Genomic DNA, 72089 nt, shown 5'->3' with positions numbered 1-72089 from the left:
TAACCTAGGACAGACTGCAGTTTGATCCCTCGGTGTCCCATATGGTCCCCCAACCCACGAGCGATTTCTGAGCACATAGTCAAGTGTAACCCCGAGCTTCACCGGGTGTGGACCAAAAAGAACAAAAACAAAAAATAAACAAAACCCAAAAACAAAACAAAAAAGGAAAGTGTACAACTTAAATTAAGTATAAACTCCTGTCAGCTTTATTATTTTTCTGATATTTTTGCCTATTTACCTATCATCTATCAAGCATATTGTAAATGTTATTTTAGCTAAAATATGTTGTTTTAAACAATTCTAGTTTTGTTTATGGCAGAATAGTAACAAAGAATTCACAAACAAATAAAATAATATTTTAATTTGTGTTTTAATGTACTCTTATGTTGTAACATGAAAAAATAGCAATGAATTTCCAATGTTAAATAAAAATGAATATTATATATTTTTATAAAAGTAATAAAATTTAGTTTCATTATGGACCTCAAAATGCCGAGTATTTTATTTGAATATATGTATCAAATCAAATTTGAAATTAAGAATTCTAAATAAAATCAATTTACTATTTGGATAGTTATTGGGAGAAACACTATCCCAAGATACCTAATTTAATTTTATACTTTTAAGTTAAGGGACTCATTAACAAAAAAATACTAATCTTGAGCACATATTTACAGTTATCAAATGCCTCTAGAAGTCATTTTATTAGATATAAATTGAAGACTGAAATTTGTAAAAAAGAAAATGGAAAGAGAAAAAATGTGTATAATGTAATATATTACACATTTTCTCATATCAATAAAAGTAAAGGATATTAAAAAATTGTACTGTTGCAAAAAATGCCTTCCAATTGCAAAGGTATTCTTTCAATTGCCAAGTATATAGAAATCTGGGATTGTAATTGGCATCTCTGCCAGTCTGTTTCCTTACCATAACTGAAGTTGCCAGAATACAAGCCACACTCTAGCTGAAACACTGGGAGATGAAGGCATAAACATCTTCTCAAAAAGAAAGAAAAAAGTAATAATTTCACTACTTAAAAGATAGTTACAAAGAGTAAATAGTCTAAATTTGTCCTTATTTTACATCAAACACCATTGTTTTAACATCCAGAAACATCTACTATATCAGTTGATAAGATTGATTAAGATATTATTTAATTTGCCAATATAGTCATAATTATCTTGCTCAAATTTTATTGACAAATATGAACATTTTAACTGAATTATTTTTAAATAATATTATGATAAAAATGTTTAATAAATTTTTTCTGTACTAAAATAATTTTTTTCTTAAAAAACAAGTAAAACCTAATTAAAGTCTTATTTCCAATAAAGAAAAATATTTCTGAGTTTACAACTAACCTATTTCTCTGTAATTTTGAATACATTTTAAATGTATTTATTGATTAATTCTAGATAATATTTTAATAATTATATTAAGACATTTTCTTAATAAAGAAAATAAATTTTAGAGAGCAATTGATAAATTTTATTTATTTCACATAAATGCATTCTTATATCCTTTGAGTAAAGAAAATTATATAAATATATTGTATTAAATTATAACATGCTTAGTTTAATCTGAGACATTATAATTACGATCTAAAACTTAGTTGTGAGAACTAAATACCTTCCACATAACTGAAAACAGCAAACACATGATATTTAGAATGAGATATTTCTTTCATATTATTACCCCTAATGGAAATGATGAAAATACTTGCTTAAAGAGGCTATACAGAAAAGGAAAGAGTTTTTCGATGAGGATTACCTCCAGGATACATATTTCACATAACAAAAATCATTTATTCGTAGCTGAACTTATTTTCTGAATCATATTCTTGAAGGCTTGTTTCACTTGCTGATTTCTAAGGGTATATATGAAAGGATTCAAAAGAGGAGCTACTGAGGTATTGAGCACAGCTACTCCTTTGCTCAAAGTCACCCTTTCTCTTGCAGAAGGCTTAATATACATAAAAATACAACTACCATAAGAGAGGGAGACTACAATCATGTGGGAGGAACATGTGGAAAAGGCTTTCTTTCTTTGGCTAGCAGAAGGAAATCTCAGAATTGTGCGGATAATATATGTGTAGGAGAGAATAACCAGTGTTAAAGTGACCATGAGCGTTATTACTGCTAAAATGAAAGCCATGAGTTCTAAAAAGTGAGTGTTTGTGCAAGAAAGTTGCAAAATTGGAGAAGCATCACAGAGATAATGATCAATTATATTGGAGGCACAGAAATCCAGCTGTAGCAGCAGCATTGTTGGTGGAAAGATGATGAGGAATCCTGCCAGCCAACAGCTAAAGACAAGGAGGATACAGACTCTGCTGTTCATGATGGTTGTGTAATGCAGAGGTTTGCAGATGGCAACATAGCGGTCATAGGACATGGCAGCCAGCAGGTAAAATTCTGTCACCCCCAGCAAGATGAAAAAAAATAGCTGTGCAACACAATCGTTATAGGAAATAGTTCTGTCCCCTGTCACTATAGTGACAAGGAATCTGGGAGTACAGACTGATGTAAATGATATTTCTAGGAAGGAGAAGTTCCGAAGGAAGAAATACATTGGCGTCTGTAGATGGGGATCTGTAAGGGTCAGGGTGATAATAGTGAGGTTTCCAGTCACGCTTAGCAAATAGGTAACAAGAAGAAATACAAAAAGGACAACCTGCCATTGAGGGTCATTTGTCAATCCCAGAAGAATAAACTCTTTTACTTCTGTGTAATTTCTCATTATTTTCTTCCTTTCTTTAAAATATTGTTTTATCTGAAAAACAATTAAATATATCTATGGCACTTGAAAATTTTTCAAATTTACACAACCAACATTCTGTGTTCACACTCTTAAAAAATATAAATGTTTCCTTTTGTTATTTGAATACATTTTAATAGTTGAAACTAAATGTTTGCTATGGCATTTTTATTTCCTTAATTTCCCCTCACATACTAAACTTTATCTTTTGAATGCTTTGAAAGATTTATGAAAGCCAAACACATTTAAACCTCTAAAGTTCAAAATTTTTCAAATAAAAATTTGACAATTTTACTTTAAGTATACCATAATTACTTTGAAAATATTTTGAGTGTACAATTTTCTCCATTTGCATATACTTACTTTAGAGCCCAACTATCAGAAGGCTACTGTTTTATGTAGTAGGACTTCTAAATAAGAATAAATTTTATTTTCAAAAATTGCATTTTTTTACTTCTAAATAGATTCAGATTTTCCACAATGTTTCCTTTATTTTGAAGAATGATAAAAAATACATTTTAATGTTCAAAGTAATCTTTGAGAAAATAAAATATCATAGGTTTTAATTTTCTCTTCTTAATATGAGTAACTCTACATGGACTTTTATACAGAAGCTGGTTTTAAAATGAATGATTACCATAAAATGTTTAATATACATATTTTTATTTAAAGCTAACTAATTGTGCAAACCACTTTTAAGTCTTTATTCAATATTGTTTATGTGTCAAAACATTTAGAAAGTATTATGTGTCATGGTTAGCTGAGTAATTTAATATTGATTAATTAAATTAATTTTTCCTAAACATTATTTGAAGGTTTCTATTCTCTAAAATTTTGTTTTCTTATAAACATAATGTTTTTCCATTGCCTTTTGACTTTATGAAAAGATTGTTGATACATATAAATTCACATTTTACAAGATTAACACAAGATTATCTCTATGATATGATCAGATGTTTGTACTTTTACACAAAATTATTACCCAAATATTCTTAAATTGATCATATTAAAATTATTGCTGTTGTTAAAATGATATACTGGAAATAACAAAAATCCTATTCTATCAAAATATTTTGTTTTAATTAGCAAAAATAAATATTAAATTTAGATATTAATTTTATTTAATTCACATAATTTATATAGATTAATTACTAACTTAAAGAACATTAATGTAGGTTTCTAAAGTATAAATCTACTTTTCTAAAATAAACCCATCAAAACATACTTACTTTTAAGGTACATAGGACTGTTTTAATTAAGTATTTTCTTATGGCTTCCTTATGCTTAAAGTGAATTGCTTTTATTCTTTAATATACCTGATAATCTGTTTCTCCTGTTACCTTATATCTGTAACAAAATATTAAAAATACTGGATAATATGCTATAATTCTAAAATTTATCCTACAATATTTACCCCAAAGTGTCATATAACCCATTTTAATAAATCAATCCTAATTCTTTTAGTAAGCTGAATTTCCTATTACCATGTACAGTATTTTCTTAATACTAAAACTAAATCACAGTTGAAATATAGGCTAATAAAATGTCTTTCTTAGTTTGGTGGATAAGATAAAATGATCTTTTGTACAGATATAGTTTTATTCAAGCTAGCCATAGTTCCATTTGTTCTGTTTGATTGACTCAGGGGAATTAGTTTTATGAATAACAAAAGGCACCATAGAGATTGGTGTTCTCAGGACACCAAGCATTAAACATTTATTTGAATTGGTATACAAGTATAATGGCATAGTTAGGTGATTGCGTTCTATTTTGAAAATATAATGAAAATGTATATAGAAAAATCTATAATTTGGTAATATTTTTATAATACACAAATAGAATAAATAACACTAAAGTAAGGATTTTTAGTAGTTTGTAAATATTAAAATACTATTGTAAAATATTTTTCTAATTTTTAAGAAAAGGTTATGAATTACTAATGATGTTCTACCACCAAAGAGGTGATAGGTTGGTCCATAGAGATTTATATTTTTAATGTAGAATTTTTTAATGTAGAATCTCTTCTACATAAAAGTTGATCATAGAATTATTACCATTTTTCACTCAGTAATATGAATACTTGCAATGCACTCAGCTAAAGCTTATGTCTAAATATATAGATTTGCATTATTATAGAACTAATTTATTATATATGTGTAATAAATCTTAGACAATCTGCATGGCACCCCTTCATTAACAATAGTGCAAATCATAGTGTCTAAAATGAAAAAAAAGTGTGAGAAAGAGAAAGGAGTAAAATGACTGCCACAGAGTCAGGCAGGGTGGGAGGTTGTGAGGGAAACTAGGGATATTGGACATTGGTGGTAGATGAAGGTTGATGTACATCATGATTGAAACTTAATAAAGAACAGCTTTGTAATTATGATATTTGAAAATTAGGAAAAAAGACAATTATTGTACGATGTTCACTATTTATAGAAAAATAAGAAAAATCTACAGACTTGGAACTCTGAGATTTCTTCTCTAATGTCTAATATAAGCAATGATTCCCTATTATAATGCTATTTTGTTATTCACTGCTTAGATTTGAAAGGACCTCAATGCTAATATCTCATTTACATTAATTAAAGTATTTTAGTAATTATTTTTAATTATTATTTATTTTAATTATTATCTTTAATCCAAGAGTTCTATAAAATATAAAATATTTTCTTTTATAAAGAAATTTAATTTGTTAGGAACTTTTAAGCTACTGTTATATTATTGTCACTGATATTAGTAAAGTTTTATGCATAAGAGATTTCCAGCACCACACCCTGCTCCAGAGTGTTTAGTTTCCTTCAATATAGTTCCAGTGTACCACTAAGTCTTCCTTCTCCCTACTACCTTTGCTAGTTCCCCAGCAATGTTACAAAACTACTAAAGTTCAATTATCAATTGCTGTAGATTCTGGACACCTATTATTTTTCTTACTATATTTCATTCTATCCCAAATATCATTCCATATATGTTCCCTCTCCTCTTATTAACTTAGTTCAGCCTGAGAATCTCCAAATCCATATATGTAACAGCAAATTGCATTGTGATATTCATCTTGTTGTAAAGCCTCCTAATAAAGAAACTATGGCACATACACACAACAGAATACTTCTCAATAATTTTATTTTGAATGAATATTTTTAAATTATTTGAACTTTCTCTAAACATATGCAGTTATTAAAATTATATTTACCTAATAGAGTTTATACTAAAGAAATAACCTTGAAAATATAATAGCTGTTTTCATTTCAAAGTTACTATTATATTAAAGATAAAAGTCACTAAATTATTCATATGCTCTAAACATGGTGACATTTATTGAAAATAAATGTATGTATATATGATGTGTGTATGATATTTATTTGGCAACCAAAGTATTATAAAAATTGTGGAATGAAACTTGAGAATGAGGACATTCTTAACTTTATACTTAAGAATATGCTAAAAAGGAGCCTGAGCAGTGGCTCAAGCAGTAGGATGTTTACCTTGCAAGCACTGACCTAGAACAGACCACGGTTCAATCCCCTGATGTCCCCGATGGTCCCCCAAGCCAGGAGCAATTTCTGAGCACATAGCCAGGAAAAACGCCTGAGAGTCACCAGGTGTGGCCAAAAAAACAAACAACAACAAAAAAGAAAATGCAAAAAATTTGAGATAATATGAAGACTCAAAAAAGTGAATCAAGTGGCCAGCAAGGTGGCGCTAGAGGTAAGGTGTCTACCTTGAAGCGCTAGCCAAGGAAGGATAGCGGTTCGATCCCCCAGCATCCCATATGGCCCCCCCAAGCGTCCCTTATGGCCCCCCCAAGCCAGGGGCAATTTCTGAGCGCTTAGGCAGGAGTAACTCTTGACCATTAAAAGTGTGTGGTCCAAAAAACCAAAAAAAAAAAAAATGTGAATCAAATAATATATGTAAAAATAATCAAAATTCTTGAAAATTTATTTTTATCTCCACAATTTAGACTGAATCACTAGGACTAAGAAAGTACAGCGGAGTGAGTAAGAAATGGCTGGATGTGGGGGTTTCCAGGCAGAGTGCTGATTGCTCTACCTGCAGAGTCTCCACCCGGCTGTGCTTCTTCTGAGGAAACTGAGCACCTGAAGGAAGCCCTGTCCTACCCTTCTCTGTCTTTCCTGAACTCTGGAAGCTCTCCTCAGAGCCCTGGGAAGCGAACCCCAAAGAAACTACATTTGGATGCTACCCAGCGAGCCAGTGAGTGAGTAAGAAATGGCTGGATGTGGGGGTTTCCAGGCAGAGTGCTGATTGCTCTACCTTCAGAGTCTTCACCCGGCTGTGCTTCTTCTGAGGAAACTGAGCACCTGAAGGGAGCCCTGTCCTACCCTTCCCTGTCTTTCCTGAACTCTGGAAGCTCTCCTCAGAGCCCTGGGAAGTGAACCCCAAAGAAACTACATTCGGGAGCTACCCAGCGAGCCAATGAGTGAGTAAGAAATGGCTGGATGTGGGGGTTTCCAGGCAGAGTGCTGATTGCTCTACCTGCAGAGTCTCCACCCAGCTGTGCCTCTTCTGAGGAAACTGAGCACCTGAAGGGAGCCCTGTCCTACCCTTCTCTGTCTTTCCTGAACTCTGGAAGCTCTCATCAGAGCCCTGGGAAGCGAACCCCAAAGAAACTACATTTGGAAGCTACCCAGCGAGCCAGAAACTGAACACCTGAAGGGAGCCCTGTACTACTCTTCTCTGTCTTTCCTGAACACTGGAAGCTCTCCTCAGAGCCCTGGGAAGCGAACCCCAAAGAAACTACATTTGGAAGCTACCCAGCGAGCCAGTGACTCTCCTCAGAGTCCTGGGAAGTGAACCCCAAAAATACAGCATTCTGAAGCTGCCCAGTGAGCGAGTGAAAACTACGCCTGACCAGTGGGGCCCGACTGTGAAAAACTGTGAGTGCTGCCTGTGTGTGTCTCTCTGCTATCCTGTTGCGTGAACCTCCTGAGAGTGGGCTGAAAAGAGGCTCCAGAAGGCACTTAGCTCCACTTCGCTACGCAGCCGTGTGCTCTTTCTAAAAAAAGAACACCATCACAAGAAGAAAAAAACCACACTAAGAACTGTGCTGGATCACAGAAGCAAGAATTTCTCTCCAGACTGTCTACTCTGCTGCATGCTCGGGCCTAAGATTTGATCCTGTGTGAGGCTTCATCCACGGAGGACTCCCCTACCTTGGAGGCAAGTCGGCCCATCCAGAAAGGGCGGAGCCAGAGAAGTGTGTTGCCTGCATCATATAACCAATGAATACCACCACAACACGTAGAAAAACCCACAATACAAGTGTGACAATGGGGAAACAACGCAGGCCAGCATCAGACATAGAGAATGAAGATGACAATTTTGATGACCAGTTAATGACCAACCAACTAATCAATCTCTCAGATAAGGACTTTAGAGTAGCAATATGGAATATGCTCAAAGAACTCAAAGAAACCATGAATAGAGTAGAACAGAACACTAATAAGAATCAAGAAAATATGAAGACAGAAATCACAAAACTCCAAACTGAAATAACATGTCAACTAACAGGCCTGAAAAAATCAGTAAACGAAGTGAATGACAAAATGGATAAGCTCTGGGACAGGGTATCAGAAGCTGAGAATAGACTTGGTGCTGTGGAAGATGAGATACATAACAATTCCATACAACAGGAGAGATTGGAAAAAAAACTTAAAAAAATGAACAGACAATGGAAAAATTAGTCAAAGAATGGGAACAGATGAAAATAGAGGTCTATGATAAGATCAACAGAAACAACTTAAGAATCATTGGAGTCCCAGAGACCCAGGAAGAATCAAAGTTCAAGAACATCATTAAAGAGAAACTCCCAGAGCTAAAGAATATATGTGATCAAATCCTGCATGCTCGAAGAGTACCAACCAAAAGAGACCCCAGAAAAACCACCCCAAGACACATCCTAGTCACAATGACAAGTCCCACAGATAGAGACAGAATTCTGAAAACAGCAAGATCAAAAGGGGAAATTACATTCAAGCAAGTATCCTTGAGATTTACAGCAGACCTGTCACCAGAATCACTCAATGCCAGAAAGCAGTGGTGGGATATTGTGACAAGACTGAATGAAATAAATGTTTCACCTAGAATATTGTACCCAGCAAAACTCACTTTCCAGTTTGATGGAAGAATACATGGTTTCACAGACAAAAAACAGCTCAGAAACTTTACAGACTCAAAACCAGTCTTAAGAGAAAAACTGATAGAGCTAATTTAAAACAAGACTAACCAAAAGACACACCAAATTTTGATATAAAGATGGCATTAAATCCCAGGACAATTTTTTCTCTAAACGTCAATGGAGTAAATGCACCAGTTAAGAGACACAGAGTGGCTAAATAGATCAAAAAACTCAATCCAACCTTCTGCTGCCTACAAGAAACGCACCTGAATAGTCAGAACAAACATAGACTCAAAATCAAAGGCCGGAGAAAAATTATCCAAGCAAACAACACCCATAAAAAAGCTGGAGTGACCATACTAATATCAGATAATGCAAACTTATACTCAGGAAGGTTGTAAGGGACAAAGATGGACATTTAATATTAATCAAGGGGTATGTAGAGCAGGAAGAAATAACTCTCCTAAACATATATGCACCGAATGAGGGGCCAGCAAAATATTTTATACAATTGTTGACAAATCTGAAAAATAATATTAATAACAACAGAATAATAGTGGGGGACCTCAACACGGCTTTGTCAACACTGAATAGGTCAACCAGACTGAAACCCAACAAGAATATACTATACCTGAAAAGATAAATGGAAGAAAGAGGCCTAGGGGATATATATAGGACACTCCATCCCCAGAAACCTGGATACACATTCCTCTCCAATGTACATGTGACATTCTCCAGGATAGACTACATGCTGGCACATAAAACACACCTCCATAATATCAAGAGGATAGAAATTTTGCAGACTACCTTCGCTGACCACAAGGCTCTGAAATTATTTGTGAATTCCAAAGGGACTCAGAAGAAAAACTTTAACACTTGGAAGTTAAACAGCCTCATACTCAATAACCAGTGGGTCCGAGATGAAATCAAGAAGGAAATCAAAAGGTTCCTGGAAACAAATGACAATAAAGACACAAACTATCAGAACTTATGGGACACAGCAAAAGCAGTACTGAGAGGAAAATTTATAGCTTTGCAAGCACACATCAGGAAGGAAGAAGGAGCTTACCTGAGTAGCTTAATGACACAGCTAATAGAACTAGAAAGTACTCAACAAAAGGACCCAAAAATAGGAAGACAGAAGGAAATAACAAAGCTGAGAGCAGAAAACAACGAAGTGGAAACCCAAAAAACAATCCGAAAGATCAACGAAAGCAGAAGTTGGTTCTTTGAAAAAATAAACAAGATTGATAGACCACTGGCAAACCTAACAAAGAAAGAGAGAGAGAGAAAATTGATAACTCGTATTAGGAATGAAAAAGGAGAGATCACTACTGATATGACAGAGATTCAAAGGGTAATCAGAAACTACTTTGAAAAACTCTATGCCACTAAAAATGAGAACCTGGAAGACATGGATAAATTCTTGAACTCTTATAATCTTCCACGGTTGAAGGAAGAGGATGTAGCATATCTAAACACCCCCATCACTATTGATGAAATAAAAATGGTAATCAAAAGTCTGCCCAAAAATAAAAGCCCAGGCCCAGATGGATTCACTAATGAATTCTTTCAAACTTTCCAAGAGGAACTACTACCAATCCTGGCAAGACTCTTTCATGAAATTGAACAAACGGAAACACTCCCAAACAGCTTTTATGAAGCCAACATCACCCTAATACCTAAACCAGACAGAGATGCTACGAAAAAAGAAAATTACAGACCAATATCGCTGATGAATGCAGATGCAAAGATCCTCAACAAAATCCTGGCAAATAGGATTCAATACCTCATTAAGAAGATCATCCACTACGATCAAGTAGGTTTCACCCCAGGAATGCAAGGATGGTTTAACATCCATAAGTCTATCAACATAATACACAACATCAACAACAAGAAAAATAAAAACCACATGATTATATCAATAGATGCAGAGAAACCATTTGACAAGGTCCAACACACATTCTTGATCAAAACTCTCAGCAAGATGGGAATGGAAGGAACCTTTCTCAATATAGTTAAGGCCATCTACCACAAGCCAGTGGCAAATATTATCCTCAATGGAGAAAAACTAAAAGCCTTCCCTCTAAATTCTGGCACAATACAAGGCTGTCCTCTCTCACCACTCCTATTCAACATAGCACTGGAAGTACTTGCTATAGCGATTAGGCAAGAAAAAGATATCAAGGGAATCCAGATAGGAAAGGAAGAATTCAAGCTCTCACTGTTTGCAGATGACATGATGCTCTACTTAGAAAACCCTAAAGACACTACCAAAAAGCTTCTAGAAACAATAGACTCATATAGCAAGGTGGCAGGCTACAAAATTAACACACAAAAATCAATGGCCTTTCTATACACCAATAGTAATAAGGAAGAAATGGACATTAAGAAAACAACCCCATTCACAATAGTGCCACACAAACTCAAATATCTTGGAATCAACCTGACTAAATATGTGAAGGACCTATACAAAGAAAACTATAAAAGTCTGCTCCAAGCAATAAGAGAGGACATGCGGAAATGGAAACACATACCCTGCTCATGGATTGGCAGGATTAACATCATCAAAATGGCAATACTCCCCAAGGCGTTATACAGATTCAACGCTATCCCTCTAAAGATACCTATGACATTCTTCAAAGAAGTGGATCAGGCACTTTTGAAATTTGTTTGGAACAATAAACACCCTAGAATAGCTAAAGCAATCATTGGGAAAAAGAATATGGGAGGAATTACTTTCCCCAACTTTAAACTTTACTACAAAGCAATAGTTATCAAAAAGCATGGTATTGGAATAAGGACAGACCCTCAAATCAGTGGAATAGGCTTGAATACTCAGAAAATGTTCCCCAGACATACAATCACCTAATTTTTGATAAAGGAACAGGAAATCCTAAATGGAGCCAGGAAAGCCTCTTCAACAAGTGGTGTTGGCACAACTGGCTAGCCACTTGCAAAAAATTGAACTTAGACCCCCAGATATCATCATGTATGAAGATAAATCCAAATGGATTAAAGACCTCGATATCAGCCCCCAAACCATAAGATATATAGAACAACACATAGGCAAAACTCTCCAGGACATTGAGACTACAGGCATCTTCAAGGAGGAAACTGCACTCTCCAAGCAAGTGAAAACAGAGATTAACAGATGGGAATATATTAAGTTGAGAAGCTTCTGCACCTCAAAGGAAATAGTGCCCAGGATACAAGAGCCACCCACTGAGTTGGAGAATCTATTCACCCAATACCCATCAGACAAGGGGCTAATCTCCAAAATATACAAGGCACTGACAGAAATTTACAAGAAAAAAACATCTAATCCCATCAAAAAATGGGGAGAAGAAATGAACAAACACTTTGACAAAGAAATACAAATGGCCAAAAGACACATGAAGAAATGCTCCACATCACTAATCATCAGGGAGATGCAAATCAAAACAACAATGAGATACCACCTCACACCACAGAGAATGAATGGCACACATCACAAAGAATGAGAACAAACAGTGCTGGCGGGGATGTCAAGAGAAAGGAACCCTTATCCACTGCTGGTGGGAATGCCGTCTAGTTCAACCTTTATGGAAAGCAATATGGAGTTTCCTCCAAAAACTGGAAATCGAACTCCCATATGACCCAGCTATACCACTCCTAGGAATATACCCTTAGAACACAAAAATACAATACAAAAACCCCTTCCTTACACCTATATTCATTGCAGCTCTATTTACCATAGCAAGACTCTGGAAACAACCAAGATGCCCTTCAACAGACGAATGGCTAAAGAAACTGTGGTACATATACACAATGGAATATTATGCAGCTGTCAGGAGAGATGAAGTCATGAAATTTTCCTATACATGGATGTACACAGAATCTATTATGCTGAGTGAAATAAGTCAGAGAGAGAGAGAAAAACGCAGAATGGTCTCACTCATCTATGGGTTTTAAGAAAAATGAAAGACATTCTTGCAATAATAAATTTCAGACACAAAAGAGAAAAGTGCTGGAAGTTCCAGCTCACCTCAGGAAGCTCACCACAAAGAGTGATGAGTTTAGTTAGAGAAATAACTACATTTTGAACTGTCCTAATATTGAGAATGTATGAGGGAAATGTAGAGCCTGTTTAGAGTACAGGCGGGGGTTGGGTGGGGAGGAGGGAGATTTGGGACTTGGGAGATGGGAATGTTGCACTGGTGATGGGTGGTGTTCCTTTTATGACTGAAACCCAAACACAATCATGTATGTAATCAAGGTGTTTAAATAAAAAAAAAGAAAGTACAGCAAGTGAAATCAGGTTTTTCAGACAAAAATAAGAAAATATATTTGTACATAATAGTTCCGATAAAGAACTAACATCTAAAATCCATTAAACACAAGAAAATAACTCCATCAATAAATATTGAAAAGAAGTAAATAGATAATCCCATGAAAAGTATATTTAGATTACCATACTAGGTTTCTGATTACTTCCCACAAACCATAACAATTGAGTCCACTGTCTTAAATTAGATTGTTTATTTTCCCCACTTTTTATCTTTTCTCCTCTTTGTGAACTGTTCAATAAGGTATTTTGGTGAGGGAGTCCCACTTTATCTTTCCTTCCCTTTGTTATTTGTTAAATAAGGAAGTTTGTTTAACGTTTATATAAGAACCAAGTCAATTGGATTGTTGGCATTGTTCTAGCATCCACATATGCACCAATCTCGCCATGTGATACTGTTCTTCAATTTGTTTACTTTCCCCACTTTTTATCTTTTTTTCTCTTTGTGAACTGTTCAATAAGAAATTTTGGTGAAAGAGTCCCTCAGTTTAATGCTTATGTTTGAACCAGGTAAGAGGGATTGTTGGATTTGTTCTTGCGGCCCCCTAAGGCACTGATAATGCCCCATGACATTATTCCTTGTTTGCATAGGCACATTAAAATGAAAAATATTATGCATGCAAATAAGTTATTATCTAATAGAGATGGGAACAAACAAATCTTGTGGTACAATGGGACCTTACACCCTGAACATTGACATGATGACCTGGCACAGGCCTCAGAATTTTGGTCATTCTCCATTCACCCCTGAACCAGGGAAGCCATCTATGAAACATCCAAAGTTGTCTATGACATCACTTGGAAGCAATCCTCTACCAGGGAAGACCCTACTGCTGCTCTGACATCAATTTACTCAAAAGAGTCTTTTCTTAACACTGAGAAGATTTAAACAACAACCACGACCTCGTACTTGACAGGGCTTTCTGCATTGTCCTTTAATTGTGAGTTGAAATTAGATGATGCTCCGCACCATCCTGACTTCAATGTGGGATATATAGATTCCAGGATCTTCAATACAGAAACATGATACCAACAACAGAGACTATGTGAAAAATAAAACTGTATTGGCACTACAGACAGTGACCTGGATTGGACAAACTAGTTTGCCTGGAGCCTAGAATTGGTCTTATATCAGGAAACTTCAGGGGTAGGGTCTCCTTGTATTTAGGCCAAGGTTTTTCCTTTCCATGTCCCCCTTACTTTGGTGTGCCTATGCAAACAATAATTGCCACTCTAATACTGTTTTCACTGTGCTCTTTTGTCTCTTAACCTTTAAAAAAACCCACTTAAACTTTTGAGGTTAACTTGAACTAATATGCAAGTGCATGGGCATGTAAAAAACTATGTCTTCAAGTTTAAAGAGTTCCATAAATTTGATGGCTTAAGATTGCTTTGTGTACCTCTAGGAAAATTTATAATGTACTGCAATCTGGGGTCTTGGGAGACAAAGTAATTGTACATGGGTTCTGTTTTATCATTCTTTGGTTGTAAATTTAAAATTGGGGTGTCAGCAGGGGAATTTCTTCTAATAAAATAAAAAATGGTTTTTAAGTTACAGAGAAAATTAAACAAATCCAAAAAGGAAAAAAAGAATATTTAGATTGATTGCTAGTTAGCATATGGAAATTTGTTAATTGTCAATTAGTATTAGGAAAATACAAATAAAAATCAATGAGGTAGTAGGTCTCATCACTAAGAACATAATCTGTTAGAAATATTAAAAAAGTGTGAGGGAGATAAAAAGAAAAGAAAATCCTGATTTATTGCTCTTGAGAATTCTTATCTAATTCAGTCTCTATGGAAAATGATAAAAAGTTTTAAAAAAAATAGGGGCCAGATCAATAGCACAGTGGTAGGGCATTTGCCTTGCATGTGGCCTATCTTGGATGGACTTTGGTTCAATCCCCTAGCATCTAGTATGATCCCCTGAGTCAGGAGAGATCTCTGAGTGCATAGCCAGGAGTAACCCCTGAGTGTCAGTCACAGGGCGTGGCACAAAAAAAACAAAAAATCTAAAAGAAGTTTTTTTTAAAAAATAATAGAACTTGAATTTAACCCACAGAGAAATAATTTCTGGGTTTCTACACCCCACACCCAAAAACTAATTCAAAAAAATATAAATATCTATATCCATCAGAGTTCTTTATAAAGTTGCATGGTTATGGAAGCAAAACATAAAAATGGATAAACAATTTGTGGTATATGTAATAAATACAATATTATACACCCACTAGAAAAAAATGCTATTCAGTTTGCAGCAACTTGAATAGAAGTGGAGGTTACCTATGTTGGGAGATGCAGTGAGAGGAAGACAAAAAAAAAAAAAAGGCTTATCTCACACATCTGTTACATAAGAGAAACAGACCAAGAATATGAACAGTACCAATTAATGAAACACATTAGAAACTGAATTGCAGATAAGTTATAAAGGGTCAGTGAGAGAATTGAGTATGTAAACTGAAATAAATGAGAAAAGAAGTGGAAGCCAAGCTTGATTAAGAATTTTCGAGTATTGTTGAGGGTAACATGTGCTGAGAATTCCTTCGATGCTTTTCTCAATATATTTCATAGATTCCTGTCTGAGTTAACTTTCGTGAAGATGTGAAATATTTCTTCTTATAATGTATATATCACGTTTTCCCAACATCACTTGTTAAAGAGGTTATATTGTAGGGTTCCAGAGTAGAAGGACGAGACCACACACCTGGAATAAAGTTTAACACTTTAATCTGTCTACCAACTAGATTCCCCAGCCTGGCCAGCCAGGGGCCATCACCTGAAGAGATGAGCCCTGCCCAAGTTCATGATGAGGATTATATAGGGAAGGGATATAGGGAGGTTCCAGCTTTCTGATGATCCTTAAAACTATTGGCTCTTATCTAGGGGTATCTTCCTACTACTCCCTTGTCCTTCCCTGATAGGCTACCTGGTATAGCCACGTAGACTGAGGCAGGGTCTATGGAAATAGGTTTCTGAAGCCCCACTATGTAGTCCACACCATGTGGTCCTTACAAAATGGTGTTTCTCCCAGCTCAGAACCTAAGAAGCCAGCCATGTGGCTTTTACAAAATGGCTTTCCTCCTTATTCAGAATTCAGGTCCCAACAATATTTAAACTACATCATGTATCCAGCTTCTCTGAAAAAAATCAGTTGCCTAATATATCTAAGAATTTATTTCCGGGTACTCAATTTTAACCCATTTGTGGCTGACAGCTTTAGTTCGGCAGTGCCAGCAGATTTCAATGAATCATGCCTCAGAGAAAGTGGGTTGAACGAACTAGCGATGAAATATGAAATAATGACCACACATGATTGTATAGGACAAAACATTCTGGCAATCATCTGACAAAATTTAATCTTCATGCTGGGAGTATATATATGTAGGACAAAACCACAGTCTTAGGCATGAAAGGAATTTCCTTTTTGACAAAAAGCGGGAGTGTAAAGAAAAACAAAAACATTTAACAGTAGGTCTGTTGGTATTTACATGACAACTGTGACTGGCTAACCTCATTTGGAAAAGATTATAACTAGAAAGCCCTGAGTTAGAAGTAGCATAATAAAAGGATGGGGTTGCCTGATATTTGTACTTGAACCAGTTTTACAGGCTCTGTGGGCTAGCAGTAAAAGTGGTAAACTGATTGTCTGCTATTTGTGTTAGCAGAGAGCTAGGTTAAATAATGTAAATTTTTGTGCCTGGCTAGGAGCATCAGTGACTCAGAGCTAACTAGGCTGACTGGCTTTAGATATAAATATGGCTGACTAGAGAGAGACAAAATTTGTCTTTGTCTCGTGTTTGGTGCGGAAAATTCTCTAGGCAAAAGAATTTGATTGAGGCCATATTTCGACCTGTAAATTTACAAGGGAGAAATTACCCAAATAGTATAAAGGGGATATAGTAGCAGTGCCATAACACTAATCTCAGAAATATTGCCAGTGATCCACGCAGGGGCAAAGTATCCTCAATGGGCCTTCTGGTCAAACATTTCTTGGGATGAACACGTTATCTGCATCAGGAATATTCAGAACATTTGACAGACTGGCCTACTGAATAGCCCCTAAATATAGAAATTAATATCTATGATGTAGGCACCCATTGGTTAGGTAATTTATTCCATTACCATGCTGTTTTATTCATTAAATAATTATGGTATAGTTTCAAGTTAGGTGATTAAATACCTCCAGATTTCTTATTTCTCAGTATGGCTGTGAAAATTTTGGCTATTTTATGGTTCTATAAAAACTTTGTTATTGACTATTCTAAATCTTTGAAGTATGTCATCTAAATTTGAATGAGAATTTCATTGAATCTACATAATAATTTAGGAATGATACTAATTTTAGACATATTGATTATTCTAAACTATGAATATGGAATATTGTAGATATACAGAGTACACACCATGATTTATTCTAATCCCCTAAACACATGCTTTCCTCTAATCCCTAAACACAGAGAGCTCACCCTACTTTTCTCTAACCTGATTGGCTTAGGGATATTATATATATACATATATATACATATACATATATATGTGTATGTGTGTGTTATATCCCACCTTCACCTAAAATAAATTGAATTATCTCCTGAAAGTGGCTTGTGTATTGCTTGAATCATTAAGTGCTCTACTCATCCAGGATCTGATATCAGTGGCACTATCTACAAATGGCTCTGAGCAGGGCTGGGCACAGGAACCTCTACACAAGGACTAAAATATTAAGTGGGATAATAGGTTTATGAGGGTACTGGAGAGATAACAAAACTGGGAAGGAGAGCAAGCCCATTTTCCAACCAGTCAGAGAGGATGAAACGGTCCCCCTTGATCATGCCATGGGGATCTTCTTATACTGAACTGTGTAGCACCCTTTATTATGGCATTTCTCCTGAGCTGCCTCATGCTCCTCTGATGCATTTACTAGTATTTCTTACATCAAACTGAACGTACTGCAACCTTTATTGATTTGATTCTGAATTTTTCACACAGAACTGGATATTTTATTTTCCATAAGCAACTTCAGTCCTGTCTTAAAATTTCTTTGAAATTAATTCTTTGGTCTTCAATAAGGGCACCTTGCAGACCAAATTTTGGAAAATGGTTTAGGCAAATGTTTATTGACAGGGAACATAAGAAGGGGATTCAGATCTCCATATTGTTTTGGGTAATTTGATATATTTTAATTCCATAACCAAACTTTTGATTATACTGCTAGAGAAGATAATCCAACTGAGACTTTTACCCTCTCATCCCCTCCATTGTTCACACCATCAAAAGGAGAGATTCTCCCACACACAGCCCCAATAGGGGAGGGATGCCTTTCAAGTGGAGATGAATTCTCAATATAAAGGCCTTCTTAGGGACAATAATTTACTATTCACTATTGGAGTCAAATTAAAGAGGCCTCCATTTCCCAAGTATAAATTAACCTCCAATATACCAGATGAGGTATATGTATATGATGAGCCAGATACCACTTCTACAGATTCAGAATCTAAAAATAGCTCATTAGAAATGCTCCCCTCTCCTCTTGCCGTCCTCATATCTACCCTATATCAAATTGCCTTCCTCATAACTACCCTAGAGAGACCATCCAAGACGTAGTTTCAAATGAAGCCTGTAGTTAAAAATCCTTATCAGTCTGTAAATTATCTATTCCACCTAGACCTAATAAGCATTGCCTTTCTTCACCATCCATCTTGAAGAAACTCAGCTTCCATCTTAGGAAGTCTTGAATTTGAACTCATTCAGTATCTTTAAAAAGGACTGTACTTTGTACAGACCTATGTCTACATACTATAATAAATACCTTGAAGGCTGGAATAAATTTGCATTTTGGCCATCCACAGGATTTTCATAAGTTTGCTAAAACCTGCCAGAGTCCTTTTTAATATATACAATAGAATGTGGTTTAGTGATGATGCCAAGACAAAACTCCATCCCTTCAGTCATTCTGAGAGAAAATGTTCAGGGGTTAGATTGACTTATGAGATGCTAATAGGAAAAAGAGTGTAGGAGGACAAACACACACACACACACACACACACACACACAAATCTGCCTTTTCTATGCTGTTTTAGCTCATGTTTACGAAGTAGTGTTGTGATCTTGGGAGAAGATTGATGTACATGTTATAGGAAGTTATACCAAAACTCTTCAGGAAGTTGTCTGAAGCCATATTCAGAATATATTGAGACACAGTAGATGCAATACCGAGAAAGGTTAAGTGTAAGAAGACTCAACAACACCTATTTAAACAATTGGCTTTTGGCAATGCTAATGAGAATTGTCAAACTCTGTTGAATTACATCAGAGAAGGGAGGATCTTATGAGAGACTTAAAGTCATGTCAGAACATTAGTTTTATTAAAATCAGGTACAATGTGAAAACTATTTTTTTGGTCTTTTGGGCCACACTCAGATGCACTCAGGGCTTACTCCTGGCTCTATGCTCAAAAATCGTTTCTGGCTCAGGGGACCATATGGGATAACAAGGATCAAACCAGTGTCCATTCTGGGTCACCTGTGTGCAAGGCAAATGTCCTACTATTGTGCTACCACTCCAGCCCCAACATGTGAACACTATGAAAACATTTAATAGCAGTGCAAATGCAACATCAGGATAAATGTTTTAAATTGCAGTAAATCAGTCAGTTCTTCAGGGAATTGGGAACACCTTATAGTCTTGCATCTTTGAGAGCACCATCTGAACCTTATCTGAGATGCAGTATAGGTGAATGATTGCCCCTATGCTCTGTTAATCACATTTCAGAAAACTGGAGAAAGGGGCCATCCCCAGACTTCATGAGCTCACGTTAAACGTTTTAATTGTAGTAAATTTTCCCATTACAGCAGGGAACGCAGGACCTCCTCCTGGACTTGCCACCTTAAGGTTGCATTTGACCTTGTCTGAAATGTAGTGAGGGAGACCATTCACAAGATATTTCCCTAATAATCCTGTCTTGGGAAACTGAAGAAGGGGCAAAACTCAGGACCCGGAGAATTAGGGGACACTATAACTGCACCACCCTACAACCTCAACTTACAGAGATACAATAAATAGATTTTTTGCAACCTACCACTGCAGGGAGAGCTGTCTTGGATATACCCTGTCCTGAAATCTTTAATATAGCACTGGCCCAGTGCCCCTACATATTAAAATCTAATATAAAAGGCCAATTACTAGGGACAAACAGTCTGACTCTTAAGAAAATCACAGTATATTGGAGAAATTGACTGATTATACTGAGGAAATAGCACTTATCATTCAAGTGCCATCTGTTTGAACTTTTGTAAAGGGAGAGTTTATAAATTAAATTTGTTTTGGAGTTATAAATATCAAGGATAGTTAGACAAATCTAATTTAAAAAGAGGAATGGAAGTGTTGCAATTTTGACTTTAAATTATGTTATAAATTTATATTAATAAAATTGTATTATACTGTAAGAAAGATAGACTTCATATTTTACATTTTATAGACAGTTTGTTAAACTATTTTGAGAAAACTGGATAGCCACATGTAAAATAAATTAATCAGAACTGTACCTCATACCATTCTCAAAAAGGTAACTTTGTTAAAAAAATTAAAAACCTTTAGATTAGACCAGAATCCATTAGATAATTGAGGAAAATATTAGGATAACTCTTCAGAAAATGAATCATATATGTATCTTCAACAGTTTGATTCTAGAGGCAAAGACAAAATAAAATAAACGGATCATTCTATATTCAATACATCTGAAGAGGTGATATGCACATTCTCTATAAGAAAGTAATAGAAACAGAAAAAAATGTTACAGTGAAAGTGGAACTGAAAAAGGAAGAAAAAGAGGAAGAGAGAAGTAAAATGCCTGGCCCAGATTCAAGCAGAGGGACATTGGTGCCAGGTTTGTGTACATGGTATGACTGAAGCTCAATCATAAACAATTTTGTAGCCACAGTATTTAATAATGTAAAAAAAGAAAAGGAGGGGCTGGAGCGATAGCACAGTGATAAGTCGTTTGCTTTGCATGCATCCTACACTGGAGAGACAGTGGTTTGAATCCCAGTATCCCATATGGTCCCCCTGGCCTGCCAGGGGTGATTTTCAAGCACAGAGCCAGAAGTAATCCTGAGCACCACCGAGTGTGACCCCCATTAGCATTCACTTATAAATTTTAGACTCTTATACCTAGGGAAAATAAAACAGTTCAATAAGGCAATAAAAATATCAAGGAGGCCAAATCTAATTAGCTGATTCTTGAATAATAAGCAAAATTTAGAAAATATAAAATCTTATCAGTAACAAAAAAGTAAAATTTATTAAATTTGTATTCAGTAAAGGAGAAATACCAATAAATGCCATGGATGTATAATAAAAATGTCATAATGCCATGTGTATGCAAGCAAATTAATAATCTAGAATAAAGAAAAATAGAAAATCTAAACAAGCAGACCAATATGAGATCATTTAACAATAAATGTAAATTATAAATAAAATAAAAACCAAAATTCTATAGCTAGACATTCAAAAGTAAATTTCATAATATTTATTTAAAAATAATAATACTATGGGGCCAGAGTGGTAAGGCACCTAACTACCTTCCCTGTGCTAACCTAGGACAGACCACAGTTCAATCCCTTGGCATCTCATATCCTCCCCCAAGCCAGGAGCAATTTATGAGTGCAGAGCCAGGAGTTATCTCTGAGTGTCACCAGGTATGGCCCCAAACCCAACAACAACAAGAACAACAACAACATAATAATAATAATAATACTCATTTTCACAATCTATTTTTAAAATTAGAGCATATGATGATAATATAAATCCTAATGTAAATCCTAAATGAGCTCAACACTACACAGATTCCAAAATAAGACAATAAAACATTACAAAATAAATTAAAAGGAAGAATAAAGAAAACTATAACCAATATTTGTCTTTACATCAGTAGTGATGTGTATAACAGCTGGTAATGGGTATTATAAACTTTGACAATATTATAACCATGTTACCCAAATATTAATATATTACATAATAAAATAAAATTAAGCTAAATTATATCTAACAAACAAAAATAAATTTTTCTTAGAAAACAAGACCAATTTAAAGAACAAGTAGCTTTGAAGAATAAATTTTGAATATTATATGCAAGATTAAGAAGAAAGCTGAATATATAATTGTAATATTGTCTTAAATTCAAATTTCCTTAAAGTTTCAAATTTAGTTTTTCTTTCATTTTGATTCATGGTAAAATTTTACATGAAGATTAATTAGCAAGTACTCACAAAAACAGGAAAATGATTTCCACTTTCAACACCACTATTTTAAATAGCAACATAAGACATTGTCAGAGAAATTTGGAAATAAAAATTAAAATATAAATATTCTTAAATATTTTTTATTGAAACAATTGTGATCTGCAGAGTCCTTCATAGTTAAATTTCATATATATAATGAGTCAGGGCCCTTCCCACAACCACTGTCAACTTTCTTCATAACTGAGCCCAGAATGCATCCTAAGCCAACATCTTTTACCCCCTTGCCTGCCAGTCTAAGAGGCCCCTTTAAGTTTAGATTGGTAAAGTATAGGCCCCTTGATTCTATTATCAATGACTTTGGCGTGGATATTTAGTTTTGTCCTTATTTATTTCCTTGCCAATGCATCTGAGACCACTTGGCCCTTGGACTATAGCCTTTCTTTATTCCTTTCCTCTTAGTTTTCTAGAAAAATGTAGGTGTATATGATAAAATAAAGTAATCCATTCCCAAAGGTTCTATGAAAAAGGCAGAAGCTCCAACTTAAAAGATAAGAGATAATATAATAAATATAAAAAAGATATAATATAATATATAATATATAATATTTAATATTATAATATAATATATCATAATATATAATATATAATATAATATATAAACAATATATAATAATATATAATATTATAATATAATAATATATAATATGATATTATAATATAATATAATAAATATAAAGAGATAATATAATAAAAAGGTGTGTGTGGCAATTGTTATTGTTGCATAGGCACAGTAAAATATGGAGAAAATAGAAAGGGAAACTGTTAGCCTATAAATAGGGAGCCCTTTCCCAAGAAGTATCCTGGCATAAGACCAACTACAGGCTATGGGCCTACTAAGTTGTCTAACACCAAAGTTTTTCTGTGGCCCCAGTAAAAGTTCTTCACAAACACTGTTGTTTTGGTCAGGTTTCTGTAGTTACAGATCCTGGTTTTTGTACAGATCCTATGTTGAAGTCAGATTTCATCTCACTATTAAGAGGCAATGCACAGAACCCTTCCCTGAAAGCAGGTTGTTGCTATTATCAAGTCTTCAGGATGTCATATAAACCCACTCTGAAGTAAGAGAGAGAGATTAAAAATACAATTTTATTTAAAATAGTTTTAAAAAATATCAAGTACCTAGGAATAAAACTTACAAGGGAAGAGAAGGACCTATACCAGGGAAATTTCAAAACACTTCAGAAAGAAATTGAAGAGGATCTAAGGAAATGGAAGAATGTCCCATAATTATGGGTAGGTAGAATCAACATAATCAAAATGACTATCCTACCCAAACTTCCATATAGATTTAATGCAATCCCCATCCAAATCCAGGCATCATTCTTTCAAGACTTAGAATAATCAATCATAAAATTCATCTGGAACCACAAAAGACCCAGGATAGCCAAACACATAATGAAAAACAAGAAGTTGAGTGGCATCTCTTTACCTAACCTGAAGCTATACTATAAAGCCATAGTGATCAAAACAGCATGGTACTGGAACAAAAATAAATCCTTAGACCAGTGGGTTAGAACAGAATTTCCAGGATAAATCCCCAGATATACAGTCAACTAATATTTGACAATAGCGCCAAGAACTTGAAATGGAACAAAGTAAGTCTCCTCAACAAATGGTGTTGGTACAACTGGAAAACAATCTGTAAGAAACTGAAAATTGACCCATACCTCATTCCTTATACAAAAGTCAACTCAAAATGGATTAAAGACCTTGAAATTAGATCAGAATTTATAAAGTTCATTGAGGAAAAAATAGGCAGAACTCTCGAAGACCTATATATTTAAAAAGTCTTCTAGGATGAAACACCAATGGCAAGGATTTTAGCATCAAACATAAACAAATGGGATTACCTCAAACTAAGAAGCTTCTGCATGGCGAAGGAAACACAACTTAAAACAAGAAGACAGATAACTAAATGGGAAAAAAATTTCGCACTCATTCACAGCAAAGGGATTTGGGGTTAAGGGGCCACTGAGAGCAAGTCAGTAGAATTGGTGGTGGCAGATATTTCTTGGGCTGAGGCAAGGTGGGCTGGGAATCTATCTTTTCACTTTGGGAGCTGGTTGGCAGCTGGCTAGGGTGAGGCAAAGGTTCCTCTTCCTGAGGAGTTAAGAACTGAGGGTAAAAAGAGATAAACTCGGGGAAATAACATATCTGGGCTGAGAGAGTGAAAGACTAGAAAAGAATTTGTAAGGTAGTAAGCAAAGGAGGGAAGGAGGTGTCATAATTAACACAAAGCAGATAATATACAACATAGACATTATGTATATCACAGATGAGCATATTATATTTATAATACAGTGGCCAATACATACACTCATGCACACACAGACACTGGGGATCAATTCATTGGTTAGAGTTGAAAATCTGACCTAGGTGAAATTGGTCAGAACACTTAAAAATTATAAAGCCAGTATGTCAAATGGCCATTTCTAGGCTAATCATCATTGGTTAGGGTAAACTTTACTGAAGAAAAGCTTTATGGGTTAGATTGTGTATAGAGCATTCTTAAAAGCAATCATAATTTTCAAATAAAAAGTATAGAAAATGAAGTGATATGGTAATGAACACTGTAAGTGGAGTCTACACCATGAAGAATCATCTAGAATTCTTGAGCATCCATGTTTCTTTTCTAAAAGCAACCTAAAATCTTGAGCATTATGGTATAAAGGTAAACTACATAAAATTTAAACTAATTACAATAACATACTAAATGAATGAGCTATGTAGCAGAAGTTCATGGCATGCAGTTGCATATTCCATTGTTATCTGTGGACTTAAACATCAACTTATAATAGCAGCCATAATCAAGTAGAAAATGAGTCGATTAGAATTCTTGTCAAGACATTATTTAAGGAGCACTGCCTTTCTTCTTAGTCTAATATAGTATAGCATTGCAATGTGGAACTGGAGTGACCAACCTATATTTCAATGTACCACTATGGACAATAACATAAAGCATTAATTATAGACATTATATAAAGTATATATAGTAATTATAGACATCATTATAGTATAATAATTATTACATTAAACTATTTATAGCAAGCACTATAGTGGAAGTTCATAGCTTGCATATGCAGCTGCATTCATTTCTGTAGATAAAAGAATTAAAACATTATTATAGACATCTATAAAGAATAGTTGACTGGACCTGATCAATCTAAACAGCTTTATCCATTTTGATGGGAGAGTTTAGTTTATTGACAGTTAAGAAAACTATTGATAGAAAGGGCTGTGCCATCATATTTTGTAGAGTTGTTGTTGTTATATTTGTGTATTTTATTTGTGTAATTGCTATTTTAGTAGTTCATTTAGGATTAATTTGGTTAGCTCAAATATTGTGAGTTTGTTTTTTGTCTGAGATTGTTTGTAAACCTTCCCATAAAAATAAGAGTTGTGCTGGGTAGTGAACTCTAGGCTGAAAGCTTCTTTTGTTTATTAGTTTGAAAATGTCACTCTACTCTAGAGGCCCTAGTATACAATTCTAAATATGCATCTGTACTACTTTGAGCATTGCAGTACTATTTACAATAGCCCAAATTTGAATCATCCCAAGAAAAACATGAGTGAATAAAAAGACAATGGTACATCTACACAATGGGATACTATGCAGCTATTATAAAAAATAAATCCAGGAAATTTTCCATAATACTAAAAATATATAGTAGGGGGATAATTTTCAAAACCAATAGATTAGATCCAAGTAGGAAACTTGACACAAAGAGTTAGACAGCATTTAGGGCAGAGAGACTACCATTTTGACAATGATAGCTGAAAATGGTCACTCTGGGCAAGAATTAGGAGTGAAAAATGGGATAAAGTGCTATGCATGATATCACTTCCGTAACAATATTGCATCACAATTGACTATAAAGAAAAAAAAGAGAGAGACAAGAAAATATCTGCCATAAAGTTAGGTAGGGGATGATTTAGGGGAGGGAATAGGATGAGACACTAGGGACATAGGTGGCAGCAAAAGTGCAGCAAAAGAAATGGTTGTTGGATATTGTGATAAAAAGTATTTATGAACAAATTTGTGTCTCAGGTGATACACAAAAACTATCTCAGGCATTCATTTCAACATATTTCAAATATAAATGAAATTGCTCAGGGACAGTTAATAGCAAAAAATAATCTCAGTATATTTTGAAAATCTCTAGCATATTAATATCTCCTTAGTCTTTCTACAAAGTACATGTGATATAGCTGTTTGTAAATATACCAATGCAAATTTAACTATATGGAAGAAGAAAAATTGACAACTTGAATTTACAAAATTTATATGTTATGAGAGAGACGTGTGGCATGATAAATACTAAGTGTGTTGTCATTGTTTACTAAGAAAATGCAAATCAGTGTGACAGTTGATATCATTTCACACCTGCAAGTGTAAAGTTCACAAAAATAGAAACCTTCATTTATGGTTGATTAGAATATAAATTGGTACACCCTTTATAAAAAACAGAATTAAGATTTACAAAATTATTTTAAGCCTTGAAATTCTTTCACTATTTATTGAAAGAACTTTGAATGAGTACCATCTTTTTAGAATTATCTCACTTACTACATTGATAAATAAACCATTGATTATAAAATTAGCAAATAAAAGCTCAGTTTATTAATCACAATATTAAAAAGGCGATTTGTAATGTTTAACATTAGCTTAAATCACAGTTATTAGTGGTCACAAATTTAAATTTAAACTAATCCTTCTAATCTCTATTTTCATATAAAAGTGGACGTAAATCCTTGTTCTTAAGATTTGCAATCCAAGGACTAAGATACAACATGTACAAAATATTCTCAAGTATGATGCCCAGTACTGATTCCAGGATTTTCGTATGGCCCTCTAAAGATCAAAGACTTCAGGGAGTGCTCCCAGACCATAGTTATGAGTAATCCCTGAACAAAGACTGAGTGTGGTTCCCAAATTCTAAGAATAAACAAAATAATTAAAATCTCTTTTTGGGGGGAGGAGTCACAACCTGCAAAGCTCAGGGTCTAATCCTGGCTCTATGCTCAGAAATCACCCCCGGGGGATGCCGCGATTGGAACCACTGTCCTTCCTCATGCAAGACAAATGCCTTAACGCTGTGCTATCTCTCTGGCCCATAATTACAATCTTATTGAACTAGATAAGTTGATTTTATTTGTCTAGTTTATCTACTAATTAGGGATAGTTATCAGCATTTTCTAATCTATATTATAAAATTAATTACATTATGATTTTCCTAATATAAACTTGAAGTGTAAAATATTATCAACATTTAGCATTTCTCTTCTCTATTTATAAAATCCTAAAATTCTTTTCAGAATTAAAGAGTAAAACACAGTTCAACAAGGTACAATTATTAGTATAATCATAATTTATTGCATTTTTGGCATGTTGATTTTTCTCTATTTTTGAAATATGTACAATTAATCTAGTTAAAAAAGAATAATCTTGACAGAAAAAGGAATAACAATTTCAGATAATTAAATTTCATAACATTAAAAAATACAATACAGAAAATAGTCATAATGTTCTAGAATATATTTAATAATGGATATTTTACTTTCTTAATGTAGTTCCAAATAGATATAACTAGTATTAGTTTAATTATATGATTATATATAATTTATAATTTAACAATATTTCAACACATTTAACCTGAAATACCTGATTATAAAAGTTAGATTTCATATCCATATAAAACAGGTTAAATTTTTTCCAATAGCATATATTTCTTCAAAGACAAAAAGAAATTTAATACACATCTATTTTATCCCTTTTCCCACTAAATAAAGTGTCCTATCAAAAAACAAAAAGAACCCCAGTGATTCAGATGATTTGTATAGCCTATAGAGCATTACCTTGAGTACAGATGAGCATGGAGGGTTCAGTTCCCAAAACCATCTATGGTCCCCAATGTCCACTAAAATGAGATCCTCAATACTGTGCCAGGAACAAGTCCTTAGCACCTCAGAATGTGACCCCATATGAAAAAAGAAATAGAGAAAAAATACACCTGCACATTATTACTGAACCAGATTGTTTCCCTTCAACCAAATTTACTTGAATATGTCATTTGAACAGTTAGAATTTTCTAGAAGAATAATGCTTTGTCCAAATAATTGATTTAATGAAAATGTATAATATTGGACAAGATTAGGTAGGGTATTTGCCTTCAGAAAAGACCAAGGCTCAACTCCTCACACCACATACAGAATACTGCCAAGTGTGGGTTCAAAAATTGGAAAATAAAAACTACCAGAAAATAAACATGGTTTTAAATAGCTAAAACAATGTTAATGAATTTTAATATTAAATTAAAAAATCAAAATCACATAATTGCTGAAAAATAGATTTTAGAGTATGATAACAAAGAATTCCCTACATTTTATTCTTTTAATGTTACATTGATACCTTCATTTACTGGAAAAATACATAACCTTTTGGATAGTATCTTTAAAGGCTTTCTTCACTTGCTGATTTCTCAAGGTGTAGATAAATGGATTCATCATAGGAGCAACAGAAGTATTCAGAATAGCTACTCCTTTATTCAATGATGTCTTTTCCTTAGCAGATGGGTTGGCATACATGAATAAACAGCTTCCATAGGATATGGATATGACAATCATGTGTGAGGAACATGTAGAAAATGCCTTTTTTCTTTGACTGACTGAAGGCAGTTTCAGAATAGTCTTTATGATGAATATGTAGGATATGATTATTAATGCCAATGTGAAAAGCAGAATCACTAATGCAGAGAAAAAGCCAATCACTTCTAAGAGCCTTGTATCTGAACAAGATAATTGTAAAAGAGGGAAATAGTCACAAGTAAAATGATCAATGACATTGGAACCACAGTAATCTAACTGAAGAAAAAGAATAACCAGTGGAAAGATATTTAAGAATCCTATCAACCAAGCAAAAAAGACAAGTATAATGCAAAGCTTCCTGTTCATGATAGTTGTATAATGAAGGGGTTTGCAGATAGCTACATAACGATCATAGGACATGGTGGTAAGAAGATAAAATTCAGTTATGCCCATGAAGATGAAGAAAAATAGCTGAGCTGTACAACTGTTATAGGAAATTGTTTTGTCTTTGGTGATTATTGTGCCTAGAAATCTAGGAATGCAGACCGTTGTAAAGGAAATTTCTAATACAGAGAAGTTTCTGAGGAAGAAATACATAGGTGTCTGTAGATGAGAGTCCACCAAGGTAAGAGTGATAATGGTCAAATTTCCTGTGATACTTAATATATATGTGATAAATAAAAAGAGAAAAATCACAATCTGAATCTCTGGATCATCTGATAACCCTAGAAGAATGAATTCTGTGGGTACTGTGTGATTTTTCATTGCCTTCCTTTTCTTCCTCTTTACATAAGTTAATACATGTGTTCCCTATAAAACAGAAAAAAGAGGATTGAGTGTAGATAATATGTTTTATGTACCTACTATGATAAATTATTTATCAAATATAATATAAAGGTTTTTATTCATTATCTCCAATTTATCTAAATTTTATTCTCCTGAATACAAGATGCAAGTATTAATTTTAGCTAGTCTCTGTTTTTTGAGAATAAACTATGATGTGTGTATTAACTTCTATATATTCTGTTAATAAATAACTTTTGTAGAAGTTATAAATATTCTTATTGATTTTTAGAAAAATAATTTCAAATATTTTTCTTAAATCATATATACCATCTTTGTAAAATATTTATTCTATTATATAACTTATTTAGGAAAATTCTTATAGCAAAGTTTCATTATGTATGCTCTATTTGGGAGTCACCTACATCTCAGTTGTTGGTGCATAATTTGTCCTCATTTACATTAAGGAACTCTCTTGCTCTCTATACTCTTATATTTCCTAAATAAGTGGTTTTTAAAGACTGAGAGTGCAGGGTTTAAGATACTTGCATTGCAGGCAGATGACCTGGTTCAGTCCCGAGTATTGTACCCCCCCCCCCACACACACACACTCATACACAGAATAATATTTCAGAGACACAAAATTACCTTAAAACTGAATCAGTAGAGACAAAACAAATACTGCAATGCATGTTAAGTGAAACTAAATTACACAATACTTATTGTTAAAACCTCTGAGGTGAAAGCAATATAGTTTTGTTTAACATTTTGGTTTTGTTCTTTCCCACCACTTTCCAATGTCTATATTACTGTCCTGTGTGGAAAATATTGCAAGTCATTAAAACCAATTTTCCTGTAAAATGTACTTTAGCATTTCAAATATTTTACATGTTTCAATTTTGCCCTAATAGTTCACCCTACTCTAGCATTCATAAGTCAGAAAACAGCAGGAAAAGCAGAAATCGATGACAAGTTGATACATAATTGAGATTGAGATAAATAATTGAAACGAAAGAATTAAGTATTCTGGGAGCAAATGCGTGTTAGTTTATAATAAAGATCTTGAAATCTATGCATAACTTAAAATATACTGAAGACTATATAGAAAGATTTGGTTAAATATAGAATAAATAGGAAAACTGTTTTCTTTCCTCGGAAATTAAAATACTAATTGATTGTATACAGATCACTTTTTTTTTGTTTATTTGTTTTTGGGACACACCCCTGGTTATGCACTCAGAATTCGCTCCTGGCTTGGGGGACCTTATGGGATGCGGGGGGCGGGGGAGCGGGGTTCAAACCGCGGTTCTCCCCATGCCAGTGCCAGCACGGCAGATGCCTTACCACTCCGCGCCACCACTCTGGCTCCAATATACAGATTACTTTTTATACTCTAAGCAAAAGAGCATTAAACCAATACATTTTTAAGTTGCGCCAAAGCTAATGTGACCAGTTTATATGCTCTTCAAATGTATAGATATTCCTCTTAATTAACCAATATATGTTGCTAGGAGATTGTTGCTATTTCTATTTATGCTTGATGATTTGTTCTTTCTTTTTGTCATATACCAAGACCTCTTTTTCCACCTAAAACCTTTCTCTTAAGGTCTCAATAAATATGAAATATTACTTTTTTAATTTTTCTTTGTATTATAAACATTCTAGTGATAAAATAGTAGCATCCATGTATTGATTAAGAAAATATATGCAGATACTTTCAATTTATATGTAAAAGCTTCTACAAGACTATGAAGATTTTCTTTCTACTAAGTAAAAAAGGAACTTTTGAGGGATAAAGATACAAAAACAATTTACAATGTACACATTCATATAGACTATTATTTGTCTACTTAAAAATGTCCGATTCATGCTACTATGCTGTTACAAAAAAGTGATTTCAACTGACTTATTGTCTTACCTTCATGTCAAAAAGAAAAGAGTTGTTAGCAAATGATCTAAATGTAAATAATATTTAAGCTTATCTACATATTTTATTTTGAAACAAAATACATAATTTTGGAACTTCACAAGGTTAAATAAAGATAAATACTTTATTACTTTAGGATGTATAAGTGTGTAACCATAAAAAAGTTCTCTTACATTCTCTCCTGTTACTTTCTTAAATGGTCTCTCATGTCATTTTTCTATATCTTATAAAAAGAAGAAATAAAAACAATTATTTTTATTTGATAATAAAAATATCTATGATGAGTCAATTCATACAAAGTACAGTTTAATTTTTTGCAATATCATTTTATATAAACAAATTGATAGTTAAATATTGACAAAAAAGCAGAAGTTATATCAGAAAGGAAATGTCTTTTTTGTGATAATTTCTATGATAGACTACCATTTAAAGTTATATTATATAAATGAATAATTAAAGTCTTACTCTATTCATGCTTTAGGAGTCCAATGTCTGATGGTAAAATCTTTAGTTTAAAAACCTTCATAATATATACAGTTATAATATACAGAATTACTTTTGGTGTTACTTGGTTTAGTCTTAGATTTTAAAGTCTGAGTTCTTAAATATTTGTAAAATTTTAGAATTGTTAACTGAATTATGAATTATTTTTATTTATATAATACTCTCAGTTTGATTTTGTTGAATTAATTTTTCTATGTCTCTCAAGATAGCATTTGTTTTAGTTACTAAATTATAATATTTAACAATATTCTTAATTTTTTATTATAATTATACAATTAATTTATTGATTGTAATGAAATTCATTCTTGCTTTATATATTTTAATGAAGTTCATGTTTAAACTCAAGCACTATTGACTATTAGTAATATTCCATTTCCCCCTTTTATAACTATAAAACATTTATTTGGGGGCTGGAGAGATAGCATGGAGGTAAAGCGTTTGCCTTTCATGCAAGAGGTCATCGGTTCGAATCCCAGCGTCCCATATGGTCCCCTGTGCCTGCCAGGAGCAATTTCTGAGCATGGAGCCAGGAGTAACCCCTGAGCACTGCCGGGTGTGACCCAAAAACCACAAAAAAAAAAAAAAACATTTATTTAAAAAATTTTTGCATTTGCTTAAATATTTTAAGTACTTCCTAATTCTGCAAATATATATTTATAAAATCTAAAGTTGTATTAGATTTCAGAGATTGTTATATGTAACTACTTTGAAAAATATAGGATAAGATATGTTCACCAATATTTATTTCAAAGAAATGTAACAGATATATCTAGCTATGCATTTTTTGGTAGTCCAGGAAAATTCATTAAGCAGAGTGCAAAGGAGAGACATCATTAAAAGTTACAGGTATATCAATGATATAGTTCTGATAATATCAAGAAGAAAATAAGTATGTGAAATATTGACTAAATGAGGCAAAGATATAATCAACACATATTTAGTATTTGAAATTTGCTTGAGGATTTTATTTTCTTATGATGAAACAAAGAGTACATATTTTTCTCCTGTAATCACAAAAGTATTTTGAGGGTAGGATGGATTGCTTTAATTTTGGCACCCTAAAGAAGTGTTAATATAACGAAGTGATAGAAAATAGTGTTAAATAACAAAACAATAAACTAGTAAGTTTTATAACCTTATTTTATTTTAGGCAATGCTAACTCTTTATGTATGCTATCATTTATTAAAATTGAAAAATTAAAACAGTAATAAAACTAGCTAGGAAAGATTGGATCTAAAATCTCTTCCAGCATAAAACTGTAGGATGTGCTATTAAATTTTCATTCAGTAAAGAGTAAACTCTGATCAAACCTCAGAGGGGGCACAAAAAAAAAACCAGAAAAACAAAACAAAACAAACAAAAACAAAAAACAAAACAAAATCAAAACAAACAAAAAAAAGAGTAAACCCAGAGATAATTGCTTTCTGAAAAAAATTTAAGTATGACAGCCTAAAGTATATGTACCTAAATTTTATAATGTTTGATAAAAAATTCAAATGAATAACAATTCTAAATAATTTAGTCAACCTGATGAAAATTTGAGTAAAAGACAATACTTAGTGCTGAGAAAATAAATTTTTCATTGGTTTCAACTTAGCAGTCTTACTTCTATTCTCATTAAAAATGAAATACATCAACTGTTTGAAACAAAAAGAAAATGGAGCAAGCAAGATAGTAAAGCGGGATGGGCACTTCCCTTCGATGTGACTGACCAAGGTTCAATTTTCAGCATGTCTGGAGCTCACCAGGAGGTATTCCTGATACAGCCTGATATAAGTCCTGAACATTATCAGGTGTGTCCCCATGCAAAAAAAAACCATGAATTTAAAATAACATTAATTTTTAGGTTAAACATTCACTTTGGTTAAATAAATCTAGCACAAAGCTGCAGAGTTACTTTGAGTTTTTAATACACTTGCAGATAACTGACTTCAGTTTTCATTCCTCCTTTGCAGAGCAAATGGTCCCCAGGCAGTTTCAGAAGTAATCCCTAATCACAGAGCCAGGAGTAATCCCTGACCATTACTGGTTATGACCCCAAAACAAAACAGAAGTAAAAGAAAAAAAAAGTAAAGAAATCAGTATTTTTCAATTGTTAATTATCTTCTCGATTTATATGCTCTTTATTTGCATAGATTAAATATAGTGAAGAAAAAAGTATGAAATAGTTGAAACTTTCTGGACATTATTTCTATATGTTTATAAGTTACATAAAACACATGCTGTTTTATCCATTCTACATGCCTGAGATACATTGTAGTAGCTCCACTGAGCAAACACACAAGTTTCTCAGAATGAGAGATGTCATCCCTTCTTTGCAGGTGCACTGAAATGATTCAAGGTAGCAATAGTTGACTCTGGTGCTATAAGGTAGCATTTTCTGATTTCTAGTTTGTTGTTATTTTTATGTTGTTAAAGTTGTTTTGCTTAAAGAAGGTAGATTTCCAGAGCAATGATAAAATTGTCTTTTGTTTTGCTTTTTTCGTCTTTACTTTTTTTTTCTGAATAGGAAACATTAAAGCAGAAAAAACAAGTTTGGAAATTTCTAAAATATACTGATAAGGACAAAGAAAATAAAGAGTAAACTCTATTTTTTTAAAATAGCTATTGACATTTCTACCTTGACATTTCAAAGAACTAGGAATTTAGTTTCCATATGACCCAGCAGTAGACTATAACCTAGGACCACAGAAATACAATGCAGAAAAGATCTCTGCTTGCATGTTTTCATTGCAACTCTCTTCACAATAAACAGAATGGCAACAGATAAATTTGAAGACCTGGTTTAAAGAACAATGGAAAAAAAACAATAAAATTAGTTGTTAGATTATTTATTACTTCATTTTAATTACCTTCTAATTATTTTATTTAAATTACTTTATTTACTTACTTATTTTATTTAAAACACCATGTTTTACAAGGTGGTTCATAACTTTTTTCATAATTACAAAAGTGTTCATGTCTCAGTTTCAGTTATACAATGTAAACACCCTTCACCAGTGCATATTTCCCACCACCAGTTTCCCTCCCATCATCCTGTGCCCTCTCACCTATCTACCTCTGTGGCAGACATTTTTCTACTCCCTTTCTCTTTCTCTCTTTTTCTCTCATTCTCTCTCTTCCCTTTTATCTTTTTTAGACACTGTGATTTGCAATATTGTTAATAAGGTGTATCATGCATTTTTTTTCAGCACCCAGTTCTTATCAAGAGCAATCATCTCCTACCCCAACTATCATTGTCACAGTGACCCCTTATCTGCTCTAACAGTACTGCCCACTATTTGTGGCAATCTTCATAACATGGACTGGTCTTTCTGTTCCTTGTCTCTTTTTTCTCTGGATATTAGTACTAAATCCTCTTTAATTTATATTACATAAATGAGTACAAATACTCAATGTCTGTCCATCTCCCTCTGACTCATTTCACTCAGCATAATACTCTCTATATCTGTCCATATATAAGCAAATTTCCTGACTTCATTATTCAAACAATTGCATAGTATTCCATTGTGTAGATGCACAATTGTTTCTTTATATACTCAACTGTTTTTGGACAGTTGAGTTGTTTTGTTTTCGGATTCTGTTTATTGTGAAGAGAGTTGCAATGAAAACATTGTGTTTCTGTAGTCCTAGGTTATATTCTATTGCTGGGTCATATGGAAACTGAATTTCTAGTTCTTTGAGGAATATCTGAATTATTTTCTAAGAAGGCTGGATTAGTCACCATTCTATCAGCAGTAAATGGGAATCCCTTTCTTCATATATCCATACCAGGACTTTTGTTCTTGCTCTTTTCTCTATGTTGTGAGATTATATTTTCATTATTGTTTTGATTTCTGCCTCTCAACTAATAATGATGTGGAGCATTTTTTTCATTCACCTTTTGCTCATCTGTGATTTATCTTTGAGGAAATGTCTGTGCATTTCTTTTCTCAATCTTCAAATGGGGTTAGGCTGTTTTATTCTTGCTAAGCTCAAGGTTTGTGGAGGCCTATGATAGAATGCTACACAATGGTCAACCTCATTTTGTGCCCACTGAGGGAACTCAGAACCTAGGTGTGGTACCAGAGCCCTTACCCAGAAACAGAAGGTTTAGGTGTTTCTCTTATCTCTATACATGCAACTTCTGGGATTCTATTTATCAGGGAAATAAAACAGCCCAGTGGAACTTCTGAGAGTGTACCTCTACCTATTTAACTTCTTTAGCTGCACTTAAGAGGTGTCAGCACTGGACATATGCTCAAGAAACAACAAACTCATCTGTTCAGACATACAACTCAGTCATGGCACATTCAAGGAGCCAATGTATCCAGAAAGTTGGGCCTGTGACATCACTATAGGGTGAAGAAGGGAATTGACAAATCAGTACAAGTGTATTTCAAATGTCCAGGACTGCACTGATGTACCTTCCTAGCCTCCTTATTTCTGTTGTGGAGAGTATCTCCAGACCTGCCCTTCGAATATCCACTTAGAATATCCTGAAGACATCTTCTAGCTTTAAAATTCTCAGGAGTTTTCTGTGTCTTTGTTCCATGAGAGCCCCTGATTCTCCCCTATTTCATCTGACTACTCCTGTTTCTTTGTCTATCTAAAATGAGTTCATGCTGGTTCCTAGAAGTCACCCCTCTAAGCCTTTTTTAACCTTCAGATGCCACAGAGGAAGACTTCTAACCTCAGACAATTCCCAGAGCAATATATATGCCCATTATGTCCATTTTCAGGATAGGAGAAATCAGGAACATTTGAGTCCAGCTATTACTTGGCCATAAGGGCAAATAGTGTCAAGGAAGGATGGGGAAGAGGGGTAAAAGTAGAGGTTTATAAATAGTTTATGATTCACATACCTGAATATATGGAGGAATATGGTGAGCCATTATGTGTACTCCCCATAGAATTGTCTCATTTCAGGATCTGATCCAACAGTTACTAGAAAGGTGGTTCCAATGATCACTTTACTATTGGGAATCCGAGGGTCAAACTCTGATGATATTCAGCCAATAGGGTCAGACAGTTAAACTCTCGGGCATGAGACCATCAGCACAATCTGAGTGATGGTTTAAGGGAGGAGCATCCATTTGATCATCCCAGCTCTATGCTCAGTAATGTTCCAGAGGCCCTAAGTACTCAATAACAAATCAAGACATTGCTATTTACTGCCTTTATCCATAAGAGAAGAATCCTAAGGAACAATACTTTCATCCACTAATGGCTGGCGCAAGACTATACATGGTATAAGGAGATAATAGCTGATGCTTAGTCATGCCATTTTCAAGAAGCCATTGCTCTGTTCATTGTTCATGAGAATGAAAATTACAATTTCCCAAGAAGACATGTTTTATACAGTCATGATTTCAAATTTATGCCTACAAAAATAGTGTTAATATTTTCATTAAAATTATATAAATACAAAGAGAAAGAACCAACTCCTAAGTTGATTTGGAATATTTATCTCAATACCAAAAGTAAAAGTACAGAAGATATTAATCATATGATTAATAATAATTTTAGGTGCAACTTAAGTGAAGTGGGTAGAAAAGAGGTGACAGCCTTAAGTAGAAAGTACCACTTTTATCCACTTCAGAAAATAAGGAGATACATAGAGGATTTTAAAACTGCTGAAAATTTGCTAAGAATACTTGTAGGTACAAAATTTATGGTTACTAGTTATACAAAAGGGTTGTATGGCAAAATTTGTTTCTGTCTATTCTGTCTACAGGGGAAATGATTACTAGAACAGGGGAGGTGAATTCAGGCTACGGTGAATAATTGCACTTAGCAGGAACAGAAAGTCAGTCCTAAATTCTACCCAGGTTTTACAGAAATAGTATGGTGTGCTTCTTCATAGAAAATAATTTCAGGCAAAAGGGAATATCCTAGTATAAATTTTACTTTGAAATATGAAGAGGAGATAGAAAAAGAGAGAAAGATGCATTCAAGAAAGAATGCAGGCTTCTCCAGAGGAGAAAGTAAAGAATACACAACTCAGTAGAGTTGCAGGTCATTCTTCCCATTCTCGTTGACTTGGTTTTAAAGGGTTCTCCAAAGCTGTTCTCACATAGGACTTTGTAGATATATAAGAGCCCTTGCAATGATTTTGTCACAAAGAAAAGTTTGAAACTTTTGTAGGGCCACCTTTCTGTTCTAATCATAGCTTTCTGTTCAGATGAAGCTTCTTTCTTAAAGGTTTCCAGTCTTGTCTGGGCTTGTGATGACATTAGGTTTAGGCCTAAGTATAGGAAGTAAGCCTGACTTTATGGTTTTGACAACTGTGATGCTAGTGATAAAATAACATATTTATATCTCATCTAGGTTTTATGACTTCTTTTATTTTTTTTTGTTTTTTAGACCACACCCGGTAACACTCAGGGGTTACTCCTGGCTATGCGCTCAGAAGTCGCTCCTGGCTTGGGGGACCATATGGGACACCGGGGGATCGAACCGCGGTCCGTCCAAGGCTAGCACAGGCAAGGCAGGCACCTTACCTCTTGCGCCACCTCCTGGCCCCGTTTTATGACTTCTTGAGAACTCATTCTAGGACCCTTCTTTACCCATACGTAACTGTCTACTTTAACTTTGTCTTAATTTGAACATTATACTCAATTATGTTTGCATACATTTTCAAGTGTTTAAGAAATGAGTAAATGGGATAGAGAAGTAGTCCATAACACAAGACCCTTGCCTTGTATGCAATCAACCTGGGTTTGATCTCTAACATTCTATTTAGTCTCACTGATATTCCTCGGAATAATCTCTGAATACTGAGTCAGGACAAAGCAATAAGCATAGCTAGGTATTACCAAGAAAAAAAGAAACAAAAAAGAAATGATAATAATTTCCTCAGCTCAAAATAGAGGTTAAAGTAATTTAAATAAGTTAATTTTAAGAAAACATGTTCTATGTAATATTTGATATTTTTCTAGGCTATTTAAAGAAGGCTGTGACCAATATAATTCTACTTCAGGTTAAAATAGATGAACAAAAGAAAATATCCATTGTTTGGATTTTTAAGGGCAGCCAGAATTCTGCTTTCTATCTAGTTCTTCTAGGGCCACAGAAAAACTGACATATTCTTGATGCCCAGAAATAGATTAGAACAAAATACATGGATGTTTTACTGATGCTTCAAGGACCTAACTTATGCAAGCAAAAAGACAAGGAATGAAAGCTTACAAGATAGGCAAAATCTACTAATTGGAATTTCTAGACACATATGAAAGGATATCTCACAAAAGTTTGGAGATCTTAACAATCTCTAGATAGAATGAATGTGATAATCTTCCCATAGTTATTTGTATGTAAATAATATAAAAATAGCTGTTTATAACCAATGTTTCAAGAAATATTAAGAAATAGAGAAAATGGAGGTGGTGGTGAAGAGATAATACAGTGAAATGAGCAATTGAGTTTCATATGGTCAGCTCAGGATACATAGCTGGCAACCACCTGATAGTCTCAGCCTGCCAGGAGTGTTCTCTGAGTGCAAAGTAATAAGTAAATCCTAAGCAAAGCTGACATACCCCCTAAATATAACAAACAATAAAAGAAATATAGAAAATATATTCTTCCCTAACATTATATGTAGACCCTGAAGAAGTGGAGACATTTTATGAATAACAATTGTGTTTTGGTTTAGTTTCATTTAAAAATTAACTTAAATATTTTATTGAATGGCTTGTTATATAAATAATACCACGATCAACACTTATCATGAAGCTATTTACAAAGCTTAATAAACTTTAAAGATACAAAGTTCATTTAAAATACACTGATACAGGGCCAGAGAGATAGCACAGTGGCAAGGCATTTGCCTTAGATGCAGAAAGACGGAGGTTCAAACCCCAGCATCCCATATGGTCCCCGAGCATGCCAGGCGTGATTTCTGAGCATAGAGCCAGGAGTAACCCCTGAGAGCTGCCGGGTGTGACCCAAAAACCAAAAAAAAATACACTGATACATATTACTTTTAATGACCAGACTTAACATACAATCATATACCTTTAATTCTTTAATGTTAAGTGATTATCATCCTTTACCTGGTAAATGCACATGAAATAATTTATTGGGGTAAGAGAAAATACACAAATACATTCCTTAAACAGGCTGAATCTATTTCAATCTCTGGCACTGTTTATGATCTCCAAAGCACCACCACAAATGATCTCTGAGAAAAGAATCAGTAGAATGCTCTAGGGATATATGAGTGTAGAGTACATTCCCCCTCTCAAGAATGTAATAGCACATTAATTTTAAAGTTATCTAACTGAACTATATTTTGTTATCATACTTGCCTTTTATTAACTAAGAAAAACGTAATTAAAAGCTTGTTTGATACTTTCACTATTGAGTATTTCTTAGGTTTGTTTTCAGATAGCTTTGTAGAAAAATTGATATAACTATATATTTTTAAACAACTCTAATAAGTTGGTAGAAAAAAATTGGCATTGAAGTTAGAGAAATGTACTGGGTTAATATTTATCATAAAATGATCTATATGAAGTTCTCAAAAGCTAGAGTACCCATAAAGTTAATTAGGACTTTGGAGATTTTATTGAAGTATTCTTTAGATACCTTTATTTCATCAAAATTTTACTTGTTTGTAGAAAATACAACTCTATTAATCACATTTCTAAAGGCTTGCTTTACTTGCTTGTTTCTCAGAGTGTAAATGAAAGGATTCAGCATAGGAGCAACAGAAGTATTGAGAATAGCTACTCCTTTTGTCAATGATGCCTTTTCTTTTGCAGAAGGATTCGCATACATGAATATGCAGCTTCCATAAGAAATAGAAATGACAATCATGTGAGAGGAACAAGTAGAGAAAGCCTTTTTCCTCTGATTGGCAGATGGAAATCTTAAAATAGTTCTGATAATGTATATGTAAGATAAAACAACTAATGCCAAAGTGAAGAGCAGAGTAACTAAAGCAAAATAAAATCCAATTATTTCTAGGAGCCACGTATCTGAGCAAGATAGTTGCAAGAGAGGGAAATAGTCACATGCAAAGTGATCAATGACATTGGAAGCACAATAATCCTGCTGTAAGAGAAGCATAAGTGGTGGGAAAACTGTAAGAAACCCTCCTACCCATGCACATAACACAAGCAAGGTACAAAGCTTCCTGCTCATGATGACTGTATAATGAAGGGGTTTGCAGATAGCCACATAGCGATCATAAGACATGGCAGTCAGAATATAAAATTCAGTCACTCCCATGAAAATAAAGAAAAAGAGTTGAGCTGCACAATTGTTATAGGAAATAGTCTTATCCTGTGTGATAATTGCCCCCAGAAATCTAGGGATACATACAGTTGTAAATGAGATTTCTAAAAAAGAGAAATTCCGGAGAAAGAAATACATTGGTGTCTGTAGATGAGAGTCCACGAAAGTGAGCGTAATGATGGTCAGGTTTCCAGTGACACTAAGTATGTATGTGATAAATAAAAAGAGGAATATCACAATCTGCAGTTCAGGATCATCAGAAAGGCCTTGAAGAACAAACTCTGTAATCATACTATGATTCATTTCTCTCTTTTTTTTCTCTCTCTCATTTTTTTCTTCCTTTAGAGACATTTGGTTGGGAAACTTATTAAAAGGAAGATCTGAATAATATAAATCATCGTGTTATTTATTACATTGTGATATAATTATGATACACTTCCTTTGATCTGCATTTGTTTTCAACCTTGTGGACATCAATAGATCTAAGTAAGACATTTCATATCACTAACAGATGATAAGTCAACATTTCCTGCATTATCCAATATATGTAAGTCAATATACTTTTGCTGAAGAATAATAAGGTAAGCATTTTCTTTCTTTTCTTGCTTGCATTTATTACAGGATTCTACCACCTAAAAAACAGAAATGTGTGCTCTTAATTCAATCAAGAGGCATAAATGAAACATAGAACACAATAGTAACAACCTATTATAAGAAAAAAAAAAGTAAATTTTTTTCTAGCAACTGAAACAAATTTTAATTGGTAATTAAATTTATGATTGATCTTTTCCACATTAACTGGCATAATTATCAGGATAACATATTTATTTATTCATATATGACATCATAATATGCCCTAACCATAAGATGTGACAAATAGAAAAATAATTTATTCAACAAATAGAGAACAGACTCACTGATTAGCGATGAATCCCTTTAAATTATTAATGTTTGACAGATTCTATATGACTTGATATAAAATGTATATATAATTACTTTTAAACTTAAAATATATAAAAACTGTTACTCTATCTTTCATTGAGCCTCAATACACAAATTGAAAAACAAGCTACTTGTATCAGTTAATTTAGCAACTGACATTCAGTGAAATTTTTTATTTGAACATTCTTATTCCCAAGATGTTGACCATTAAAAGCAATCTTTTATACTCTCTTGTTAGTATGCCTTACATTTGTCTTTTGCATAATGGAAGCTACCTCTTCTGTATTTCAGATCATCAAATATTTGCTGAGGGATGGAAAGGAAAACTTCATTTTCTGCTAGATACCAATAAAAATCGCATTGTCAAATTGTGTATAGTTTCTTCTATTTTATGACTACTGAAAGAAAAAAAAGAATATCAATGTATTAAGATATAAACATATACTCTTATTCAATAATGCTAGTTAAGAAGCATAGAAAATGTGATATTCAAAGAAAAAATTTAGTTAAGATCACATTATGACTATGACTTCTTAAAATAGGTTCTGTATCCCATATTACTACAAATTTTCCATGTCTATTAGTTTTACCTCTGAAGAGAGTTATACATTGATCTTCTGGGAACATTGCAAAGTCCAGAATACATCTTAACTATGGAAGACTATTAGTGATTTTGAAAGTTATCCTTGGGTTTCTCAGTAGCCTCTTAGCTCTTGTATACAGTGACTCCTGAGAATGGTTATACTCATCTTTGTATTCCACAGAGAGCTTAAAATGTTGACTTTGGCAACATAATTATTTCCTTAATCAGAATTGTAATATTTTAAAACATAGCATTTATATTTTTATAAATAATAAAAACACTAAAAACTTTCTTATATAGAGGAATTCAATCTAATATATATTTATTTTGTCATTTTGAATATTAGCAGTTTTATACATATACTCTGCATTCTACTTTAATTTTTTTGTAGTGTGGTCATCTAAACACCAAGCCCTTTCAACATTTTAAAATAATTATTATGATGTATTCACAATGCTTACAATTTTAAAAATTCTATTACATAATATAAATCAATCCAGATTTAAATAGTATTATTTAATTATAATGTCATTATTGTCTTATTGTTCATCTTGGGCTTTAATTTTATTTATCCTATATTATGAGAAATAACACAATATTTTTCTTTCATTATTTATAAATTATGTTTTAATGAGCATAGTTTTTTCTTACTTTATTCCTTACATTTTCCAAATAATTTTGATAAGAAGTATTATAACTTTAGGAACAAGAGAAGGTTATTCACTTTCACATTAGAAGTACTGGTCATAGTAATTAGGCAAAAAAATACTAAGGGTATACAAATTATATTTTCAGGGGTACACCTGGCTGTATACAATAATTATTACTAGTTCTGTGCTTAGAAGTCACTCCTGGTGGAGCCTCTGGTCATAATGATGCTGAGTATCAGTCTAGGGTCAGCTGCATAAAAGATAAGTGTACTGCCTGCTGTACTTTCTCTCCAGCTCCAAAGGGCATATGGTTTAGGTTAAATTGCCAAACTATCAATATTTGCAGATATCATGATACTATATTTTAAAACTCTATGCATTCATTAGTAAAAAATTACCTATAATCAATTAATTGACAAATTGAGCAGGCTATAAAATCAACACACATAAATCTGGCATTCTTCTATGTAAATAATGAAGAGAGAGAAATTTATCAAACTATTCCATTCACAATTGTACTACAAATGTGAAAATATTGAGAACTGGCTTTTAAAAAAGTGCAAAAGACTTATGCAAATAAAACTATAATTTACTCTAAAATAAATAATAGACATAAGGAAATGGAAACATACCACTCACTATTCATGTGCTAGAAGTTTATATTGTCAGATTGAAAAAACAATTCAAAGTATTATAGAAATTTTATACAGTTCCTATAAAAATACCCAGAATTTTTGTTTTGTTTTGTTTCATTTTGGGGGTTACAGCCATTGGTACTGAGTCTACTTCTGGTTCTTCACTCAAGAATATTACTGGGTAGGACCTTGTGTGATGCTGGAGATTGAACCTTGGTCATTGTACAGGCATACCATTTTTAAAAGACATAGGCAAAATGCTGCCGAAATTTATATGTAGTAATAAAATTCACAGAGTAACCAAAACAATCCCAAGAAAAAAAGAAAATGAGAGGATTTTCTTTCCCCTACTTTAGATTAAACCATCAAACTGTATAATGAAGAGTATGGTACTGGACTTTCAGAATAGATTAGAATCAATTCATAAATATATTGACAATAGCATAGAAAGAAACTTTCAGGAGTTATAATCTAGAGCTAATTTTCAATAACTTGATACCATTTGCCAAGCAAATAAAAGCAAAGATAAATAAAAGGATCAAATTGAAAAGCTTCAGTATCACAAAAGAAATAACTAGAATAAACTAATATCCATAGACTATGACAAAGTATTTTCCCACAAATCATTGGATAAAGGATTAGTATCCAAATATGTATATGGCATAATAAAACAGCAAGAAAAAAATCAATCTCATCCAAAAATGGAAAGAAGAAAAGAATAGAAAGCATCCTTAAAGAAGACATAAAGATGGCAAATAGATATATAAAAATACTCTGAATTATTGATCATAAGAAAATAAAGTCAAAATTTTATATTCTTTTTTTCTTTTCTTTCTTTCTTTTTTTTTTTTTTTTTTTTGGTGGATGGGGTGTTGCATTGATTCTATTTAGCAGGAAATTCTAGTAGAAAAGTCTTGAATTGGATAAGAACTGAGGTTAAAACCAGGCCAAAGAGATTGCATAGTTTGTTTGTTTGTTTGTTTTTTACTTTTCACCTAATGGTTAGATGAAATCAGAAGACCTTCCATCCTAAGATTTGAGCTAAAACCAAGATCATAACCTCAACTGAGCAGAACTTTTTCTGGGACCATAAAGAAAGACCTTGTAATTTGACAACTAACATGCCCAGAGCATATAATCAATCTCATGGCAGTATGCTTGTATCTCTTGTATCTCTTAGGCCAAGGAAGTTTTCTTTCTAATTTCCCCCAATTTTTATTGTGTCTATGAAAAAATAAACTTGCCACATCTGCTCCCTCCCTTTTAAATTTTATTTACATTTATAGCTTCTAGATATGGGCCCCTACCTTTTTTTATATAAAACTACAGAATATGAATTATATTGCTCTGTCTCATATTTATATGCTTTCCTACAAACTGAGAAAGAAAAAGAAAAGTGGATGGGACCCAAGGGCCAAGTGGTCTCAAGAGCATAGAGTAGAAATAAAAATTGGTCAGCCCTAAATACCCAACAACAGTAGAAACAAGCGACCCAAACTATAATAAGCTATACACAAAATTGACCTGTTACACTAGCAATTTGGGGAGAAGTGGAGAAGTATGGGATGCATGCTGAAAACTATGGTGGAAGGAAGTCAACACTGGTTGTGGAAATAGCCCTAATTCACTGTTACTATGTAACTGAAATACAATTGTGAAAGAATTGTAATTCATTTTAGTCTCAATAAAAAGTACTTAGATTCTGGATATCATCTCATGCCATTGATTGGCATACATCAGAAGAACAAAATCAATCAGTGTTGTGGAGAATGTAGGGAAAAAGAAAGACTCATACGTTGCTGGAGGAAATTTTGATTAGTTCAATAGCTTTAGAAAATATATAGGTACTTCATACTTCTATAAACATTAAGAACACAGTTATCCCCAATTTTTGTCATCTATTTCAATGACCCCAAAACTTTATTCAAAAGACATTTATAGTGCTGGATAAATATTACTATTGGTAGGGTGATAAACTTGCACACAGCCAACCCAGGTTCCCTCACAGCACTACATATTATTACTAAGACTATCGGGAGTGGTTTTGTTTGTTTGTTTGTTTGTTTTTGTTTGTTTGTTTGTTTTTTCAGTGAAAAGTCAGGAATAAGTCCTGATCACTGATAGGCTTTCCCACATACAAAACAAAATGAAGGCATTCATACCCCTATATTCATTGCAGCAATATTCATAATAGTCCAAATCTAGGCTGCATTTCCAGCAGCAATGGATGAAAGTTCCTTTTCCATCACTCTCCTGCCTAATTGTTTCCAGTGTTTTAATTTGTGCCATCCACAGTGGTGTGCAAAGGCCTAAAAGCTGCAAGTCTGCAAGGAGGTGGGGTGGGACACAAAATGTAGTAACTCAGGACCACTGCCCAAGAAAGAAAGAGGGAGAAAGAAAGAGGAGGGATTGAGGTAGAAACAATATATCAATATATCATTTTATTTTCAGCCTGAAGTCTGCCACTATGGTGGTAGGGAGGTTTTATAAGTGATAGATAGGTAATTTACTAGCCTGAAAAAGTCAGTTGCGGGAGGCCTGCAAATTCATCTTTGAGAGAGAGAATAGGGAAAGGTAGAAATGGACCAGGGAGCATCTCGTCAATGTTTTATCTCAAGCCAGGTCTTGCCAGGCCTGGCCTTCTGCTCTGAAGGGTTGACAGGCTCTGCTCCAGACTCTACCCTGGATCCCCCTTCATCAAACTTTTTTCTTAAATAGTCACTGTACCATTGTCCATTATAGGGGGTTATATCCAAGCCCCAACTTCACCTCTCCGAAATATCTAAGCAACCCAAATTCATGAACATACTTGTTCTGGTTCTGCTTAACATGAAACTCTAGAAGAAAAATCTTGCCTGGGATAAAATAGCTCAGGCCAAAACCAGGACAGAGACTGTCATTTTTACTCCCTAAAGCACCAACAATATAATATGTGCTAGGCTAGGTGTATAGGACCTGATGATGAGGAAACAGCAACAACCTGATGTAAGGGCAGGTTCCCCAACTTCATCACATAACGTTTAGATGAAATCAGAAGACACTCTGTCCTTTGACTTGTCAAAAACCAAGATCACTAATTACAGAAGACTGACTGCAACAATCGTGACTGAGCAATTAAAGATAACTGTGAAAAACTTGTAATTCATAATGGTCTCAATAAAAATTATATAAAAAGTCCACAAAAATATCCTAGAAACAATAAACCAAGACAGTAAAGTGGCTTGCTACAAAGTCAATACTCAAAACTCTACTACATTCTTTCGACAACTAATGACTCAAAGGTGAAAGAGATCAGAGTCTATCCAATTTAAAATAATGTCCAAAAATATCAACCACTTAGGAATACAACTACCAAGAGTAGTGAAAGACCTATCCCACTAAAACTTGAAAAAAATTAAGAAAGAAATTAAGGTTGGACTCTTTACTGGCACCAGGCACAGATGACCTTCCTGAAGCTGAAGAGGCCTGAAGACAGCTATTTAGGAAGTAGAAAGCCTAAACAGGTCAGTAACAAGTAAGGACATTGAAAGAGTGTTAGGGTCCAGAAATCGAAGTATGAGATCACACAAATTAGAGTAAAGTTTAAACTTTATTACGCCTGTCAACAGCTCCAAAAGTTTAAACTTTATTCCGCCTGCCAACAGCTCTTAACTGACTGGCCATGGTTCTCTACCGCGAGGAATAAGCCCCACCCTAGGTTGTGAATGGGATTATATAAGATAGGGATATAGGGAGGTTCTAGCTTTCTGATGATCCTTAAAATGATTTGCTGTTGTCTAGGGGTATCTTCCCATTGCTGCCTTTTGTCCCTTCCAGATAGGTTACATGATATGATCAGGTGCAAATGGAAATTTTCTTGGGGAACCTAGCATGTAGTTCTCACCATGTGGTTCCTTAGGAAATGCATCTCTTTCTTCAGAACCTAAAATAGATCTGCCATGTGACCTTTTCAAAAATAGTGTTCCCCTTTGTTCAGAACCCAGGTCCCAACAAAGAGTAATTAAGAATCTTCCCAAGAAGATTCAGGACCAGAATGGCTTATGGGTTTTACCAATCATTCAGAGAATAATTTTTCCCATTGATTTTTATATTCTTCCAAAATTTTTGCAGATACACAATCCTCCCTAACACCTTCAATGAAGCTAACATTACACTTATTCACAAACCTGACAGAGATACTACCAAGAAAGAAAACTACAGAGAAATGTCACTGATGAACATTGATGCAAAATTCTTAATAAAATATTAGTAAACTGGGGCTAGGACTATTGCACAGTGGTTAAGGCATTTGCCTTGCATACATTCAACACAGTACTGACCCAGGTTTGATCCCTGGTATCCCCAACTTCAAGAAGTAATTCCTGAGTGTAGAGGCAGGAGTAACTCCTGAGCAGCGCCCCTCGGGTATTTTCTAAAGAGTTGGTATTGCAGGGTGATGTAAAAGCTCTATTTCTTTTCTTCTCTTTTCTTTTCTTTTCTTTTTCTTTAATATTTTAAAGATAATTTTTTTATTTAAGTGCAATGGTTACAAACATGTTCATAATTGGGTTTCAGCCATACAATGCATTACCCCATCACCAGTAAACTTTTCCACAACAATTGTCCCCTCCCCAATTTCCTACCTCTATCCATCCCCTGCCTATCTTTAAGACAAGCATTGTATTTCTCTATCATTTGTATGGTAGCTGTTAAGTGTAGATATTTCTGTAACTGTACATACCACTTTTTATGATAAGCTTGTTGTGATGAGCTGGTCCTTCCAGCCCTTATTTTTAATGTGTCTGGCAGTTATTATACTCTTTTATTTTTTTAAAATTCCACATATGAGTAAGACTATTTTGTGCTTATCTCTCTCTGACTTATTTAACTTAAAATAATAGTCTCCAAATGTATCCATGATTAAGCAAATTTCGTGACTTCATTTCTTCTAGCAGCTGCATTTCTTTGGGCCATCTGTATTCTTTGAGGAAATGTCTGTTCATTTCTTCTCTTCATTTTTGATGGGGTTAGATGTTTATTTCTTGTTAAGTACTGTCAGTAGCTTGTATATCTTAGATATTTAGCCCTTTATCTGATGGGTATCGTGTGAATAGTTTCTCCCATTCTGTAGTGACCTTTTAACCCTAGTCACTGTTTCCTTCGAAGTGCAGAAGTTTCTCAGTTTAAAATAATCCCCGTTGTTTATCTCTGCTTCCACTTTTTTAGACAGTGGTGTTCCCTCCTTGAAAATGCCTTTAGTTTCAATGTCATGGAGTGTTTTTCCTATGTTTTCATCTATATATCTTATAGTTTCAGGTCTTATATCAATGTCTTTAGCCTATTTTGATTTGACCTTTGTGCATGGTGTTAGAGGTCATAGTTTGCATGTGGCTAACCAGTTGTCCCAACACCACTTGTTGAGGAGGGTTTCTTTGCTCCATTTTGTATTTCTTGCCCCTTTATCAAAGATTAATTGATTGTAACTCTGAGGTTCATTCTCTGAATATTCAAGTCTATTCCATTGTCTGAGGGTCTGTCTTTATTCCAGTACTATTGTGTTTTAATGTAGTACAATTCAAAGTTGGGGAAAGTGATGTTTTCCATCTTCTTTTTCTTCAAAGTTGACTTAGCTATTCTTGGCCATTTACTGTTCCAGGTAAATTTCAAAGTATTTGATCCATTTCTTTGAAGAATGTCATAGATATCCTTAGAGAGATTACATTAAATTTGTACAATGCTTTGGGGAGTATTGCCATTTTAATGATACTAATCCTCCCAATTCATGAGCAGGATATATGTCTCCATTTCCTTGTGTCCTCTTTTATTTCTTGGAGCAATGTTTTATAATTTTCTTTATATAGATCCTTCACTTCTTTAGTTAAATTGAGTTAAAGGTATTTGAATTTCTGTTGTGTTATTGTGAGTGGGTTTTTTTAATGTCCATTTCTTCTCTATCATTATTTGTATATAAGAGCACCGTTGATTTTTGTGCATTAATCATGTAGCCTGCCAGTTTTCTTGTCATTTTCTCTTTTCTTTTACTTTTTTTGTAAAATTTCCATGTTGATTTCCAAAATGGTTGGAGTAGTCGGCATTTACATTTTCACCAGATGTAATAGGAGTCCCTTTTTCCCTACATCGGTACCAGCACATTTTGTTCCTATTGTATTTGATGTGTGCCAGTCTTTATACTATGACATCATATATCATTGACATTTTGTTTCACTTCTCACTGTTGATTTATGATGTGGAGCATATTTCATGTGCCTTTTGACATCTGTATTTCTGCTTTGAGAATGTTTCTGTTTATCTCTTATCTCCATTTTGATGATGTTGTGTTTGTGGTTTTTAATTAAGTTTTACCAGTGCCTTGTATATGTTGAATAGTAACCCATTATCAAATAGTTATCACTAAATAATTTTGCCCTTTCTGTGTGCAGTCTTTGCATACTGGTCATTGTCTCTTTTTAGGTTCAGAGCTTCTTATTTTAATGTAGTCCCCTTTATTTATGTTTATTTCCATTTGGTTGGTCAGTGGTGTTTAGTCATTAAAGATGTCTTTAGCTTCAATGTAATGGAGAATTCTTAAGTTTTTCTCCTTGTACTTTATGAATTCAAATCTGGTATTAATGTATTTAATTCATTGTTATTTGAATTTTTTGCATGGTATTAGAAACAGATATTAGTTCTTTTTTTTGTATGTAGTTGAACAGTTTTCCCAACATCTTTTATTTAAGAGGCTGTCCTTGCCTTCTTATTAAAGATTAACTGACCGTATACCTGAAGATCTATCACCGGATATTTCACTATATTCTACTGAACTGGGGGTCTGTTATGATTCCAGTACCATGCTGATTTATTTACTTCACTTTGTAGTATAGTTTGAAGTTGGGGAAAGTGATGACTCCCATCTTCTTTTCCCAATTTCATATGAACTTCAGGATCATTTGATCCATTTTTTAAAATATCATGTGCATCTTTATAGGTCCTACATTGATTCCATACAAAGTTTTGAGAATTATTGTCATTAATTTATGCTACTATTTCTTATCCATGAGCAGGATTCTTTATGTTTTCTTTTATTTCATGAAATAATGCTTTATAGTTCTCTTTGTATAAATTGTTCACTTCTTTAGTTAAATTGACACTATTTACTTGGTTATCTGAGACACAATTATGAATGGAATTTTTAAAAAAATTTCTTATTTGGGGGGGTTTGGGCCACACTCGGTGATGTTCCAGTGTTACTCCTGGCTCTGTGCTCAGAAATTGCTCCTGACTCAGGGGACCATCGGGACACTGGGGAACAAACCCATGTACATCCTTGATCAGCAATTTTCTACTGCTGTGCTATCGCTCTGGCCTCATTATTTTTCATTATTTGTATATAGGAAAGCCATGGAGTTTTGCATATTGTCTATGTAGTCTGTCACTTCACTATAAAAATACTTTGTTTCTATAAGTTTTTTGTAAAAACTTTAACACTTTGCATATATTGTATCATGTTATTTAAAAAGAGTGCAGGCTTGTCTTCTTCCTTTCTTATCTGTATTCATAATATATTTCTCTTTCTTATTTGTTATGGAAAGAATTCCAGCATTATATAGAATAGAAGTAGTCAGAGTGGAGAAACTTGACTTGTGACTGGTAATTGAGAAAAGGTTTTATGTTTTTCTCCAATGAGCATAATGTTTTCTGTGAGTTTGTGGTTAATGGCTTTGACTATATTGAGAAAAGTTTGGTATATTATATGCTAAATCATGCTTTTATCCTTGGGATTTCTCCTAATTTATCATGCTGTATGATATTTTTGATAAATTGTTGCATTCTGTTTGCCATTATTTGTTGTGGAGTTTTCTTCACCAAGGATAATAGCTTGTAATTCTCTCTCTATTTTGTGGTCTCTGGATTTTTTCTATGATATTTTCTATGATATTTTCTTCATAGAAAGAAACTCTCTGTATTTCTGTTTCTTCCATTTCCTTAAAGTGTCTGTAAATTTTTGTGGCAGCTATAGTGATTTCATTTCTGATTCTTTTTTTTTTTTCTTTTTTTTTTTTGTTTGTTTTTTGGGCCATTCCGGTGATGCTCAGGGGTTATTCCTGGCTATGCAAAACCATTCCTGTCTTGAGGGACCATATGGAACTCAGGGGAATCAAACCATAGTCCTTCCGAGGCTAGTGCTATCAAGGCAGACACTTACCCCTCTGCACCACCACTGGAGGCCAATCTTTTATTAGGTTTTTAATCATTCTTTCTTGTGATTGTTATAGATTTATAAATCTTATTTATTTTTCAAATAACAAGGTCTTGGTTGCATTGATCTCTGTATAATTTTGGGGGTATTTTAGCTCATTCATTTCTGCTATATGCTTTATTATTATTTCTGTTCCCCTGTCTGTTTTTGTTCCTTTTGTTTTTCATTTTCATTTTCCAATTCCTATTTTTTTTGTATTTTATCAACATAATGTCAGCGATCTTTTATTTTATTTTTTAAACTATTTTTATAATTTTTATTTTAGTCATAGTGGCTTACATATCATTCACAGTACCAAATTGTCCACCACTGAATTGTCCTCCCTCCACCCCTTTCCCGTCCTGCCTCCCATAGCCTCCACCCTCACCCCCGGGCCTGCTAGAATGAGTGGTCTCCTCCATGCCTAGCTTACTACTTAGTGATCTTTCAACTGTTTGGTCATGGTACCTCCATTATATCCCCCTCTAATTGGGAGGCTGGACTAGATAGTTAAGGTTATGTGGTTTTGTTTGAAGAAGAGAAAAATAATAAAATGGGGTAAAAATCAAATATGCCGAACATGGCTGAAGTCCTTCTAGAGTCTCTCATCCTCGGTTTGAGAGACAAAAGAAAAAAAGAAGGTGGAACACCACATCAGTATAAAAAGAAGTACCAAATAAAATATCTAGTGAGAGCTACAGCAATAAAGATAGGCACCATATACTTGCCGTGGACTTGAGATAAAAAACATGACAGAGCACAAAATGGAAGAAGAGAAAATAAGAAAGAAAAAATAAATAAAAATGGAGACAACCAGTTCAATATCCACACCAAATCAAAGAAATCGACAAAAGCTAGATAGAAAAAAAGGATTATTTTGTGCTCTCTCTCTCTCTCTCTCTCTCTCTCTCTCTCTCTCTCTCTCTCTCTCTCTCTCTCTCTCTCTCTCTCTCTCTCTCTCTCTCTCTCTCTTTCTCTCTCCCCTCCTGCATAGGCACAGTAAACATTGGAGTCATTCGAAAAAGAATTCCTTTGGTCTAAGAGATACAGGGCTTCTCCACCCTTGAAGTATATTGTCATGGGATTAACTATAGACTCCTTTCTAGTTCATTTACTCTCCCATTGGTGCTTTTGTGGTGTTCAGGAGACTTCTGCTCCATCCTGGGTGGTAAAATCAGGTTTCTGTATCTAGAGATTTCTGTCTCTGCACATGTCAAGGATGGAACTTATGGTGAAGTCTTTCTTTGTGGTTCTAGAAGTTCTGTTCCCTTAGTGTCATTATAGTCCGTCTTCTGTGGTTGGTGGTCTTGGTCCTTGCGCTGGTCCCAGGTTGGAGCCTGGGATAATGTCTTTCGTTATGTTACCAGAAGACCCATTCAGTTGTTACTGTCTCAGTCATACCTCTGGAATTAGAAATCATGGTTGTTATGCAGGTCATAGGTCAAAACCCAGACTAGGGGTTTTTTTCTTGGTCCCAGGATACATACTGCCCAGTCATGGTTCTATCAGCCAGTCATCTGTAGATCGCGATCTTAGCTTTTGCACAGACTAATGGGTGACAAGTCTTCTGATTTTGTCTCATTGTTAGCTGGTAAGGTAGGAGATACCCTGCTCTTAGGTCAAGTTGTTCCCAATTTTCTCGTTGTCAAGATATCCTATTAGTGCTGGGCCATGTTGGTGTTTGAGCAGTATTAAGGATGTCCCAGGTGGGATTTGGTTCCTGTAGCTGTTTTGAAGAGCTGTGTCCGTTTCTATGCCTGGGATCCAGGGTTCCAGGCTGGAAAGTCAGCATCTAATCACCTGGGGTCTAAGTTGGGTCCACATAACATACATTCAAGGTGGGAGATGCCCGTGTGTTGTAAAATAGTATGAGTTCTTATCTCTAGTAGATAAGAGCCCATTTTTAAACGTAACCTTACCCCTTTTTTTAGTGTGCCTTTGCAGGAAGAGATGGTGCTACATTATATTGCTGTTGCAATTGGGGGTGGAAAGAGAAGAAAACAGAAGCAAGTCACACACCCAAAAAAGATAAAAATAGAGGTAAAATATATGTGCTCCCGTATATATAAAGAAAAAAAGTGTTTTTTAAATAAAAATAAAAATGAAATAAAAATGTAATTAAAGGAACAAAGTGATGCAGGAGACTACCTCATATTTGGGGAAAAGCAGGCAAAGAGGTAGTGTTATACAGGGCTTATACTTATGATGGAACTATGGTTTCCCCATTGTCTTTTGAGATTTTCTTGTGAGGCATGGGTTCCCGGGTGCCTTTTCATCACATACCCTGACCTTCTTGAGATTGGCAAAAGATTGCGGCAGGGAGGTCTTGGGTAGAGTTCTTGCATTGGGGGTCCTTTTAGAGCTAAGTCTGGTATCAAGCAACAGTCCACGTTGGGAAGAGTTGCCACACCTCGTGAGTCAGCAGGGGTGTTGGTTGTCTTTTCTTGCCAGGAATGAGGTGTGGGATTGGGTGGGTGGGTGTCCCTTCACTTCGGTGCTGGATACTGGTTCGTTGGGGAAGGGGGTCAGTCTTGATGCCTAATAGATTAAGAACTGAAGGTGAAGAGTTTTAATAAGGTGGGAAATCTGGATGGGATTGAGGAGTGAAGGGATAGTCAGATTTCTAACCGGGAAAAAAGGGGAAGTATATGGAAGGGGCAGAAAGGTGAGGAGAGCAGATAAGATTGAAAAGAAAAAGAAGAGAAAAAAAGTAGTGAGAAGAGACAAGGAAAGAGCAAAGGAGTGTTAGTTTGCTTGAATGTGTTCGATGAGTAGCCCCTGTAGTATAACTCTGTAGGTCACAGTTGCTGCTTCGGTGATCTTCATTTTCCAATTTCTTAAGTTGTGTAGTCAAGTCAAATTATATGTGTGGGCTCAATCTTCCTGATAAATGTATGCATAGCTATGAACTTTCTTTTCTTTTCTTTTCTTTTTTGGGGAGGGCACACCCAGTGATGCTCAGGGGTTCTCCTGTCTATGTGCTCAGAAATCACTCCTGGCTTGGGGGACAATATGGGATGCTGGGGATGGAACCATGGTCCATCCTAGGTTAGCACATGCAAGGCAGTTGCCTTACAGCTTGTGCCATCATTCCAGCCCCTAGCTATGTATGAAGTTTCATCTTAAAAGAATGACCTGTAATATATGTATAAAGCAGCAAAGTAAGAGAATAACAAATAATGGAAATAAACAGAATCTGTGAAGTGGTCTACAGAGCCAAGTTAACTGTGGTTGAGAATGGTGAAGACGAGGTTGAAGGGAGTACCATAAGTCAATGATGAATAGAAGCATACATTTTTGTGGAATATGTGCTATTGGAACACTGCATAAAATTCTAACATTATTTGTATTGTAAATCACAGTTACTAAAATTTTAAAAAGTAATAATAATAGTAATAACATTTGAAGCTCTTATCTGAAATATTTTAGTTATAACAAAGAAAACATTTCCTGAACACAACTATAAATATTTCAAATAAAATAATTTTTATATTAAAACCAGGGTTATAACCTTACTAGTAGAACCTAGAATGTATGAGGTTTTAAGATTGAGTGTGAGCACCACAATGCCACTGAAATCCACCAAGTGTAATAAACCTGTGGCCTCTGAACATTAGTAGAGCCTAATGATTTAACCATAAGGCACCAAACTGTCCAGACTGCATCAGCAGTATGAAGAATGCTCTCTCCACAGCACTGTTATTTGTGTATACTATATAAAATACAATTAAATAATTAAATAACTTCCTGTAAATAATGTACTTGTGATACAATTATTTAAATAATACATACAATGGGTATATGCAACCATGTACTGTCCTCTTGATCCTAATTTCTATTGTCTCTGAGTATTACTGCTTTTTTGCTTGTTTATTTGTTTTGGGCCACACCCAGTGACTCTCAGGGGTTACTCCTGGCTATGTGCTCAAAAATCACTCCTGGCTTGGGGGACCATATGGGATGCTAGGAATCAAACCCAGCTCCATCCATGGGTCAGCCATGTGCAAGGCAGACGCCTTATTACTTGTGCCACCGCTCCGGCACCTATTATTGCTATCTTTTATTTTTCTAATATTCCACAAATGAGTAAGATCATTCTGTCTATCCCTCTCCCTCTGACTCATTTCTCAGCATAATAATCTACATATCCATCCATGTATAGGCAAACTTCATTATTTCATTTTTCTATTGTCTATGGCCATTTCACCCTAAACTGATCTCAGAAGTTAAGCAGAGTTGGGCCTGGTTAGTATTTGGATAATTGTTTTTGGAGGGGGCACACCCATTTGATGCTCAGGGGTTACCCCTGGCTAAGCGCTCAGAAATTGCCCCTGGCTTGGAGGGACCATATCAAACACCGGGAGATCAAACCACGCTCCATTCCTTGGCTAGCTATTGCACCTTACCTCTAGCGCCACCTCGCCGACCCCGGATGTTTTTTTTTTTATATTTTAAGAATTATTATATACAATACTACTGAGGTCAGATTCATGCATACAATGTTCCAAGCCATACCCTCCAACAGAATGTCCCACTCTCAATTTATTCCCATTCCTATCTCCTCCAGCACTATATACTCTATCATGGTAAACTCATTTCTGTGAACCTATTCTCAAGGTCTATTTTTGGTAGTTTGCGATCGCCCTTTTGTTTTCCTTTATAAACATAAAATTGAATAGTAAAATGGTAGTTGCCGGATCTAGAGAAGGGAGAAAGATTGCATTGCTAACAAAAATGCATAAAGTTTGATTTATGCAAAATGAATAAATTCTACTAAAATTGTCTACATAGCAACATGGCTATGGATCTTTAAAAATATAATTAGGTAAATCTGTGAGCTGAAGAGATAATACAATGGGCAAAGTACCTGCATTGCATGTGACCAACTTGGTCTGATCTCTAGGGCCCTGAAGCCACTCGGAGAAAGTCCTGAGTTTAAAGACTCAGAACAACTGTGTGAGACCTAAAATCAATTAAAATATAATAATATGACTAATAAATTACATTTATTAATATATTTATATATTTAGTATATAAATAATATATAGTAATATATATAATTCATATATTTTATATATTTATATATATGCTTGCATGTTTTCAAATGTATTGTATCCCTGGAGTGAGATATACATACCAAATATGCCAAATATACCTAATATTATACCTTATTTATTGGTGAGTGAATAGATACTGTTAAAGTTTGTCACCATTTGTTTTAATTAAAAAATTCATTTCAAGTAATATGGAATCAAATAATTCTTTGTAATTTTTCATTAACATTTAGAATCTGTTTCTTTTTGTTCATTTTTGTTTTTATCCACTGTACTTAGGGCTTACTCCATGCACAGTGCTCTGGTATATTATCTGGTGGTAGAAATATCAAATTATTTTTATCATTTTTAAAAAATTTTTAACAAAGTTAATATGTTATTGTTTATAGACAATTCATAATTTTATTTCAGCTTTTTATACATTTGCACTCATACACATTTTTTATAAAATATATTAAGCACTGGTTAAAATCAGTAAATAGAATGTGTGGAAGCATAATTTAATAATTTTAAAAATCTCAATTTTGAGCATAATGAAAATTTTTCTTTACTATGAAACTTAGTTTCTACTAAACAAAATTATTTTGTCTAGATAAAAAGTGATTCAAACCAGTATGACATAGTACAAAATCAGAGTGTAGCTTCTATAAAACTAGAGAAAATTAAATGATCTGATTGATAAAGGATTTTTGTTTATTTCTTTTACATTTTATAGAGAATGTATTACTATATCTACCTATGTCTATTAAGTCACAGTATTTAAAAATATAGAAACTTATTGAACATCAATACTTCCAAAGCATATATTTTTTCTTCCATTCTGGGGGGGGGATTTGGGGGACCACACCCATTTGATGCTCAGGGGTTACTCCTGGCTAAGCAGTCAGAAATCGCCCCTGGCTTGGGGGACCACATGGGATGCCGGGGGATCGAACCATGGTCCTTTCTTGGCTAGCACTTGCAAGGCAGATACCTTACCTCTAGCGCCACCTCGCTGGCCCCTTTTCTTTTATGTTTAAACATAAATTTATATTGAATATTTTATTTATACGAGCAAATATTGGTTCTTGGTTCTTTAACACAAACATTTAAATTTTCAGTTAGTAGCATAGCATTTTTATTTTATGTAATAAGATTATAAGATGCTGAAGAAAATTTCTATCAAAAGTATATAAAATTCTATTTTAACATACTGAGAAAAATATTGTTTAAAAAATCATAAACAATAATCATTTAACCTGCTGAAACTTTGTTAAATAAAATTCAAAATAGGAATTTAGGCAATTTCACTTTTCAGGATATTAATGTTTAAGTATCAGGGACTAGCCAAATGCTTAGAGGATTGTTATACATACAGCAAAAAAGATAAATTAAGTTTAAATATTATTTTAAAAAATTGTTCATAAACTTTATTAAAAAGAAAGTGTCTGAAGATTACTTATGACATTGTTGACTCCCAAGAGAATAAAATAAAAATAACTGAGCAAAGCAATCACTAAAGGAAATGGTTTTATCTCCTGAAATAATAGTACTCAGGAATTTGGGTATCCTGACAGTTGTGAATGAAACTTCTAATAAGGAAACGTTTCTGAGAAAGAAATACATGGCTGTCTTAAGGTGAGAATCCAGCAGAGTAATAATTGTCAGATTTCCAGTGGTGCTAAGCATGTAGGTAATAAAAAGAAATATAAAGATGACAACTTGAAATTTTGGATCATCTGACAGTCCCAGGAGAATAAACTCTAATATTTCTGTATGGTTTCTCATTGTTCAGTTTGATCATTTATTTACTTTGTTGTTGCATTTTGTAAATCCTTTACATATCTTGAACATCCATCCTTTGTCTTATGTGTGTACCTTCTCCATCAGTAGGATATCATTTTATTTCAGCAAGTTTTTTTATATTGCATAAACATTTTTACTTTAATCTAGTTTTATTACCATCTTGTTCTTGTTGTTTTGATTTTGACCACATCCAGTAGTGCTCAGGGCTTACTCCTGACTCTACACTCAGGCATCTCTCCTACAGAGATTCATGGGAAAATGTGTGGTGAAATTAAATCCAGGTCAGCTGTGTGCAAGGCAAAGGGTTTATCCACTGTACTCGAGGCCCCCTTCCAATTTATTATTTTCTTGTGATATGCTTTATAATAGCATAAAATTTCTAAATATACCACTAAAATATCAAAAGAAAAGCTGTATCTATATTTTTCAGAGTATTTTATGTGTTTGATACCAATAGCCAAATCTTTAATCTACTTTGATTTAATTTTTATAACAGTTTTGAAAAATGAGAAGGTAGTAGTTAATATTTTTGGAATTTAATTTATTCGAAGAAATTATGGAATTAAATGTAATAATATGAGAAAATAAATATAATATATTTTTGTTTGGTTTGGTTTTGTGGCCACACCCTACAGTTCTCAAGTATTACTCCTGACAGGCTCAATGGACAATCTGGGATGGCCTGGTCCAACATAAATTAGCCCTGTTCCAGGCAAATGCCATACTCACTGTGCTATTGCTCCAGATCCAATTAGGAATTGTTTTATTCTTTATTTAAACTATCCCTGAGTACCTTCTATAAAAAAGATGAATCATTGTCAAAATTTTTGATAGAATTATCCTGAAGGAAATGCTAAGGAATCAATAATGTCAATTAAATAAACAAGTGAAATTTAATATGGAATAATCATAAAATTATTAAGTGAAAGTAGAAGAAAATAGCCCTAAAATTTAAGAGCTTAGAGTTTGGATAAAGCAGAAAAAATTGGGGGTGGGGTTTGGGTTATACCTGGTTACTCTCAGGGATTATTCCAGACTATGCTCTCAGAAATCATTCCTGGTTTAAGGGACCATATGGGACACAGAGGGATTGAACCACAGTCCTTCCTAGGTTAGCATGTCCAAGGAAAACCCCCTACTGTTTGCGCTACTGTTCCAGCTCCAGAGATATTATTTTTTGGGTGATCAGGCCACACTGGCAATATTTAGCAACAGCAATGATGTTAGACAGTGCTACAGTGCTTTTTCTGACTCAAGGATTCATTTTTATTTTTTAAATATTTATTTAAGCAACATGATTACAAGCATGATTGTAGTTGGGTTTCAGTTATAAACAGATCACCCCTCTTCACCAGTGCAACTATCCCACCACCAATTTCTCCCTCCCCTTTTCCCAACGTTGCCTGTATTTGAGACAGGCATTCTACTTCACTCACTCATTAAGATTGTCATGGTAATTGTTAATGTAGTTATTTCTCTAACTGCACTACTACTCTTTGTGGTGAGCTTCATATTATGAGTTTGTCCTTTAGGTCCTCATTTCTATTGTCACTGGGGATTTTTACAATAATGTCCTTAATTTTTCTTAAAACCCATAGATGACAGATAAGTGAAACTATTCTGTGTCTCTCTCTCCCTCTACTTATTTCACTTAGCATAATAGATTCCTTGTACATGAAATTTCATGATTTCATCACTCCTGATGGCTGCAAAATATTCCATTGTGTATATGTACCACAGTTTCTTTAGCCCTTCATTTATTGAAGAGCATCTTGCTTGTTTCTAGAGTATGGCTATTGTAAATAATGCTGCAATGAATAAAGGTGTGAGGAAGGGAATTTTGAATTATATATTTTTTTGTGGTTTTTGGGTCACACCCGGCAGTGCTCAGGGGTTATTTCTGGCTCCAGGCTCAGAAATTGCTCCTGGCAGGCATAGGGGACCATATGGGGCGCCGGGATTCGAACCGATGACCTCCTGCATGAAAGGCAAACTCCTTACCTCCACGCTATCTCTCCGTCCCCGTTTGAATTATATTTTTGTGTTCCTAGGGTAAATCCCTAGGAGTGGTATAGCTGAAACATATGAAATTCAATTTCCATGAGCTCAATTTCTAGTTTTTTGAGGAATCTCCATATTCTTTTCCATGAAGGCTGGACTAGACAACATTCCCACCAGCAATGAATGAGAGTTCCTTTATCGCCACATCTCAGCCAGCATTGAATGTTCTTAGTCTTTGTGATGTGGGCCAGTCTGGGGTGTGAGATGGTACCTCATTGTTGTTTTGATTTGCATCTCCCTGATGATTAATGATGTGGAACATTTTTTCATATGCCTTTTGGCCATTTGTATTTCTTTGAGAAAGTGTCTGTTCATTTCTTTTCCCCATTTTTTGATGGGGTTAGATTTTTTTCTTAAGTTCTGTTAGTAAGTTGTGTATTTTGGATATTAGACCTTTATCTGATGGGTATTGGGTAAATAGTTTCTAACTATTCAGTTGTGGATCTTGTATCCTAGGTACTATTTCCTTTGAGGTGAAGCAGCTTCTCAGCTTAATGTAGACCCATCTGTTTATCTCTTCTAAAAGCTTCTTGGCAGAGTCTTTAGGTTATTTTAAATACAGAATCATGTCATCTGCAAACAGTGAGAGCTTAACTTCTTCCTTTCTTATCTGTATATTCTTGATATTTCTTTCTTTCCTAATCACTATGGCAAGAACTTCCAGCACTATGTTAAGTTGGAGTAGTGAGAGAGATCAACCTTGTTTTGTATCAGATTTTAGAGGATTGGCTTTTAGTTTATCTTCATTGAGAATAATATTTGTCATTGGCTTGTGCTAGATGGCCTAGACTATATTGAGAAAAGTTCATTTTATTCCGTCAAGAGGGATTTTATCAAGAATGAGTGATGTCACTCCTAGGGATATACCCTAGGAACACAAAAATCCAAAAGAAAAATCCCTTCCTTACAACTATATTTATTACATCACTAGTTACAATGGCCAGACTCTGAAAAAAAAAAAAACAACAAGATGCTCTTCAACAGATGAATGGCTAAGGAATTGTGGTACATGTACACATTGGGATATTATTCAGCCATCAGGAGAGATGAGGTCATGACATTTCCTATACATGGATGTATATGGAATCTATTATGCTGACTGAAATAAGTCAGAGGGAGAGAGATGCAGAATAATCTAACTCATCTATGGGTTTTAAGAAAAATAAAAGACAGTTTTGCAATAATTTTCAGAGACAAAAGACAGGAGGGCTAAAAGTCTCAGCCCACTACATGAAGCTCAACACAAAGAGTGGTGAGTGCAGTTAGAGAAATAACTACATTGAGAACTCTCATAACAACATGTGAATGCATGAGAGAAGTAGAAAGCCTATTTAGAGCACAGGTGGGGGTGTGGTGATAAGGGGAGATTTGGGACATTGATGATGGAAATGTTGCACTTGTGAAGGGGGGGTGTTCTTTACATGACTGAAACAGAACCACAATCATGCTTGTAATCAAGGTGCTTAAAAACATATTAAAAAAAGTGTTGGACCTTATGAAATGCTCTCTATGTATCTATTGATCTGATCATATGATTTTTTTATTTTATTATATTTATTTCTTTTATTATATTTAAACCAGATTAGAAATGAAAAGGGTGAGATCACTATAGATATTTTAGAGATTCAAATGGTAATCAGAGACTACTTTAAGAAACTCTATGTCACAAAACATGAGAACCTGGAAAAAATGGATAAATTCTTGGACTCATAATCTGATTTTGATTTAGAGATTAAAGCTGGCAGTCCTTTGAAGCAGGTCTAGGTTTGGTGCTTGGAGTTTGCTCCCATTGGTGTGAGAGGACAATGAAGTGTGAGGGCAAAAGCTCAGATATCCTACATGCAAAGCACATTCATTTGTCCTTTGCTATATCTCCCTTATCATAAACTGGAATTTCAAATTATTTTTGGCAGTAAATGAAGTCTTCAATTCACAGATAATAAAAGAGAAAGTTAAACATTTAGAAATGAATTCTCATAGTAAATGGACAACACCATGGCTTTTCACTTTTTGAAATGGAAGTAAAAATAGCAGTGAAAATTCATTTAAATTATTTTATTTGTACTATTTTGATAATAACTGCTACTTTATGCTACCAATTATATATCAAACTCTTTCAAATATATCAAAGGCCCTTACTGATACTGTATGTTATATTTGTATTAAATATATTAAAGAAAATTAATTAAACCAAAAAAATTATATAGTAGCAAATAATGGAATCTGAATTCTCATATCAGGCCATGCTGAAACCATTATAATCCACTACCATGCATTCAATAGTGTACCTTGTGCAGGAGAAAATAAGATGCCATAGTTAAAATGATAGATCAGGATTAACTCAGTGGTAAAGCATTTACTTTGTAATTGTGAGCCCACGACATGAGTCAAAAGTTAGCACTGCTCTATTTCCAACATGTGCTATCAGTGGCACTTCTGGTTAGAATACCTAGCATCATAGCAACATTGATAACCTTTGTTGTACCATAGTTTAGTGTCTGAAAGTGCCACAACTAAGTTGTGCATGCAAGCACTGCAATATTGTGTGCATCCTACAAGGACTTTAACCTAATTTGAGAGATCACCACATTAATAATAATGTACAGTTCTGTTGAGCATAAATGAAAGATGGCAACTAATTTTATAACTTCCTGGGAGTAATGACAATGAGATTAGATCATCACAACAATAAAATCAACAGCAGTAAACATAGAGAGAAATCATCTTGAAAATAATTAAGTCTTTCAGCTAACATAGTATTGGGGTTATCTTATCAATGATTTATTTTTATTTTGTCAAAGTGCCTTTAATCCTTGTTTTAATTGTTATTAACATCAAGAAATATTAAGTTGGGGACAGAGCAGTGGTGTAGCAGTAGGGTGTTTGCCTTGCATGTGGCTGGTCCAGGATGAACCCCTGAGCATTACCAGTGTGGCCCAAAAACCAAAAGAAGAAGAAGAAGAAGAAGAAGAAGAAGAAGAAGAAGAAGAAGAAGAAGAAGAAGAAGAAGAAGAAGAAGAAGAAGAAGAAGAAGAAGAAGGAGGAGGAGGAGGAGGAGGAGGAGGAGGAGGAGGAGGAGGAGGAGGAGGAGGAGGAGGAGGAGGAGGAGGAGGAAGAAGAAGAAGGAAGAAGAAGAAGAAGAAGAAGAAGAAGAAGAAGAAGAAGAAGAAGAAGAAGAAGAAGAAGAAGAAGAAGAAGAAGAAGAAGAAGAAGAAGAAGAAGAAGAAGAAGAAGAAGAAGAAAAGAAGAAATTTTCAGCACCACAAGACTGAAGCACTAACACATCTGCAGACCTCAGCAGTAAAGGCTATAATAATTGAGTAATTGGCCAAGTATTACTAGTACTGGCTATTAGCACTCACCACTTGGGAGATTAAATTTCTCCAAAATGAGAAATATATGAGTATGAAAACATGCAGATTTATCTAAACTATCCATAAATAAGATAAACCATTGTGTAACATGTAAAAATGTATGCCTAATTAAATTAAAAATTAATAATTATTAAATTTATCATATTAAAACAAAATTAAATAGCTAAATAAATAGATTCCAGTGCTTTCCTGTGGAATCTGTAACTTAAGGCAGAAAAATGAAAGCTCATTATTATGTAAAACTTAAACAGATATAGTGTAAGTAGGTAGACAATAAGCCAGGTAGCATTAACCCCATCTTTGTTAAACAAATAAATGTAAAAGGATATTTAGTATTTCATGATAGAAACAATACTTTACTCTGGAACAAAATGTAAATTTTATTAAACTGTTCATTAAAACAAGTTATGAAAGTACACAACATAAAATAAAGGAAGATACTAATGCCGAACACTTTAAATCCATATAAAAAGAAGAAAAATATCTCTTTTTTTTAACAATTTTCTCAATAAATTGAGAATTGCCAACCAATCAGAAGCCAGTCTAAGACAATAAATTAGGGGGAAATGAACCCAATGACTTTTGCCTACAAGGCAAACTTATCCAAATAAAAATATACTCAAAGTGAAAAATCTAAAACATCACACAAAAAATATCCTATTTGGCTGCTATCTTGTATGCTATGATGACCATATTATGTCAGACAAAGTTTACTTCAAGTAAAAAGAAAAGCAGTCATAGAATGGATATTATATAATAATTAGATTATGCTGTATATCAACACTTAATACTCTTTGACATTTAATCACCATCTGAAGGAGTGACCAAGAATATAAAGTAACTCTGAAGAAGGTTGAGGAGACTATCAGACAATAAAGTAGGAGTAGGTATAATAATATCAGTTTTTGAGTGCTGGCTTTATTATCCAGACCCCCAAAAAATATTTCAATAGGAAAGCATTAGTGTAAAAGGAATTGAGAAATATATGAATTTAATAGTTATTTATAACATTCTCTATTCCCCAATGATTACGTTTTCTTTTTCTCCATCACCATGCATCATTCTCCAGGAAAAAAAAAATAAACAAGTGTTCATAAAATCGAGAAGATAAATTAAATCGAAGATCTTCATAGAACATGAAATGGAAATAAATCACAAAATAATTCTGGTGAAAATTTACAATCATAAATTAAAGACAATTATACTCACAGATACTTCTTCAAAGTAGTTATCAAGGAATAATTTCAAAGACTTGGGATAAATAAGATTTTAAATGAATTATTGTAAAATATAGGAAACACAAAACACTTTAATACGATGTATGTTATTACCAATGAAGAATTTTATCCAAAAAATGGAGAAGGAATACAAAAACACCCACAATAAGTAGAATAGGAGGCCGAGAGAAATTAGAGTAGAAATAAAAGGTATAGAATTTTAAAATAACATAAATAATCAATTAAATGAAGAACAAGTTTTTCATAAATAATTAACAAATCTTTATTTGTTTCTCAAAGACAAAAGAAAAAAATTATATATCAAAAATAAAAAGAAAGAAGTTAAGACACCAAAGGAAACTTTCAAAAAAGTATCAATTAGTCTGCACAATTTCACAGAACTGAAACGAAGAACATAGCATAAATGAATGTTTCTAGGTCCCTAAAACCTCTTGAAATTGAATTAGAAAGAAATAATTTGAATTATTAGCACAAAATCCAAATTAATAAAAATACATATTGAAAGAAACAAATAATAGGTTCAAAGATACTATTAAGCTTTTCTAAAACTTCAAATAGAATCTTCTACCTACTATATCGAAGTTCCTCTAGAAAGTTAAGTAGCATTCATTTTAAATAGCTTATGAAGCCAACATTATCCTGTACTGTACACTAGCTCATTTCATAATTTTTGAGAAATATCCATATCAGAAAGATTGAACCAGTTGACATACCAGCCAGCATTGAATCAAAGTTCATTTTTCTTCCACATCCTCCCCAACAGTGAAAGTTGATGTTCTTTTTGATAAGTGACCATCTATCTGTTGGGAGGGTATATTGCATTGTTCTTCTGGGTTGCATTTCACTAATGATTAGTGATATGTTATGCTTTTTTGTCACTTGTAAAACTTCTTTCCAGAAGTTTCTCTTCATCTTTTCTTTTCATTTTTACTGTGTTGAAATTTTTCTTATAGAATTCTATCACTATTTTATATATCTTGGACATTTATCAGATAATTTGGTGGAGAAATAATCTCTCCTAATCTAAAGGATGTCTTTTTATTTGGGTCATCATTTCCTTTGAGGAACAGAAACTTCTTAATTTAATGTAATCCCATTTGTATACTTTTACACCCTCTTGCTTGGTCAGTAGTGTTTTGTCCTTAAAGGTATTTCTATCTTTAAAGTCATGGAAAGTTATTATACTTTTATTTACTTATAGATTTAGGCCTGATATTAAGGTCTTTAATTCATTTTGCTTTTGCTTTGGTAAATGGTGTTAAAAAGAGTTCTGAGTTTTATCTATTTTTATTTTTAAATCATGGGTATTCTTATAGGGACTACACTAAATCTGTATAGTTCTATGGGGAGTTTTGCCCACTGACGATGTAAATACCCTCCCAATCCTTGAGCAGAGGTGTGTTTCCATTTCCTCATGTTTTATTTTAATTGCTGAAGTAATGTTTTTGTTTTGTTTTGTTTTGTTTTAATTTTCTTTGTATATTTCTTTAAACTATTTGTTCAGCCAATTCCTATGTGCTTTATTTTCAAAGGAAATTGTAAATGGGAGAGGTTTCTAAAATATTTCTTCACTAATTAAGTATTTGCATATAATCGAGTCATACTATTGCACCAAATTTTCTGATTTGCCACTTTACTGTACAAATGTAGGGGACTTTTTATTTATTTATTTATTTTGTTTTTTTGGGCCACATCAGTGACGCTCAGGGGTTACTCCTGGTTCTGTGTCAAAAATCATTCCAAGGACCGGAGAGATAGCATGGAGGTAAGGCGTTTGCCTTTAATGCAGAAGGTCATCGGTTTGAATCCTGGCATCCCATATGGTCCCCCGTGCCTGCCAGGAGCAATTTCTGAGCATGGAGCCAGGAGTAACCCCTGAGCACTGCCAGGTGTGACCCAAAAACCACAAAAAAATTACTCCAGGCTTGGAGGGCCATATGGGATGGTGGGGGATTGAACTGCGGTCCATCATAGGTCAGCTGCATGCAAGGCAAATGCCCTACTGCTGCACCACTGCTCCAGCCCCAAATAATCTAGGAGACTCTTTAAAATTTTTCTGGTATTCTAATATAGTATAATGTAATTTGAAAGCAGTCTTCTTTTTTTAATATTTTAGCATATTTCTTTTTTTATATATATAATAAGTGAAAGCCATCTCCTATCTGGATGGCCTTAATATATTTTTCTTGTCTAATTTCTCTGGCAAGTATTTCCAATACTATACTTAATAAAAAAAGATAAGAGTGAATGAACTTGTCTTGTATATAATAATAGGGTTTTAGTTTTTCTCTATTGAACATAATGTTTACTGCAGGCTTGTGACCTTGAATATGCCAAGGCAATTTCTATCTATCACCATTTTATTAAAATTTTTGTAATGGATGATTGTTGAATATTGTTGAATACTTTCAATGCATCTAATTATATATCATATTGTTTAATTTTTTTGTATTGATATGTTCAATTTTGTTGATTGATTTACATCTTTGCATCCCAGATATGAATCTCACTTGATCATGGTATATGATCTTTTTGATGAATTTGTGAATTATACTTGCTAGTATTTTTTGAGGATATTTGCAATTATGTCCATTGAAGTTTATAATAATTCTTTTTGTACTATCTCTGCCTTTGTATCACGGTAATGTTTGCTTTATACTAACTTTTCAGAAGTGTTTCTGTTTTCTTGATTTCTGAAAGAATAAAAATTATTGGTTACAGGAGTTCTTTAAAGGATAGAAAAAACTCATTAATGAAATTACTGGGACCTGGGATTTGTTTTGGAGGAGATTTTTATTACGATTTTTATATCTTTTTTTTTTTTTGTGGTTTTTTGGGTCACACCTGGCAGTGCTCAGGGGTTATTCCTGGTTCCAGGCTCAGAAATTGCTCCTGGCAGGCACGGGGGACCATATGGGATGCCGGGATTCAAACCGATGACCTCCTGCATGAAAGGCAAACGCCTTACCTCCATGCTATCTCGCCGGCCCCCTATTTTTAGTTCTTTGAGAGTTATATGTCTGTTAAAGTACTCTATGTCATCTTCGTTTAGCTTCAGCAGTTTATAATAATCTAATAATTCATTCATTTCTTATAGGTTCTCATATTTTATGACAAAGATTTTCAAAGCCATCCTTCTTATTCTTTGAGTGTATATACAGCATCAGTTGTGAGATATTCCCATTTTAATTTATGAGTATATATATATATATATATATATATATATATATATTTGGTTTTTGAGTCACACCTGGCAGCACTCAGGGGTTACTCCTGGCTCTATGCTCAGAAATCATTCCTGGCAGGCTCAGGGGACCAAATGGGATGCCCGGATTCGAACCACCAACCTTCTGATTGCAAGGCAAATGCCTTACCTCCATGCTATCTCTCTGGCCCCTTATGAGTATATTAATTAAGGTTTTCTATCTTTGTGAGTCTTATTCGTGGTTTATTGATATTTTTATTTTCTTTTACAAAAAAAGAAAACAATTTTTGACTTTATTGATCATTTGAACTTTATTTTTTCTTTTTATTTAAAGCCCCATTCATTAATTTTTGTTTTAAGTTTTATTATTTTTTCCTTCTGCCTGCTTTGAGAAAATTGTTCTGGATGTTTTTTAGTTTTTTTTTCTTTCTTTTCTTTGGGGGGGTACACCCGGCAGCCCACAGGGGTTACTCCTGGCTCTGTGCTCAGAAATTGCTTCTGGCAGGCTCAGGGGATCTTATAGGATGCGCAGTATTCAACCCGGGTCTGTACCGATTTGACCACATGCAACCAGCTTAATTTTTTCATTTCTTAAGCTGTGCCGTTAAATTATTTATGTGGACTCTATTATCCTTGCTGATAAGTGTTTTTATACCTATGAACTTTTATTTCAACACTTGTTTTGTTCCACAAGTTCTGGTACCTCGTTTCCTAATTCCTAATTGTTTCCAAGAGTCTTTTGATTTCCTTTCTGACCTACTGATTCTTTAATATTGAGATGTTTAATTTCCAGATATTTTTATTTCTTTATTTCTATTTTTGCTTAATTTTTATTTTCAATATATGTATCATGGTCTGAGAAATGGTTGATATGATCTCTATCATCTTGACTCTCTTGGTGAGGCAAACTGGCAGGTAAAGAATGTACCTCACAGCAATGAATTTATGAGATGAATAAAACCAAGAGACAGGATTTTAAAAGTTATTTTTTTGTTCATATGAGTCTCACGTGGCACCACTGCAGGTCCAGAGAAGACTAAACCTCCTAATGAGACAATCTCCTACAGGAACAAAGACCAGGAGAGAAATGCCAAAGAAGACCCGAGCAACAAACATCATACCTAAGTAGAAATTTTCACATGGATAAACAATAAAAATGTCCATTTAAGGGCTGGAGAGCGCTTGCCTTGCATGTGGCTCACCCTGAACTGATGGTGGTTCGATTCCTGGCATCACATATGGACCTCCGGCCTGCCAGAGGCCATTTTTGAGCAAAGAGCCAGGAATAACCCGAGTGCCACTGGATGTGGCCCAGAAACCTAAATAAATAAAAAAGTAAATAAAATGAAATAGAAGTCAACTTAAAAACAAAGGAGTGGCCCACACATTTGTTGTCAGCCATTCACATAATGTCTCCATGCACATGTTAACCATATCTCCCTTCTAGAAAGAAGTGTGTGCTTTCATACTTTAACTCTGAAAGATGTACCGGGGGCTCTATCCACCTCTGGAGAAATCTATACTCTCCCTTATGTGCCTTTCTCTCTCTCTTAACTTCTCCTTAACATTCTTTAAGTCCTCCAATATTTTTTTTACTCCATTGTTTATCTCTTCCTGAAATCCTTTTCTATGTGGGAGGCAACTAACCCGAATGGTTTGGTCAAGTTCTGGGATTGCCTTTCTTTATCCTGAAAAAAGCAATTGCTTATCCAGCCTGAGTCCACACCTCCTTAAGAAATAGAATGATGGATATTACATTCAGTGTTGGGCAGATCAAGTTGAAGTTAGTTGCTGCTGGATTGCTATGTAGTGGGGATAGCAGGATTTGGTGTCCATTTGGTGAGGGGACTCACCAAAAATTATCATTCTGAGTACTCCGTTTATTACTTGTCAAAGCTGTCTAATGTATTTTGTTATTATTTGTTTTTGTTTCTCTGGTCCCAGGAGAAACTGTGTTCTCTGTGGGGTGGCAGAAGGGGACTAAATTTTGTCCACAGTAATACCTGAAATGACAAAAATGGACTAACTCTGCCGACCTTATATGGTATGATATTTGATCCATGGCCCTGGGAATAAATCTGCTGGCCACACAAAGACAACTCTCTGCTTGTTGCAATTTATTTGATTTTGGGTTCCAAGACCAAATTTCACAATCCTGAACAGCAGGGAGGGCTAATTCTGTCCACCTTATTTACTGTGATATTACACAGTGAGGTCACAGCCTTGGGTGTTCAGGGTTATCTCAATTGGTTGTTAGATTTTATCAAAACTTGTAATGTTGTTTTTCCAAAGTAATGGTAATTAATCATCTTGTGAATGTGATCCATACAGATATTTTCTATACTGCAAACTTATTGTTTTCTCCATGTATTAGAGTTTTTTAGAATGTAGATTATGTAAATATTCTGGTGCTTATAAAAATTTATTCAATATCTTTATCAATGATGCTTTATATTTGTCATTATTTTTATATTTACTCATCAGCATATATAACCTAAAGTTGTATCTTGATTCTATGTATTATTTACTTATTTAAAACAGTGTTGTCACAGCATTCTCATTTAATTCAGTAAAGTTAAAATTTGTTGCCATTTATTTTTTGGGCTCAAATTATAAAAATTTAGTAGGGTGACTCTATTGGCTTCTAAACTTTGTTTAATGTCCCTTTTCCTTTTAAAATATTTCCAAAATAAAATGATTTTACTCTATTTTTTACAATTTCTATGTGTGCACCTGAATAATGCTGCAGTTTTTCAAGGATTCTAATTTTCATTTAACTAGTAACAGTCTTTTAAAACAAATATGTGTG

At 34.0% G+C, this 72089-nt stretch overlaps 3 protein-coding genes across 3 annotated transcripts; all 3 read right to left on the bottom strand.

The window, feature by feature from the left end:
• Nucleotides 1-1803: 1803 nt before the first annotated feature.
• Nucleotides 1804-2742, bottom strand: LOC126022579 (olfactory receptor 6C75). Its single transcript, XM_049783548.1, has one exon. The coding sequence runs from the start codon at nt 2740-2742 to the stop codon at nt 1804-1806; it is 939 nt and encodes a 312-aa protein (XP_049639505.1).
• Nucleotides 2743-28930: 26188 nt separating this feature from the next.
• Nucleotides 28931-29869, bottom strand: LOC126022582 (olfactory receptor 6C3-like). Its single transcript, XM_049783551.1, has one exon. It carries the CDS (start codon nt 29867-29869, stop codon nt 28931-28933), a length of 939 nt encoding a protein of 312 aa, XP_049639508.1.
• An 11036-nt stretch (nt 29870-40905) lies between these two features.
• Nucleotides 40906-59384, bottom strand: LOC126022601 (olfactory receptor 6C3). Its single transcript, XM_049783570.1, has 2 exons — nt 59319-59384; nt 40906-41778 (listed from the first exon to the last, which is right to left on the bottom strand). Exons 1-2 carry the CDS (start codon nt 59382-59384, stop codon nt 40906-40908), a joined length of 939 nt encoding a protein of 312 aa, XP_049639527.1.
• Nucleotides 59385-72089: the final 12705 nt, after the last annotated feature.

Source organism: Suncus etruscus, chromosome 11 (genome assembly GCF_024139225.1).
Source record: "Suncus etruscus isolate mSunEtr1 chromosome 11, mSunEtr1.pri.cur, whole genome shotgun sequence".
Lineage (NCBI taxonomy): Eukaryota > Metazoa > Chordata > Mammalia > Eulipotyphla > Soricidae > Suncus > Suncus etruscus.
Note: the sequence above shows the minus strand (reverse complement) of the source record. Positions and strands in the feature narration are given on the sequence as shown.

Bases quoted from the DNA above. Each gene is read 5' to 3' on its own strand.
- LOC126022579 (XM_049783548.1), bottom strand. From the start codon at position 2,742: ATGAGAAATTACACAGAAGTAAAAGAGTTTATTCTTCTGGGATTGACA.
- LOC126022582 (XM_049783551.1), bottom strand. From the start codon at position 29,869: ATGAAAAATCACACAGTACCCACAGAATTCATTCTTCTAGGGTTATCA.
- LOC126022601 (XM_049783570.1), bottom strand. From the start codon at position 59,384: ATGAGAAACCATACAGAAATATTAGAGTTTATTCTCCTGGGACTGTCA. The intron at 41,779-59,318 runs GTTGTCATCTTT...CCTGAACTGCAG, and splicing joins CAGATGATCCAAAATTTCAA to ATTGTGATATTCCTCTTTTT.